This window comes from Ascaphus truei, chromosome 10, assembly GCF_040206685.1.
Source record: "Ascaphus truei isolate aAscTru1 chromosome 10, aAscTru1.hap1, whole genome shotgun sequence".
NCBI classification, from domain to species: domain Eukaryota; kingdom Metazoa; phylum Chordata; class Amphibia; order Anura; family Ascaphidae; genus Ascaphus; species Ascaphus truei.
Genome location: NC_134492.1, coordinates 5217023 through 5289111, shown reverse-complemented (window position 1 = coordinate 5289111; position 72089 = coordinate 5217023). Strand labels below are relative to the sequence as shown.

The 72089-nt window shown below is 49.5% G+C and overlaps 2 protein-coding genes across 2 annotated transcripts; both read right to left on the bottom strand.

Annotated features, from left to right (window-relative positions):
• Positions 1-37910: 37910 nt before the first annotated feature.
• C10H1orf52 (chromosome 10 C1orf52 homolog) lies at positions 37911-49562 on the bottom strand. Its single transcript, XM_075615641.1, has 3 exons — positions 49069-49562; positions 40245-40455; positions 37911-39426 (listed from the first exon to the last, which is right to left on the bottom strand). Exons 1-3 carry the CDS (start codon positions 49336-49338, stop codon positions 39380-39382), a joined length of 528 nt encoding a protein of 175 aa, XP_075471756.1. The 5' UTR covers positions 49339-49562; the 3' UTR covers positions 37911-39379.
• A 4995-nt stretch (positions 49563-54557) lies between these two features.
• Positions 54558-61991, bottom strand: BCL10 (BCL10 immune signaling adaptor). The gene is made up of 3 exons (XM_075615640.1): positions 61694-61991; positions 58922-59210; positions 54558-58193 (listed from the first exon to the last, which is right to left on the bottom strand). The coding sequence occupies exons 1-3, from the start codon at positions 61742-61744 to the stop codon at positions 57817-57819; spliced, it is 717 nt and encodes a 238-aa protein (XP_075471755.1). The 5' UTR covers positions 61745-61991; the 3' UTR covers positions 54558-57816.
• Positions 61992-72089: the final 10098 nt, after the last annotated feature.

Sequence of the window (72089 nt, the reverse complement as noted above, 5' to 3'; positions counted from 1 at the left end):
AACTGGATTTGTACTATGTCCATTTTTCTTCTTCCTTTATTATCCATTGGGAGGTTCAGGATCCATTCACCACATCAGCTCCTGATAAACGCCTGATTTATTCACTATCGCGCGAGTGGGCATTTGCACACATTCATCCCCTTTCAATACTTGCTATTAGCACGTCTGCACTATTACCTTGTTTTGTTTTTCATATACCTGGAGAGTCCCCCGCGCTGTGAGCGTCATGTTCTATTTCTCCAGGAACGCCTGGATTCAAGCATATCCGCTTCTTATGTTTCTATGCGTAGGCTATACAAGTCGCGTGCGCCTGCCGCAGAGGCGATTTGTGGCCTATGGAGAGACGCGGCGGGGAGGCGTGGCCGTGACATCACGGAGCTGGTTCGCCCTCATTGGCGGAACTGCTCACGTGACATGGCCGTTGCGCAACAAAATCAGCCCGGACGCGCCTATGTTTGACTAATGATGGCTTCATAATCCCTTTGCAAACAGAGCAGAGCTTGGAAGACGGACAGTCTTATCACCCCAATATAATACGCCAGGAAAGCAACCTGGGGCGTATAATAGCTCAGAAAGCGGAGGGTACGGGGGAAGCTGTTACTGGAAACAAAATGATGTACAAATGATGCTATTGTAGCGCAGTTTCCCCCACCCCCTGGGAGATATGGCAGCTACGGTGTGTGTGTGGTGCGTTACCTGCGGCTCACAGGAGGCCTGAACCTCCGCTGCCGGGAGCCTGGGGTGTACCTGATCCACCTATGAGGGATCCTGGCTATTCTGGATAACCCCGTCACAGGATAATATACCCAGTAACACACCCCAGAGTATTACAAAAAATATATCAATGGCGCTCTACACTAATAAAATATAAACATATAATATATAGTAATGAAAATATACAACCAGTGGCGTGGATGTTTCTCCTGGGAATGGATGTTCCACATGTGATGGGAAAACATGTAAGGGAAAAAATCACAACATAGTGTAATACTGTTAGGCATACATACAAACATATAACATAAGACGGACGCTGAGAACAACAGGTGACCAATTACAAACACATTTAATAAAGCATATCATTAAAAATACATAAAATACATAAAATAGAAACTGTTAGGACACTCTAACTCAGGTGGGGGTACCTGCTTACCGAAAGTAAGAAGGTATCAGGCAGTGGGTAAACGTAGTATAAAAAAGTAGTCCCTGTGTGTTTTTTATACTACGTTTACCCCTGAGGAAGAAAGCAAGACTTTCGAAACGCGTAGGGTGTCTCTGAGAGGTCCTCCAGACTCGATGGTGAATCCTGTCCCCCTTGGAACTTGCTAGCAGATGCCCGTTGGCTGCCGAATCCGGGCGGATATCCATCCGCGTTTACAACAGCTCCGTTTGGCGCGCTTCCAACAGCTGAGCAGGAAGGAACTACTATTCCCCGGCAGACACGAGAATCTTCCGTGTCCACAGCACACAGAAGCGGATGCCACAAACAGAGGGAGCAAGCACCATCCACGGAGGAGGACACACGTGTGAGCCCAGCAGTTCGGTGCAGCAGCAGCCATCCATAGAGGGGATACTCTTATATATCCACTGCCTAATACCTTCTTACATTCGGTAAGCAGGTACCCCCACCTGAGTTAGAGTGTCCTAACAGTTTCTATTTTATGTATTTTATGTATTTTTAATGATATGCTTTATTAAATGTGTTTGTAATTGGTCACCTGTTGTTCTCAGCGTCCGTCTTATGTTATATGTTTGTATGTATGCCTAACAGTATTACACTATGTTGTGATTTTTTCCCTTACATGTTCACCCATCACATGTGGAACATCCATTCCCAGGAGAAACATCCACGCCACTGGTTGTATATTTTCATTACTATATATTATATGTTTATATTTTATTAGTGCAGAGCGCCATTGATATATTTTTTGCACTGTTCAATACCTGACTGGGGTTCAGGGATATATCACAGGCTGCCTGCACATTAGGATATAGCGCTACCTATCTGTTTTTTATCTTGTATCTACACCCCAGAGTGTGGTATAACGGTATTTACTAGGCACAGACTTAGAACACATAATATGCAACATCATCTTACACTGCGTATATTGATATACCCACGCAGTATTCCCACAGTGCTTGGGTGCGGGGGCACCAGTGTCCAGCCCACGATAAGCACTCCCACCCCGTGTGTGACCGCGCTGCCCACTCCGTGTGTGACCGCGCTGCCCACTCCGTGTGTGTGACCGCGCTGCCCACCCCGTGTGTGTGACCGCGCTGCCCACCCCGTGTGTGTGACCGCGCTGCCCACCCCGTGTGTGTGACCGCGCTGCCCACCCCGTGTGTGTGACCGCGCTGCCCACCCCCTGTGTGTGACCGCGCTGCCCACCCCGTGTGTGTGACCGCGCTGCCCACCCCGTGTGTGTGACCGCGCTGCCCACCCCGTGTGTGTGACCGCGCTGCCCACCCCGTGTGTGTGACCGCGCTGCCCACCCCGTGTGTGTGACCGCGCTTCACACCCCTGTGTGACCGCGCTGCCCACCCCGTGTGTGTGACCGCGCTGCCCACCCCGTGTGTGTGACCGCGCTGCCCACCCCGTGTGTGACCGCGCTGCCCACTCCGTGTGTGTGACCGCGCTGCCCACTCCGTGTGTGTGACCGCGCTGCCCACTCCGTGTGTGTGACCGCGCTGCCCACCCCGTGTGTGTGACCGCGCTGCCCACCCCGTGTGTGTGACCGCGCTGCCCACCCCGTGTGTGACCGCGCTGCCCACTCCGTGTGTGTGACCGCGCTGCCCACTCCGTGTGTGTGACCGCGCTGCCCACCCCGTGTGTGTGACCGCGCTGCCCACCCCGTGTGTGTGACCGCGCTGCCAACCCCGTGTGTGTGACCGTGCTGCCCACCCCGTGTGTGTGACCGCGCTGCCCACTCCGTGTGTGTGACCGCGCTGCCCACTCCGTGTGTGTGACCGCGCTGCCCACCCCGTGTGTGTGACCGCGCTGCCCACCCCGTGTGTGACCGCGCTGCCCACCCCGTGTGTGTGGCCGCGCTGCCCACCCCGTGTGTGTGACCGCGCTGCCCACCCCGTGTGTGTGACCGCGCTGCCCACCCCGTGTGTGTGACCGCGCTGCCCACCCCGTGTGTGTGACCGCGCTGCCCACCCCGTGTGTGTGACCGCGCTGCCCACTCCGTGTGTGTGACCGCGCTGCCAACCCCGTGTGTGTGACCGCGCTGCCCACTCCGTGTGTGTGACCGCACTGCCCACTCCGTGTGTGTGACCGCGCTGCCCACTCCGTGTGTGTGACCGCGCTGCCAACCCCGTGTGTGACTGCGCTGCCCACCCCGTGTGTGACCGCGCTGCCCACCCCGTGTGTGTGACCGCGCTGCCCACCCCGTGTGTGTGACCGCGCTGCCCACCCCGTGTGTGTGACCGCGCTGCCCACCCCGTGTGTGTGACCGCGCTGCCCACCCCGTGTGTGACCGCGCTGCCCACCCCCTGTGTGACCGCGCTGCCCACTCCGTGTGTGTGACCGCGCTGCCCACTCCGTGTGTGTGACCGCGCTGCCAACTCCGTGTGTGTGACCGCGCTGCCAACCCCGTGTGTGTGACCGCGCTGCCCACCCCGTGTGTGTGACCGCGCTGCCCACCCCGTGTGTGTGACCGCGCTGCCCACCCCGTGTGTGTGACCGCGCTGCCCACCCCGTGTGTGTGACCGCGCTGCCCACCCCGTGTGTGTGACCGCGCTGCCCACCCCGTGTGTGTGACCGCGCTGCCCACCCCGTGTGTGTGACCGCGCTGCCCACCCCGTGTGTGTGACCGCGCTGCCCACCCCGTGTGTGTGACCGCGCTGCCCACCCCGTGCGTGTGACCGCGCTGCCCACCCCGTGTGTGTGACCGCGCTGCGCACCCCGTGTGTGTGACCGCGCTGCCCACCCCGTGTGTGTGACCGCGCTGCCCACCTCGTGTGACCGCGCTGCCTACCCCGTGTGTGTGACCGCGCTGCCCACCCCGTGTGACCGCGCTGCCCACCCCGTGTGTGTGACCGCGCTGCCCACTCCGTGTGTGTGACCGCGCTGCCCACCCCGTGTGTGTGACCGCGCTGCCCACTCCGTGTGTGTGACCGCGCTGCCCACCCCGTGTGTGTGACCGCGCTGCCTACCCCGTGTGTGTGACCGCGCTGCCCACCCCGTGTGTGTGTGACCGCGCTGCCCACTCCGTGTGTGTGACCGCGCTGCCCACCCCGTGTGTGTGACCGCGCTGCCCACCCCGTGTGTGTGACCGCGCTGCCCACCCCGTGTGTGTGACCGCGCTGCCCACCCCGTGTGTGTGACCGCGCTGCCCACTCCGCGTGTGTGACAGCGCTGCCCACCCCGTGTGTGTGACCGCGCTGCCCACCCCGTGTGTGTGACCGCGCTGCCCACCCCGTGTGTGTGACCGCGCTGCCCACCCCGTGTGTGTGACCGCGCTGCCCACCCCGTGTGTGTGACCGCGCTGCCCACCCCGTGTGTGTGACCGCGCTGCCCACCCCGTGTGTGACCGCGCTGCCCACCCCGTGTGTGTGACCGCGCTGCCCACCCCGTGTGTGTGACCGCGCTGCCCACCCCCTGTGTGTGACCGCGCTGCCCACCCCGTGTGTGTGACCGCGCTGCCTACCCCGTGTGTGTGACCGCGCTGCCCACCCCGTGTGTGTGTGACCGCGCTGCCCACCCCGTGTGTGTGACCGCGCTGCCCACCCCGTGTGTGTGACTGCGCTGCCCACCCCGTGTGTGTGACCGCGCTGCCCACCCCGTGTGTGTGGCCGCGCTGCCCACCCCGTGTGTGTGGCCGCGCTGCCCACCCCGTGTGTGTGACCGCGCTGCCCACCCCGTGTGTGTGACCGCGGCTGCCCACCCCGTGTGTGTGACCGCGCTGCCAACCCCGTGTGTGTGACCGCGCTGCCCACCCCGTGTGTGTGACCGCGCTGCCCACCCCGTGTGTGTGACCGCGCTGCCCACCCCCTGTGTGTGACCGCGCTGCCCACCCCGTGTGTGTGACCGCGCTGCCCACCCCCTGTGTGTGACCACGCTGCCTACCCCGTGTGTGTGACCGCGCTGCCCACCCCGTGTGTGTGTGACCGCGCTGCCCACCCCGTGTGTGTGACCGCGCTGCCCACCCCGTGTGTGTGACCGCGCTGCCCACCCCGTGTGTGTGACCGCGCTGCCCACCCCGTGTGTGTGACCGCGCTGCCCACCCCGTGTGTGTGACCGCGCTGCCCACTCCGTGTGTGTGACCGCGCTGCCCACCCCGTGTGTGTGACCGCGCTGCCCACCCCGTGTGTGTGACCGCGCTGCCCACCCCGTGTGTGTGACCGCGCTGCCCACCCCGTGTGTGTGACCGCGCTGCCCACCCCGTGTGTGTGACCGCGCTGCCCACCCCGTGTGTGTGACCGCGCTGCCCACCCCGTGTGTGTGACCGCGCTGCCCACCCCGTGTGTGTGACCGCGCTGCCCACCCCGTGTGTGTGACCGCGCTGCCCACCCCGTGTGTGTGACAGCGCTGCCCACCCCGTGTGTGTGACCGCGCTGCCCACCCCGTGTGTGTGACCGCGCTGCCCACCCCGTGTGTGTGACCGCGCTGCCCACTCCGTGTGTGTGACCGCGCTGCCCACTCCGTGTGTGTGACCGCGCTGCCCACCCCGTGTGTGTGACCGCGCTGCTCACCCCGTGTGTGTGACCGCGCTGCCCACCCCGTGTGTGTGACCGCGCTGCCCACTCCGTGTGTGTGACCGCGCTGCCCACCCCGTGTGTGTGACCGCGCTGCCCACTCCGTGTGTGTGACCGCGCTGCCAACCCCGTGTGTGTGACCGCGCTGCCCACCCCGTGTGTGTGACCGCGCTGCCCACTCCATGTGTGTGACCGCGCTGCCCACTCCGTGTGTGTGACCGCGCTGCCCACCCCGTGTGTGTGACCGCGCTGCCCACCCCGTGTGTGTGACCGCGCTGCCCACCCCGTGTGTGTGACCGCGCTGCCCACCCCGTGTGTGTGACCGCGCTGCCCACCCCGTGTGTGTGACCGCGCTGCCCACCCCGTGTGTGTGACCGCGCTGCCCACCCCGTGTGTGTGACCGCGCTGCCCACCCCGTGTGTGTGACCGCGCTGCCCACCCCGTGTGTGTGACCGCGCTGCCCACCCCGTGTGTGTGACCGCGCTGCCCACCCCGTGTGTGTGACCGCGCTGCCCACCCCGTGTGTGTGACCGCGCTGCCCACTCCGTGTGTGTGACCGCGCTGCCCACCCCGTGTGTGTGTGACCGCGCTGCCCACCCCGTGTGTGTGTGACCGCGCTGCCCACCCCGTGTGTGTGTGACCGCGCTGCCCACCCCGTGTGTGTGTGACCGCGCTGCCCACCCCGTGTGTGTGACCGCGCTGCCCACCCCGTGTGTGTGACCGCGCTGCCCACCCCGTGTGTGTGACCGCGCTGCCCACCCCGTGTGTGTGACCGCGCTGCCCACCCCGTGTGTGTGACCGCGCTGCCCACCCCGTGTGTGTGACCGCGCTGCCCACCCCGTGTGTGTGACCGCGCTGCCCACCCCGTGTGTGTGACCGCGCTGCCCACCCCGTGTGTGTGTGACCGCGCTGCCCACCCCGTGTGTGTGACCGCGCTGCCCACCCCGTGTGTGTGGCGCTGCCCACCCGTGTGTGTGACCGCGCTGCCCACCCCGTGTGTGTGACCGCGCTGCCCACCCCGTGTGTGTGACCGCGCTGCCCACCCCGTGTGTGTGACCGCGCTGCCCACCCCCGTGTGTGTGACCGCGCTGCCCACCCCGTGTGTGTGACCGCGCTGCCCACCCCGTGTGTGTGACCGCGCTGCCCACACCCGTGTGTGTGTGACCGCGCTGCCCACCCCGTGTGTGTGACCGCGCTGCCCACCCCGTGTGTGTGACCGCGCTGCCCACCCCGTGTGTGTGACCGCGCTGCCCACCCCGTGTGTGTGACCGCGCTGCCCACCCCGTGTGTGTGACCGCGCTGCCACCCCGTGTGTGTGACCGCGCTGCCCACCCCGTGTGTGTGACCGCGCTGCCCACCCCGTGTGTGTGACCGCGCTGCCCACCCCGTGTGTGTGACCGCGCTGCCCACCCCGTGTGTGTGACCGCGCTGCCCACCCCGTGTGTGTGACCGCGCTGCCCACCCCGTGTGTGTGACCGCGCTGCCCACCCGTGTGTGTGACCGCGCTGCCCACCCGTGTGTGTGACCGCGCTGCCACCTCCGTGTGTGTGACCGCGCTGCCCACCCCGTGTGTGTGACCGCGCTGCCCACCCCGTGTGTGTGACCGCGCTGCCCACCCCGTGTGTGTGACCGCGCTGCCCACTCCCGTGTGTGTGACCGCGCTGCCCACCCCGTGTGTGTGACCGCGCTGCCCACCCCGTGTGTGTGACCGCGCTGCCCACCCGTGTGTGTGACCGCGCTGCCCACCCCGTGTGTGTGACCGCTGCCACTCGTGTGTGACCGCGCTGCCCACCCCGTGTGTGTGACCGCGCTGCCCACCCCGTGTGTGTGACCGCGCTGCCCACCCGTGTGTGTGACCGCGCTGCCCACCCGTGTGTGTGACCGCGCTGCCCACCCCCGTGTGTGTGACCGCGCTGCCCACCCCGTGTGTGTGACCGCGCTGCCCACCCCGTGTGTGTGACGCGCTGCCCACCCCGTGTGTGTGACCGCGCTGCCCACCCCGTGTGTGTGACCGCGCTGCCCACTCCCGTGTGTGTGACCGCGCTGCCCACCCCGTGTGTGTGACCGCGCTGCCCACCCCGTGTGTGTGACCGCGCTGCCCACCCCGTGTGTGTGACCGCGCTGCCCACCCCGTGTGTGTGACCGCGCTGCCCACCCCGTGTGTGTGACCGCGCTGCCCACCCCGTGTGTGTGACCGCGCTGCCCACACCCGTGTGTGTGACCCGCGCTGCCCACCCCGTGTGTGTGACCGCGCTGCCCACCCCCGTGTGTGTGGACCGCGCTGCCCACCCCGTGTGTGTGACCGCGCTGCCCACCCCGTGTGTGTGACCGCGCTGCCCACTCCCCGTGTGTGTGACCGCGCTGCCCACTCCCGTGTGTGTGACCACGCTGCCTACCCCGTGTGTGTGACCGCGCTGGCCCACCCCGTGTGTGTGTGAGCACGCTGCTCACCCCGTGTGTGTCCGCGCTGCCCACCCCGTGTGTGACCGCGCTGCCCACTCCGTGTGACCGCGCTGCCCACCCCGTGTGTGTGACCGCGCTGCCCACTCCGTGTGTGTGACCGCGCTGCCCACTCCGTGTGTGTGACCGCGCTGCCCACCCCGTGTGTGTGACCGCGCTGCCCACCCCGTGTGTGTGACCGCGCTGCCCACCCCGTGTGTGTGACCGCGCTGCCCACCCCGTGTGTGTGACCGCGCTGCCCACCCCGTGTGTGTGACCGCGCTGCCCACCCCGTGTGTGACCGCGCTGCCCACCCCGTGTGTGTGGCCGCGCTGCCCACCCCGTGTGTGTGACCGCGCTGCCCACCCCGTGTGTGTGACCGCGCTGCCCACCCCGTGTGTGTGACCGCGCTGCCCACCCGTGTGTGTGACCGCGCTGCCCACCCCGTGTGTGTGACCGCGCTGCCCACCCCGTGTGTGTGTGACCCGCGCTGCCCACCCCGTGTGTGTGTGACCGCGCTGCCCACCCCGTGTGTGTGACCGCGCTGCCCACCCCGTGTGTGTGACCGCGCTGCCCACCCCGTGTGTGTGACCGCGCTGCCCACCCCGTGTGTGTGACCGCGCTGCCCACCCCGTGTGTGTGACCGCGCTGCCCACCCCGTGTGTGTGACCGCGCTGCCCACCCCGTGTGTGTGACCGCGCTGCCCACCCCGTGTGTGTGACCGCGCTGCCCACCCCGTGTGTGTGTGACCGCGCTGCCCACCCCGTGTGTGTGACCGCGCTGCCCACCCCGTGTGTGTGACCGCGCTGCCCACCCCGTGTGTGTGACCGCGCTGCCCACCCCGTGTGTGTGACCGCGCTGCCCACCCCGTGTGTGTGACCGCGCTGCCCACCCCGTGTGTGTGACCGCGCTGCCCACCCCGTGTGTGTGACCGCGCTGCCCACCCCCTGTGTGTGACCGCGCTGCCCACCCCGTGTGTGTGACCGCGCTGCCCACCCCGTGTGTGTGACCGCGCTGCCCACCCCGTGTGTGTGACCGCGCTGCCCACCCCGTGTGTGTGACCGCGCTGCCCACCCCGTGTGTGTGTGACCGCGCTGCCCACCCCGTGTGTGTGACCGCGCTGCCCACCCCGTGTGTGTGACCGCGCTGCCCACCCCGTGTGTGTGACCGCGCTGCCCACCCCGTGTGTGTGGCCGCGCTGCCCACCCCGTGTGTGTGGCCGCGCTGCCCACCCCGTGTGTGTGACCGCGCTGCCCACCCCGTGTGTGTGACCGCGCTGCCCACCCCGTGTGTGTGACCGCGCTGCCCACCCCGTGTGTGTGACCGCGCTGCCCACCCCGTGTGTGTGACCGCGCTGCCCACTCCGTGTGTGTGACCGCGCTGCCCACCCCGTGTGTGTGACCGCGCTGCCCACTCCCGTGTGTGTGACCGCGCTGCCCACCCCGTGTGTGTGACCGCGCTGCCCACCCCGTGTGTGTGACCGCGCTGCCCACCCCGTGTGTGTGACCGCGCTGCCCACTCCGTGTGTGTGACCGCGCTGCCCACCCCGTGTGTGTGACCGCGCTGCCCACTCCGTGTGTGTGACCGCGCTGCCCACCCCGTGTGTGTGACCGCGCTGCCCACCCCGTGTGTGTGACCGCGCTGCCCACTCCGTGTGTGTGACCGCGCTGCCCACCCCGTGTGTGTGACCGCGCTGCCCACTCCGTGTGTGTGACCGCGCTGCCCACCCCGTGTGTGTGACCGCGCTGCCCACTCCGTGTGTGTGACCGCGCTGCCCACCCCGTGTGTGTGACCGCGCTGCCCACCCCGTGTGTGTGACCGCGCTGCCCACTCCGCGTGTGTGACAGCGCTGCCCACCCCGTGTGTGTGACCGCGCTGCCCACCCCGTGTGTGTGACCGCGCTGCCCACTCCGTGTTTGTGACCGCGCTGCCCACCCCGTGTGTGTGACCGCGCTGCCCACCCCGTGTGTGTGACCGCGCTGCCCACCCCGTGTGTGACCGCGCTGCCCACCCCGTGTGTGTGACCGCGCTGCCCACCCCGTGTGTGTGACCGCGCTGCCCACCCCGTGTGTGTGACCGCGCTGCCCACCCCGTGTGTGTGACCGCGCTGCCCACCCCGTGTGTGTGACCGCGCTGCCCACCCCGTGTGTGTGACCGCGCTGCCCACCCCGTGTGTGTGACCGCGCTGCCCACCCCGTGTGTGTGACCGCGCTGCCCACCCCGTGTGTGTGACCGCGCTGCCCACCCCGTGTGTGTGACCGCGCTGCCCACCCCGTGTGTGTGACCACGCTGCCTACCCCGTGTGTGTGACCGCGCTGCCCACCCCGTGTGTGTGTGACCACGCTGCTCACCCCGTGTGTGACCGCGCTGCCCACCCCGTGTGTGACCGCGCTGCCCACTCCGTGTGACCGCGCTGCCCACCCCGTGTGTGTGACCGCGCTGCCCACTCCGTGTGTGTGACCGCGCTGCCCACTCCTTGTGTGTGACCGCGCTGCCCACCCCGTGTGTGTGACCGCGCTGCCCACCCCGTGTGTGTGACCGCGCTGCCCACCCCGTGTGTGTGACCGCGCTGCCCACCCCGTGTGTGTGACCGCGCTGCCCACCCCGTGTGTGTGACCGCGCTGCCCACCCCGTGTGTGTGTGACCGCGCTGCCCACCCCGTGTGTGTGTGACCGCGCTGCCCACCCCGTGTGTGTGACCGCGCTGCCCACCCCGTGTGTGTGACCGCGCTGCCCACCCCGTGTGTGTGACCGCGCTGCCCACCCCGTGTGTGTGACCGCGCTGCCCACCCCGTGTGTGTGACCGCGCTGCCCACCCCGTGTGTGTGACCGCGCTGCCCACCCCGTGTGTGTGACCGCGCTGCCCACCGTGTGTGTGTGACCGCGCTGCCCACCCCGTGTGTGTGACCGCGCTGCCCACCCCGTGTGTGTGACCGCGCTGCCCACCCCGTGTGTGTGACCGCGCTGCCCACCCCGTGTGTGTGACCGCGCTGCCCACCCCGTGTGTGTGACCGCGCTGCCCACCCCGTGTGTGTGACCGCGCTGCCCACCCCGTGTGTGTGACCGCGCTGCCCACCCCGTGTGTGTGACCGCGCTGCCCACCCCGTGTGTGTGACCGCGCTGCCCACCCCGTGTGTGTGACCGCGCTGCCCACCCCGTGTGTGTGACCGCGCTGCCCACCCCGTGTGTGTGTGACCGCGCTGCCCACCCCGTGTGTGTGACCGCGCTGCCCACCCCGTGTGTGTGACCGCGCTGCCCACCCCGTGTGTGTGGCCGCGCTGCCCACCCCGTGTGTGTGGCCGCGCTGCCCACCCCGTGTGTGTGACCGCGCTGCCCACCCCGTGTGTGTGACCGCGCTGCCCACCCCGTGTGTGTGACCGCGCTGCCCACCCCGTGTGTGTGACCGCGCTGCCCACCCCGTGTGTGTGACCGCGCTGCCCACTCCGTGTGTGTGACCGCGCTGCCCACCCCGTGTGTGTGACCGCGCTGCCCACTCCGTGTGTGTGACCGCGCTGCCCACCCCGTGTGTGTGACCGCGCTGCCCACCCCGTGTGTGTGACCGCGCTGCCCACCCCGTGTGTGTGACCGCGCTGCCCACTCCGTGTGTGTGACCGCGCTGCCCACCCCGTGTGTGTGACCGCGCTGCCCACTCCGTGTGTGTGACCGCGCTGCCCACCCCGTGTGTGTGACCGCGCTGCCCACCCCGTGTGTGTGACCGCGCTGCCCACTCCGTGTGTGTGACCGCGCTGCCCACCCCGTGTGTGTGACCGCGCTGCCCACTCCGTGTGTGTGACCGCGCTGCCCACCCCGTGTGTGTGACCGCGCTGCCCACTCCGTGTGTGTGACCGCGCTGCCCACCCTGTGTGTGTGACCGCGCTGCCCACCCCGTGTGTGTGACCGCGCTGCCCACTCCGCGTGTGTGACAGCGCTGCCCACCCCGTGTGTGTGACCGCGCTGCCCACCCCGTGTGTGTGACCGCGCTGCCCACTCCGTGTTTGTGACCGCGCTGCCCACCCCGTGTGTGTGACCGCGCTGCCCACCCCGTGTGTGTGACCGCGCTGCCCACCCCGTGTGTGACCGCGCTGCCCACCCCGTGTGTGTGACCGCGCTGCCCACCCCGTGTGTGTGACCGCGCTGCCCACCCCGTGTGTGTGACCGCGCTGCCCACCCCGTGTGTGTGACCGCGCTGCCCACCCCGTGTGTGTGACCGCGCTGCCCACCCCGTGTGTGTGACCGCGCTGCCCACCCCGTGTGTGTGACCGCGCTGCCCACCCCGTGTGTGTGACCGCGCTGCCCACCCCGTGTGTGTGACCGCGCTGCCCACCCCGTGTGTGTGACCGCGCTGCCCACCCCGTGTGTGTGACCACGCTGCCTACCCCGTGTGTGTGACCGCGCTGCCCACCCCGTGTGTGTGTGACCACGCTGCTCACCCCGTGTGTGACCGCGCTGCCCACCCCGTGTGTGACCGCGCTGCCCACTCCGTGTGACCGCGCTGCCCACCCCGTGTGTGTGACCGCGCTGCCCACTCCGTGTGTGTGACCGCGCTGCCCACTCCGTGTGTGTGACCGCGCTGCCCACCCCGTGTGTGTGACCGCGCTGCCCACCCCGTGTGTGTGACCGCGCTGCCCACCCCGTGTGTGTGACCGCGCTGCCCACCCCGTGTGTGTGACCGCGCTGCCCCACTCCGTGTGTGTGACCGCGCTGCCCACCCCGTGTGTGTGGCCGCGCTGCCCACCCCGTGTGTGACCGCGCTGCCCACCCCGTGTGTGTGACCGCGCTGCCCACCCCGTGTGTGTGACCGCGCTGCCCACTCCGTGTGTGTGACCGCGCTGCCCACTCCGTGTGTGTGACCGCGCTGCCCACCCCGTGTGTGACCGCGCTGCCCACAGTAGAATGCTGGTGCACTTGAAGATAGGGTAATCCTGCCTGGTGCCCCAGCACCTTGTAGCGCAGACTGAAGACAGCGATCCGTCCCACGCGGTCAGCGATGGCGTCTGCCTCCACGTGGGGTGGTATCCAGCTTGAGGATCGCACCATAATAGTCTCTCTCTGCGGGGTGATCTGGTCCCAGACCACCAGATGCCAGGTCGCCACTGTGTCCCTCACGCTTGGTACTACAGGGGCAGTGTCCCTATCTACCGGGCCTGTCTCTGCAGCAGCCACAAGCTCAAAGGGGGAGGCGGGGACTAGGGGGTCTCTGGCCTAGTGCATGGGTCACAGACACCCTGTACACTCACCCTCACGCGTCCCAAGCACGCCAAATGTATCTAATTGCTGAGTAGGGAATCCTGCAGCCCTATTGGCTGCCCTGGGCCATCTGATCTCCAGCCCCTGTGCATGATGGGGCTTGTAGTCTCCGTGGAGCCCTCTGCTGCTGGTTGCACTGCGCATGCGCGATCTCACCCTGCGCATGTGTAGGCATGACAATATGGTGGCGCCCTGCTAAGGGAGCCTCCGGCGACTCGTCGGCTCTCCATAGCGCCCACCTTGCTCCTGCAGCCTCCTGGACGTGCCGCACTCTCCCCGGCCGCAGCGCAGGTAAGCGGATCCCAGGGGGAACCTGGCCACACTATTATACAAAGTATTTTTGTTGTTGTTGCATATTTGTTTATTTAACTGCTTAACATCAATTAAATGTCTGCATTCGTATTTATAATAGCTGCTTCAAGTTGTCTAAATCTGATATACACGTGACGACATGCTACATATACACGTGACGACATGCTACATATACACGTGACGACATGCTACATATACACGTGACGACATGCTACATATACACGTGACGACATGCTACATATGCATGCTATGGGTAAGGCGGCACTTATAGTGCTGGCAACAGCGACGCAACGTCGCGGCAAAACAAATGCATTGCCGCTGTCGTGGGCGCTTATAGTAAGCGCGACGCGACAGAGCGACGGATTGGGCATGATCGCTGGAAGTCTTCTCTATTTGATTTTCCAGGGACCGTTGCCGGCACGATAAGCGCAGCCTTAGAATCCATACTGCAGGAGCTCTGTATTAAGCGTGTATAGCCCATATACTTAATATACAGTTCATATAAAGGCATAAATATAAGGGTATTTTGCAATAAAATTCAGGTGGATTCTTCTCCTTTTGGATTTGTAAGGCCACGATTCCTGCGCATCATCTCATTGGCAATGCTAAATACACACTCTGCGACACTGCGACACTGCGACACTGCGACACTGCGACACTGCGACGCTCCTCTAGCTATGCAGGTATGCTCAGCACTCCTCACATGTATAGATATGCAGGTATGCTCGGTACTCCTCACATGTATAGATATGCAGGTATGCTCGGTACTCCTCACATGTGTAGCTATGCAGGTATGCTCGGTACTCCTCACATGTATAGCTATGCAGGTATGCTCAGTACTCCTCACATGTATAGCTATGCAGGTATGCTCGGTACTCCTCACATGTATAGCTATGCAGGTATGCTCAGTACTCCTCACATGTATAGCTATGCAGGTATGCTCGGTACTCCTCACATGTATAGCTATGCAGGTATGCTCAGTACTCCTCACATGTATAGCTATGCAGGTATGCTCGGTACTCCTCACATGCATAGCTATGCAGGTATGCTCAGTACTCCTCACATGTATAGCTATGCAGGTATGCTCGGTACTCCTCACATGTATAGCTATGCAGGTATGCTCGGTACTCCTCACATGTATAGCTATGCAGGTATGCTCGGTACTCCTCACATGTATAGCTATGCAGGTATGCTCGGTACTCCTCACATGTATAGCTATGCAGGTATGCTCAGTACTCCTCACATGTATAGCTATGCTCAGTACTCCTCACATATATAGCTATGCAGGTATGCTCGGTACTCCTCACATGTATAGCTATGCAGGTATGCTCAGTACTCCTCACATGTATAGCTATGCAGGTATGCTCAGTACTCCTCACATGTATAGCTATGCAGGTATGCTCAGTACTCCTCACATGTATAGCTATGCAGGTATGCTCGGTACTCCTCACATGTATAGCTATGCAGGTATGCTCAGTACTCCTCACATGTATAGCTATGCAGGTATGCTCAGTACTCCTCACATGTATAGCTATGCAGGTATGCTCAGTACTCCTCACATGTATAGCTATGCAGGTATGCTCGGTACTCCTCACATGTATAGCTATGCAGGTATGCTCAGTACTCCTCACATGTATAGCTATGCAGGTATGCTCAGTACTCCTCACATGTATAGCTATGCAGGTATGCTCGGTACTCCTCACATGCATAGCTATGCAGGTATGCTCAGTACTCCTCACATGTATAGCTATGCAGGTATGCTCAGTACTCCTCACATGTATAGCTATGCAGGTATGCTCAGTACTCCTCACATGTATAGCTATGCAGGTATGCTCAGTACTCCTCACATGTATAGCTATGCAGGTATGCTCAGTACTCCTCACATGTATAGCTATGCAGGTATGCTCAGTACTCCTCACATGTATAGCTATGCAGGTATGCTCAGTACTCCTCACATGTATAGCTATGCAGGTATGCTCGGTACTCCTCACATGTATAGCTAAATAAACACTTTGCGACACGCGGTGCCCCTCTAGCTAGGCAGTCTGTACGGGGATTTATGCTGACTAAAAACAATCTTCTGTTGACCTAGTTATGGTTCATACATTTTCCATTTAAACATACTAAAATAGCCCTATATTTTCACTTACTGGCTTCCTGCCTAAAAGACAAGGAGCCATTTATAAATAGCCAAGGAAAGCGCGTGAAACGCAGTGAGGCATGATGGGAGTTTCTCTGGTGGTCAATAGTGTAATTGATTTAAAATATGAGACCTACACATACCATCACTGTACACAGTGAGCACGCAACTTGGTAAATAACTTATTTTACAGAACAGGTGCTGTTAAGAATATGTACTCACGGAATAGCCTTTAATAGATACTTCCATCCATTGTTATTCATGCAACAACTGTGACAATGGGTCATCCTGTTGTGTTTGGTGCTGCATCATGTGACACAAAGTTCACTACCGTAACCAGGACATTTGGTAGAATTACAAATAGTTATCACATCTTAGTTCAACTAATCTATGTTATATACTAATTATTTTACACATTGCAAAATATAGATGGGACTGCGCCTAACACTGCGCCTCACTATACTGATAGGTGAATACAAAACAAGCTGCCGTGTGTCTCAGTTAAAATCAGTTCAACAAAGTGCAGCACATTTGTTCCATCAACTAATAATAAGGGTAGTAGTTTCGTGTGATAATTATATGTATGTTTATTTAATATTTTCTATGCATTAATGCAACCACAGATTCCGAGCTACCTACTTTAAAATATGCATCAAATGTATGAACTGGAAGACGTTTTTTGAAGTGAAACTTCTTTGTGGCGCCTACAGGGTTTTCATGGGAAAAAACTCCTTGCCTTGTAACGAAAAACCGTCACGGTCACGTGATGTCACGGTCGTAATAGGCGTGCGCACAAAAACACTGTCTGGTCTTGGCCTTCTTGCGCGCATGTGCAGAGGCCTCCTGCGCACCACGACACGGACACACGCACACACGAGGGGAATGAAACAGATAACTAACTAAATGGAATAGATGAGGATACAAGGGGTTATATAGGTAGAATGGGGGCAAGTGCGAGTTTGGCAAGCAGCGAGACACCCATAGTACATACAGATAATACTAGAAAACTTCTAAAGACTAAACCAAGTTGGCTCAGAAAGGAAGGAGCAGATAAGATAATAGTACAGACTGAAACAAAACTGAAATGCATGCTTGCTAATGCAAGAAGCCTGACAGATAAAATGGGGGAGCTTGAATTAATAGCTGCAAGGGAGCAGTATGATATCATAGGCATTACTGAGACATGGTGGGATGAAACTCATGACTGGACAGTTAATTTAGAGGGTTGTTCCCTTGTGCGGAAGGATCGAGCAAATAGAAGATGAGGTGGAGTATGTTTATATGTTAAACCGGATCTAAAACCGATGTTTAAGAAGGAAATGATGAAAATGTAGAGACTTTGTGGATAGAAATTAGCAGTGGAGATAAAAGTATAAAGAAAATGTTTGTAGGGATATGCTATAAACCACCAAATATCTGTGAGATTGAGGAAGCTAAAATACTTTTGCAAATGGAGAAGGCATCAAAACTAGGTCATGTTTGCATTATGGGTGATTTTAATTATCCAGACATAGACTGGGGCAATGAGATTAGCGTTACAACAAAATGAAACAGGTTTTGGGGGGTGCTTAAAGACAATTATATGACCCAAATTATTGAGGAACCAACCAGGAAAGGGGCAATACTTGATTTGGTAATATCAAACAATGTAGAAGTAATAGCAAATATTCAAGTCCTGCAATATTTGGGTAACAGTGATCATAACATGGTCTCATTTGAAATAAATGATCAAAAAACAGATTACTTGGGTTCAACAAAGACCTTAAACTTTAGAAAGGCAGATTTTAATAAACTGAGGACTAATCTACAAGTAATACATTGGGATGATGCTTTTGCAGGGAACATGTAGAAGATAAATGGTCAGTCTTTAAAACATTGTTAGAAAAGCACACTTCTCAGTGTATACCCTTGGGTAATAAGTATAAAAGAAATAAGTCAAAACCAATGTGGCTAAATAAACAGGTAGGGGAGGAAATGGAAAAGAAAAGGCAGGCGTTTAGATTCTTTAAGTCAGAAGGGACAGAGTCATCAGATCAACCCTAAAAAGTTCTTTAAGTACCTTAATAACAAAAAAATGAGAAAATAAAATATAGGACCCTTTCAGTGTGAGATGGGCAGGCAGATTATTGGAGATAAGGGAAAAGCAGAGGTATTAAACAAATTCTTTGCCTCTGTGTTTACCAGGGAAGAATCAAGTACAATAGTAGTGCCGCAGGAGGAAGCCACAACCTCCATATTAATGACCAATTGGTTAGCTGAGGAAGAAGTTCATAGGCAGCTTGAAAAAATAAGTAAATAAGGCACCTGGCCCCGATGGCATACATCCAAGAGTTCTCAAGGATTTAAGCTCAGTAATAGCAAAACCATTATATTTAATATTCAAGGACTCCAAGGAATCCATTTCCACAAGCTCAGTTGCACAAGATTGGCGTAAAGCAGATATGGTGCTTATGTTTAAAAAGGGAGCTAGATCACAACCGGGAAATTACAGAGCTGTAAGCCTGACTTCAATAGTAGGGAAACTACTTGAAGGTTTAATACGGGATAATATTCAGGAATGCCTAATGGAAAACAAAATTATTAGTAATAGTCAGCATGGATTTATGAAGGATAGATCTTGCCAAACTAACCTTATTTGTTTCTTTGAGGAGGTAATTAGGAATTTAGACCAGGGTAATGCAGTTGATGTGGTCTACTTAGATTTTGCAAAGGCTTTTGATACGGTTCCACACAAGAGGATGGTGTACAAAATAAAGCAAATTGGACACAGTAAAAATATATGCACCTGGATTGAAAACTGGTTGAAGGATAGACAAGAGGGTTGTCATGAATGGAACTTTTTCAGGTTGGGAATCCTTGATGGAGAAGGATTTAGGAGTGCCCAAAAACATGCAGTAGCTGCAAAGGCAAACAAGATCTTATCTTGCATTAAACGGGCGATGGATGGAAGGGAAGTAAACATAATTATGCCCCTTTACAAAGCATTAGTAAGCCACACCTTGACTATGGAGTACAATTTTGGGCACCACTCCTTAGAAAAGACATTATAGAAATAGAGAGAGTGCAGAGAAGATCCACCAAATTAATAAAGGGGATGGACAATCTAACTTATGAGAAGAGGCTAGCTAAATTAGATTTATTTACATTAGAAGAGGCATCTAAGAGGGGATATGATAACTATATACAAATATATTTGGGGACAGTACAGGGAGCTTTCAAAAGAACTATTCATCCCAAGGGCAGTACAAAGGACTCGGGGGCATCCCTTAAGGTTGGAGGAAAGGAGATTTCACCAGCAACAAAGGAAAGGGTTCATTACAGTAAGGGCAGTTACAATGGGGAATTTATTACCCATGTAGACTGTGATGGCAGATACAATAGATTTGTTAAAAAAAAAGGTTGGACGTCTTTTTAGAAAGGGATATATACAGGGATATACCAAATAAGTAATCTCGGGAAGGATGTTTATCCAGGGAGTTATCTGATTGCCAATTCTTGGAGTCAGGAAGGAATTTATTTTTCCCCTTATTAGATATCATTGGATGATATGTCACTGGGGTTTTTTGTTTGCCTTCCTCTGGATCAATAAGCAAGTATAGATAGAGGATAAAGTATCTGTTGACTAAATTTAGCATAGGTTGAACTTGGAGGTATGTTTTTTTTCAACCTCATCTACTATGTAACTATGTAACACACACACAAACACACACACACACACACACACACACACACACACACACACACACACACACACACACACACACACACACACACACACACACAAGGAATTCAGTTATTATAAATATAGAAGTGCAAATAGCTAAAACACATGTTCTAAGTCACATTTCTTTGCGTTTTGGCACTGAATTTGTGTTTGGATTTTTAATTAAAAACATCACCATCACAAATACAATTTCTGTGACTAAAAAGTGACAAAAAACTAAAGTTTCACTTAAAATGCGCGTGCTCAGCGCACACACCTGATTTTTTACATTTGACTGAAATTCTAAAGAATAGCATATTATTTTAATAGAGGATACAGAGTCATTTTTCTTTGGAATTACCCTGATTTTCTTCTGTGGGAAAAAAAGGTTTCTTATGCCTCTTCTGTTTCTTCATGGAAAATGTTTTGTTTATTTAAATCAGCCGTTTGGTACCATACTGTACCATATGCTTCTATACGAAGAAAGTCACATTTCTTGGTAATTAACCACAGATGTCAGACAAATGCTCAAAACGAACTATCTTGGATTCATTTCATTTGATTTCCTCATAGCCACGTAGCTATATATATTTAATATGAAAAGCATTATAAATTTAAAGCAGTGGTCCGCACTGATCACAATTTTTTGGCATTTTTTTTTTAACTTGTTTTAAGAGATCTCTTTTTGGCCATAACACATTTTTTCTTTTCTTTTTAATTAATGCTCCATTCAGGAAATATAAGTGATTGAAATATTACATTTTCTGGAGATTAATATGGAAGCCCAGTGCAGTATAAAGGTTGCCATAGTAACCGTAGAAGCTGGAGATGAAGAAAATCATGGTTTGTAACACACACATAAAAGAAAAACCAGCGGGATATTGTCATGGAGCAAGGTGCTAACATGAAGCTTGCGTGTACTGACCTGTGTGACTGGCTGATTTCAAGTGCTGGTTGTATTAAGTGTGCAGTTAGAACCAGAAGGAAAGTGCTGTATATACTGGTGTATACTAGCAGGGGTGGCTGAATTTGGGGAGTGTGCAGTGGGTTAATTTATTTTCTAAGTGTGTGGTAATTGAAGCCTGTAACTTTTTTCTCTCTCCTGCCTGAGCCAGCAGTGGGTGTGGTTAGTTGATTGCAAACCTAACACACCTGGTGGGTGTCCCTATTTAAACCAAGGTTTCTAACTAATTCTGAGCTTGCATGTCCTGATCTGTGTGACTGGTTGATTTCAAGTGATGGTTGTATTAAGTGTGCAGTTAGAACCAGAAAGAGTTTGAACAAGGAAGCGGTTAAACAAGGTATAGTATATTGAAGTACAGTATATTGTTAGTACTTATAAACTTCATAGTTGTTATAATGAACAGGATTGAAAATGCCACTCAATGCACATCTTGCCACATGTATGTGCACTTGGAGCAGCTGTTCCAAGGAGCATGCCGCTGTGAGAAGTGCTGATCTGAAGAGGAAACTTGCAATATTGAGGGACATTGACAATCTTGAAAGGAGTTTAGTGCTCACTGAGCAGGCCCTTGCTTCGACTAGTGGTGCAGATGGTGGCGCAGTTAGTGAGGAGCAGGTAGGTAGCTGGATAACAGAAGGGGAAGCAGGGGCAATAGGAAGAGGCAGGCCAGTTCGGAGCTGACCCATACCAATAGATTTGCCACATTGAGTGAAGATATTGGGAGTGACATGGCAGAAATGGCAAGGCTGGGGGAGAGTGATTCCTCTAGCAGCCAGGGGAATAGTTCCACCAGCACAGAGGGGACTCTGGATGCTCAGCTACCAAGAAAGATTGTGGTGGTAGGGAACTCCATTATTAGGAAGGTAGGACGAGGCCAGGAGGCGAGGTCTCAAAGCAGGGCGAGGCCAGGAGGTGTGGTCAGGAGGTAAGATCAGGTGACGAGGTCTCAAAGCAGGGTGAGGTCAGGAGGTGAGGTCTCAAAGCAGGGCGAGGCAAGGCCAAGAGGCATGCTCAAGAGGCGAGGCCTCAAAGCAGGGCGAGGTCAGGAGGCGAGGTCAGGAGGCAAGGTCAGATCTCAAAGCAGGGTGAGGTCAGGAGGCAAGGTCTCAAAGCAGGGCGAGGTCAGGAGGCAAGGTCAGGAGGCAAGGTCAGGAGGCATGGTCTCAAAGCAGGGCGAGGTCAGGAGGCAAGGTCAGGAGGCAGGGTCAGGAGGCATGGTTTCAACGCAGTGCGAGGGCAGGAGGAAAAGTCTCAAAAGGTCAGGGAGCGAGGATAAACAAAGAAAGCAACGGAACTTGTACATGCAAGGACACATGGCAGGCTGTTTATGTAGGGAATCAGGAAGTCATGCCAGGTATTGGACCAATCGTTGTAGTTTGTTAATTGTCCAATGGAGGTGCCCAGTAGAATATAAGTGAGAAGACAGGGGCAAAGGAAATAGCCAACTGCTATGTAGCGTATTGCTGCTGGGGTCCTGGGTTCTAGTCCCTGAGAACCTATTAGTTAAAGGAGCAAAACATGAAAAATCCTATGTTTAAAAAAAAAAAAATCAGTTCTGTAGTATTAGATAATAATGTCTGCATTTTTTTTACCTCCTTATGCCATTTTTAATGATTTATAAAAAATATACTGATCATCCTTTGGTTGCTACAGCAACTATTTCGAAAGTCATATCCATTTCCTCTTTTGAAACAGGGCCTGAGACACAGCTTTTTCAGCTCTGCCCTTTGGCAACAAAGTATCACAAACAGATCTGTTGCTGTTTTCCAAACAGCAGACTGCCTATAACTCTGGAAGCTGTAACAATAATGTGCTTCACATATTAATACAATGTTACAGATCAGCTGCAGCATTTCACAGACTGCAGCACAAAATTAGATGGCAGCCATTTCGCTAGGCCAACAATCAGGATTTTGACATATTTATAACAGGAGCACCAAACGATTGCCAGCTGAGGTAAGAATGTATAATTCTACATTGTCACATGCTTTACATATAAAAATAAGGGGGAAAGGGGGAGTATTGCTGCTTTTAGGACAAAGCAATGTAATGTGGTCAGCATGAGACTACGTTACATACTGGATGCAGTATCCAGTCATTAACAAAAATTACTTATGTACTTGATAGCCTAAATTGCTTATACAATACACACAAATACATTCATCTGTTGGAAAAAATATGGCTTAACAGAGTTAAATATGTTATTTTATACTTTTCCCCATATAGGGAGACATTTGAATGTCCTAGTCCTTGTGTTAAGTGCATATTAAAACCCTTTACGGTTCAAACAAGGGGAAAAAAATATTCAGAAAGATATAACGATTCTTGAGCAGCATCTTTCCTAAGACACTTTGATCTGCAGACTGTGAAGTAACAGAATAATTGTAAGTAAATGGTTTGACTCAGAGCCAGGAGAACAGCGTTTGCATACGTAGCCATGGCTGGCCCTCGCTATCTTTGAAATAACACTACATTTAAAAGTAAAAACGAATTCTTGAATTACCTCCAAATAATAAGAGACAAAAAGCAATCACAGCGTAAAACACATACAGTGTGTGAACATTCAGCAGCAGAAATGTCCCCTCTTCTGCTCACGCCCACAGTGGGGTTCTGTCTGGGCCCTGTGCTCCTATTTGCAGCTACACAAACATTGAACACGGTCAGAGCATGTAGGGATAGGTTTAATGATTGTGATTGATGCCTTTTAAAGAACAAGATAGGCATTTGAAAACTATTTTGAAAATGTATCCTGGACAGATTTATAAGTAACCTGATGTTTAGGGTGAGTTTTATTCTTCCCATCACTGCATATCTATCTCTTACTCTGTATCCGACATGATGTTTGCTCAGGCGAAGCTGATTACCTGGACAATCACCACCCAGTCCAGTTTACGTCAAAACAGAGAAAGTTAAGAAAATAATTTAATTTATCTGATAACAGCAGGCTTGAATATGGTTATGTGTGTGACCCCCCTTTGGGATTACAGTGGCCTTAAAGGGGTTAACTGTGTGGGCCCATACGGAGTAATGCCCCTTCCCCCATCACATGGTGCAGAATGATCGCCCCGCCCTCTTCTGCCCAGTGATAGTGATTTCATGGCAGGAGATATGTATATGTTCTTGGTCAGGTCCCTGGAGAAGACACAGCAGTGGGACCTCGCTGTGTATATAAGTTCAGTGTATAGATGGGAGTAGGAGAGGGATCCCCTTTATTGTTTGATAGTTAGGGACAGGCCCTATATCTGATAGCATCCCTAGCGATGGCCCACACAACTCATGTAGAGGAGGCCTATGCCTAGGTGGGCTTTCCCAAGCTCCAACCCCGGGGCATAGTTGGACGAGCCCAAACCGGAGGGCCCATAGCCGAGTCACCCACAAGGCCAAGAGGTGGCATTCAGTACCCAAGATGGGGATACAGTATGGAGACAGAGCTTGTTACAAGGCCCGACAAAGGCCCACAGTAGATGGAGCGATATCTATACTATACCGGAGAGGGATCAGTTAGGTAACATGAGAAGTACACATCCTCACCACCTCCCAAGCGGCCCGTGATAGGGGCAGCCATGGAAACCGCACACAAAATGTATAGCCAAAGGACACTCAAGTGGATATACACAATGCACTGTATATAATATGTATGAGACTGTCTAAAGGATAATAAAGCTGCTGTTTGTATGAATAAAGTTCCTGCCGCCAATCACTGCATTACCACCCCCCAGATATAGATATAAAAGAGCCAGGCAAGGAGGGTTACATTTCTGACACCTTCAACATATTTAGTCTTGCAGATAACAAAAAGAAAGTGCATTATATTAAAAAAAAAACTATAACATTCAAAGAAGAAGCCTAGGGACACAACACTTCCTAAGCATAAAGTGCATCAAAAATGGGAAAGGGGGAGGTACGGGAGACAACAGTCAGAAGAAAGGGTACAGACAAAAGAGGAAGAATCAGAGGGGCTGATGAAAGGATCGAGGGTGCAGGGGGGCAGAAAATGAGGGCACAGGGGGTATAAGAAAAGATGGCTGAAAGCCACAATATCACAATTTTTCCAGCCTGCCTAGCAACCTCTGCCCCACCTCCCCCCCTCCCCCCCCCCCCCAGCCCCTCTAGAAAACAAATGTTGGTAGGTGAACAGCTAGACAATGACCTCCTAGGAATTGTAGGCTTATATACAGGGCTGAACTATCATGGACCTCACACTGCGGTCATCTATTTCAATATTTGTGCACTTAACCAATTTATTCTCACGGATATAAGCAATACTCTGTGTCGAACTACACCCCCAGGTTAATTATTGTACTGAACTTTACTCATTCCTTAAAACTCTTCTTCATTAGACAGCACATTCCTTAGGATTTATAAGCCCCATGTACCCTCAGCCTCTTCAGTTTTCAGAGTAATGTCACAAATGCATTGACTGCATAACACACCCATTAAATTAATAACTATTAAAAGGTTAAAATGACCAAAGAACATGTAGCGCTAGCGTACAAGTGTTCTCCATACACGTGTTCCTCATACAAGTGTTCCCCATTCAATCATACAAGTGTTCCCCATACAATCATACAAGTGTTCCCCATACACGTGTTCCTCATACAATCATACAAGGGTTCCCCATACAATCATACAAGGGTTCCCCATACACGTGTTCCTCATACAATCATACAAGTGTTCCCCATACAATCATACAAGTGTTCTCTATACACGTGTTCCTCATACAAGTGTTCCCCATACAATCATACAAGTGTTCCTCATACACGTGTTCCCCATACAATCATACAAGTGTTCCCCATACAATCATACAAGTGTTCTCTATACACGTGTTCCTCATACAAGTGTTCTCTATACACGTGTTCCTCATACAAGTGTTCCCCATACAATCATACAAGTGTTCCTCATACACGTGTTCCCCATACAATCATACAAGGGTTCCCCATACAATCATACAAGTGTTCCCCATACAATCATACAAGTGTTCTCTATACACGTGTTCCTCATACAAGTGTTCCCCATACAATCATACAAGTGTTCCTCATACACGTGTTCCCCATACAATCATACAAGTGTTCCCCATACAATCATACAAGTGTTCTCTATACACGTGTTCCTCATACAAGTGTTCTCTATACACGTGTTCCTCATACAAGTGTTCCCCATACAATCATACAAGTGTTCCTCATACACGTGTTCCCCATACAATCATACAAGGGTTCCCCATACAATCATACAAGTGTTCCCATAAAATATCATACAAGTGTTCCCCATACAATCATCCAAGTGTTCCCCATACAAATCATACAAGTGTTCCAAATACAAGTAGTGTTCCCCATACAAATCATACAAGTGTTCCAAATACAAGTAGTGTTCCCCATACAAATCATACAAGTGTTCCAAATACAAGTAGTGTTCCCCATACAATCATACAAGTGTTCCAAATACAAGTAGTGTTCCGAATACAAGTAGTGTTCCCCATACTGTTCCTCTTTCTTGAGAATCTGTGACTTGGATCATGAGGATTGTCTGTCCTAATTTCTTGAAAAATCCGGACTGAAAAATGAGCTGCCGCAGTTTTGAACACAGTTGGATGAAAAAATATCAACCCTGGCTATCATATTTCCAGTCTAGAAGCAGCACTTTTGGACTAGCATTCTTCCCACCGATTTACATGCTGCTGCCCGAGGGTATTGCAGCATTAGCTCTGCAGTACACCGCGGTCCAGTCAGGCAGGGATGGGTTAACCAAAGATAATATGAGAATGTGAGAAATGTGAAGGTGAGCGGCCAGCTCTGTGGCTGCCACAAGTCGTAAACCATCTGCACCTTTTTTTCAGCAACATTCTCAAATGCTGAATAAGACAACACATTCTTTACACCTGTGTTTGACCAAGGAGGAATGCAGTCACGTTGCGAACTCTCAGAAGTAGGGCGGGGGGCTCACAATATACACCATCAAGTTACTGCTTTTCATGCTTTTAGGGTAGTGCTACCTACTTACATACAACAAAAAACGGGCGCTTAAAACAACATGGTCTAAAACATTGTGCAAAAGAATGTAACCTATGCAAGTACCTATAGCAGGGGTTCTCAACTCCAGTCCTCAAGATCCCCCGCCAGGTCAGATTTTAAGGATATCCCTGCTTCAGCACAGGTGACTCAATCAGTGGCTCAGACTTTGCACCACCTGTGTTGAAGCTCAGATATCCTTAAAACCAGACCTGTCGGGGGTCTTGAGAGAACCCCTGTACTATGGTATACACCCCCCAAATTTCCCCAATATAAATATGGTTGGTGGGACTTTCATGCTGCTGGCCCTTTATTTGGACTTTATACCTGTTGTGCATACCCCTGGATGCAACCCTTTCATCGTGGCTTTGCTTACCTGAGACTTTCGTGTCACCACAATCTCACAGGAGCTGAGTATCTTTATATATCAATACCTATTTGCAGTTTTTATACTGCTCTTAATTCTAAGGGTCTCTCTCCTTTATATGTTCTTTTGACATCTGTGTTTGGATCCCTGAAGTACCTTCCAAATAATGTTTTTGTTGTCATGCACTATATGTATAGTTTCATGCCTATAGGTCTTCTTTATATAGTGCCCCGTAGACTGGTATAGCATGCCTGTTATTTTCTACCATATTTTGTTTGTTTATTTTCTTTAAAGGTTCAATATTTATTTTCCTTTATTGTTTTTTTGCTCAGTATCTCTTTAATACGAGCGGCCGGTTGAAGATCACTATGGCTCTCCATAGTTGGTCACATTACGTGAGGTATTGATCATATTATGGTTTGTTTTTTTATGGTAGTTTAGTTTTCCTTGGGGGTTGTCCTATTTAAATGTATTTTGCTTAGTCAGGCAGGGTTTCAGTCAGCTGTTTTTTGTTTTTCATCATATTTTGATTTAATAAATTACTATTATTATTTTGCATAATTTGTCAGTGCTTTTTAGAGGTTTCTTTTTCTGTGTTTCTATATCTATCTATCTATCTATCTATCTATCTATCTATCTAGTTCTTTACCCATCCCTTTGCTATGGCACTTAAAAAAAAAAAAAATTATACTGTTTAAGTGTTTTTGAAACAGTATTGCAGGGAATGCCAATAAAACATTTGTTTCAAATGAGAAGCTATATAATATTTTAGAATATCTGGAACTGCTAGACCCCCTCCCTCTTTAGACTCCAGCATAATTGGCCTAGCTATTCAAGGTTATTTATGTTTCCAAATAAATGGCATAATACGGTTTGGGATTTCTTTTATATTTGTACGTGGGGTAGATGTTGGTAATGTTTGGAAATAATATAGAAGTCTGGGGAGAATATTCATCTTATCCACGGTTATTCGCCCTATCCAGGAAACATGGGTCATCCGTGGGACAGATAAACATATAGAACGTTTTCATGTTAACGTACACGTATAGGGGTAGTTAACGTACACGTATAGGGGTAGTTAACGTACACGTATAGGGGTAGGCTTCCCAGCCAGGAATACAAATATAAAAACCTGGTTTCCTGTTTTATATCTAAGTGTTCAATGTCTATTAACCTTACATTTTTGGATTGCTCTTGGCTTCTCCATGAGGTTTGGTATCCCAAGTCTAAAAACAAAAGCCCCCAGTTTTTCCAAGTCTTTGGGCCAAAGCCCCCTCACCCATCGCCGGGGTGTTCGATCCGTGTATTCACCGGCTTCATCCACCGGACATTTGAAGTAGACCGGCACCCGGGGGGCTGGCAGCAGACTCCAAACCATACAGTGGTGTGAAAAAGAAAGTGCACCCTCTCTGAATTCCATGGTTTCACATATCGGGCATAATAACAATCACCTGCTCCTTAGCAGGTCTTAAAATTAGGTAAATACAGCCTCAGATGAACAACAGTACATGACATATTACACTGTGTCATGATTTAACAAAAATAAAGCCAAAATGTGTGAAAAACTAAGTATACCTTATGATTCAATAGCTTGAAGAACCACCTTTAGCAGCAATAACTTGAAGTTATCGTTTTCTGTATGACTTTATCAGTCTCTCAACATTGTGGAAGAATTTTGGCCCACTCTTCTTTACAACGTTGCTTCAGTTCATTGAGGTTTGTGGGCATTTGTTTGTGCACAGCTCTCTTATGGTTCAGCCACAGCATTTCAATCGGGTTGAGGTCTGGACTTTGACTGGGCCATTGCAACACCTTGATTCCTTTCTTTTTCAGCCATTCTGTTGGAGCCTCTGTTTCTGCAGCCTTTTATAATCCTTTCCTTGTTTGCATATGGGTGGAATCTCTGAACTACATATCTGCTTCTTTTAGGGTCATCAAATCTCAGACCTAAGGCTCTATCCATCAAAATATTACCATCTTGTAGCTGGGGGTCAATTGACGTAAACAGTCTCTTAAAATATGACTGGAGGGCTTCTGCAGACACTGACTCCGGAACATGATGTATTCGTAGATTCTGCCTCTGCTCCGTTCTCCAGGTTGTCTTGCTGTCCCTCATAGCTCTTATCTTGTCATTGAGACGCAGGACCTCATCGTCAGTATTTACCCGTTTTTGTAGGGAAATGTCCATCTTATTTTCAAGTTCTGTAGTTTTTAGCCAGTAACGAAACGTCTGTTTTAAATTCCCTTACAGCTCTATCCAGAGCTGACTGAAAGCCTGCTTGCATTTCTCTGAGCATGTTCTGGAGGTCCTGCCTTGTGATTACTGTGTCACCCGTAGCCATATCCAGCTCACAGTTGGAAGCAGATCTCCCCCTGCCCCCTTCTCTGCTGTGGCCCTCTGCAGAGTTTCTATGGGTTGCTTTTCTATCAGGGATTGCCCCCTCAGGTCCCACAGCTTGCCTCTCTCCTTTATTTACTTTGATGAGCGAGCGCTCAGCGGCGCCATCTTTGTTTTTTTCCCTTTCAGCCACCACTGGCTGCCCGCGGGTGAGATCGGGGGTCCTCGGCTTCGAGGTTCTCATTAGCCATCCCCGCTGGTTCCCCCGGGCCTCTCGGGTGTCCCTCAGGACCGATCAGTGCGGCGATCGGGGGTTATAATTGAATAGGCTGGCGGAGTGCACAGAGTTTATTTGGCTTGCGTGGATCGCGTGACGTCATGCGCCCCATAATTTTTCTTTTTAACACAAAGAAGCTGCTTTTACTTTATTTCTAATATTTTGTGCTAAATGGGGCTGCATTATTTTTTTTTAAGTTATTTTTTATTTAGGTTGTAGTTTTTGGGGTACAGAAATAGAGGAGGGGTGCCAAATCAATACGGCATAAACAAAGGAATATTCACAAAATAATTTGTGGGATTTAATCTCTGTTCAATTCAAGCTTTTCCCAAGTATCCTGAAAACCATCTGAGAGAGCCATGCCCAGCCGCCAGAAACACCTGCTGAATTGAGGTAATAACCCTGAGAGACTGACATCTAACATACAGCTGTACACTCCTCCTTTGGAGCCGGGCAGGGAGGGGATACACGTTATATAATTTATCGGTGTTGCCGAGTCACACGTAGGCCCCAGGACAATCCGCCCTTCCCTGCAGATATGTCAATCAGGAGTTTAACCAATTACAATGTCAACAACACTCTTGGGCCCTGTATCTCCTTATTTTCTTAATCAGGGTCCCAACAGGTAGTGAACCGACCCACCGAACTATTGTTTGGATGACATTAACAAGATTTGTATACAGTCTACATTCATTGTTAACCTTTTTGTGCTTTGGTACGGACCCTTTGCTAACCAGGACATTCTGTAAATGAATGATGTAGCCAGGGATCCATCTTAGGACTTTCAACAGAATCAATCTTAAAATTCTCTAATCACACGGGTCCTTATTGAATATGCTGTGAAAGGAATGGAGCTTAAATCTTTTCAAGCAAGGTGGCTTCCCAGCGTAAGGCCTTGACCCCGCTGCCTACTACAGCGTCCGGCACGGACGAGAGCCCTCCCCTCAATGGCGCCGGGTCCGCTGCGAGGGGGGGGCCGCAGCGCTGGGGCGAGAGCTGCTCCTGCTCTCAATAGAATTGAGCAGGACTCGCGTCGAGCGATACGGCACGCCCCCGGCGGTTCAGCCAATGAGGGCAAATCTGCCGGGTGACGTCATGGCCGCGCCCCCATCACGCCCCCCCCGGTCTCTCTTCCTGCAGTGCGCTGCAGACCAGGTAATCGGCTGCACGCGCCGCCAATCTCACGGGCGCGCGTTGCAGCGGAGATACCGGGGCCTTAGCCTAAGGCTGCATTTATAGTAACCGCAACATTGTGAGTCGTAAGAACAAATCTGTGGAAGTCGAGGGCGGCCATAGTGCGCACGCGCGCGATGCAGAGCGACCACGCGGCAGAATTTTCAAGCTACAAATGAACATGGAGGGAGGGAACCAGCCTTGTGACGCGTCCGCCACGCCTCCCCATCACCTAAGTGCAGGGATCGCTCAAGCGATAGGCGCTCGCAACTCTGCAAACAGAAGGCTGTACCTCAAGGAGGACAGCCATAGAGCGACAGCGCGGGCGAATTTTTGCGAGACAAAATAATTTGATTTTGTCACGCGATGGCTAGGTCACGTGAGCCGTTCAGCCAATGAGGGCGAACCAGCGCCGTGACATCATAACCACGCCTCCCCGTCACGTCTCTCCCTAGGCCAGAAATCGCCTCTGCGGCAGGCGCGCGTAGTATAGTCTCGGTCTAAGGAATAGGAGCAATAGCATCTATAACCCTTCTTATCCCCTTGCCAGAGAGGCTCAGAATGAACGTGGAGACTCTTTTTAAAGGAGGTGATGAAGTTGAAAAGAGAGATTCCCCACACAAGCCTCCGGCGCCCCCACTGCACTGACACCCACCACTACAAGCCGTGAAGTGACAGCCGTTCCTACGGACGGGAGATTGGCACGTATGAAAAGGTTTCTTCACAAATGGCATTGTTGGCAAAGAACTAAATTCCACCAACTCAAATAAATCTGACCTCCCCTAATCAAATGCCTTGGATGACAGCTGGCAGTATAAACAGGAGATTTGGTAACATTTCTAAACACACATCAGCTTCAAACTGCATACATTTGACAATCACTCCATGACCAGAGCACACAGCAGCTCTGTGAAATGGAGTCAAACGTGCAGCCAAGAGTTAATTTAGCGGCAAGCAATCAACAATATCCAAGATTGTTCCAAAGTTTTCAATGTTATTTGACTTGGCAACTGTCAATTTTCCACCATGTTTCAGATTGAATATTCGGAGCAGTTATTTATGCAACAGAAACCGTAGAACTGCCCAGAACGAGCCAATTCTTTCCTGTGTCTCACCAGGTGTATAACAGCTTAACACAAGCAAGTACACATATTCCCTGCAATTGTAACAGACAGGAAAAGGGAAGTTCCTGTATCTGCAGCACAGGACGAGAAACCCCCCCCCCCCCCCCCCCCCCCCGGAATTAGTGCAAAATAGTACAGGTGGTATTTTTGATCTTAACAGTTTGAATGGCTGCTTTAAGACAATTTGGTATTTTACACGGACATTTCTCAGAGATTAGGGATGTGTGTGGCAAAGAGTCCAGGGGAAATGAGAGGACTTCCCATTGATCAGTTTGTACAGCTGAACTAGTGAAACCCCAAGTTATTGGGTGCCTGCTTAGCCCATAATGAAAGTGAACAATTTACTCTGTGCAGTGCCAACACTACCTCCGCATACTCCCAAATCAACTGCCTGACATATGTTTATCTCCAAGCAAAGAAAATAGGGTGCTCAATCTTTAAAATAGAATTGCTTTTGTATTGTACATTTTTAACCTATTTTGCGAGGAGCGTAGCTCTGCAATCTTCATTACAAAAGAAAGCCAGAAGTATATTTTCTTAACTTTCCCGCAGAAAAACATTTCCAAACATGTTGCAGCTGTTTGAGAAAACTTGCCAACGAAACTCACATTCCATAACTCCTGTGAGATTTCTGAGAAATACACTTTTCTGCTTGACTGCAAAAATAGCTGAATGGAATGATGTTTTCTCAATGGAAGGCTGTGGGAAAAGTTCCCTATGTATTTACAGAACAAATAATATAAGCAGTGGTAGCTTACTCAACAATAACACCAATGTACAGTAGTTTAGATGTGTCCTATATAAGAGGTTACCAACGCAAAAAAGACAAGTAAAAAAAAAAGAGCAATCATTTAAAACAATATATTTTCAATGATGCTAATGAGAAACAACCATTGCTGAACCTCTTAACAGGTATAATTGGTGTGGGACATCAAATGCATCAAACATACTAGCACACAATTGAAAAGGGGAACCCGGTCACGGAGAGCTTACATTAGTGGAAAAGGGGTTCAGCGACTGAGTGCTAGAATGAGATAGAGGAGACATAGGGAGAAATACCAAGTGACTCACGGTCAATACCTTCCCAATATATCTACACCTCCTACTGCTCTCAAAGTCCAACTAACCATTCAAGTTCTTACAAGACTGGATACCGATCTATTATGCAGCAGTCCAAGTGTGTGTGTGATTACCACAACAGAAATAATAAATATATTATGTTGGAATAAAAACAACTGCTCTCTTTCCACAACTCGGCAAATTGTAATAATGTGAAATTGTCCTAAAGCAGAATACAAATTTGACGCAATAAAAATAGGACATCAGATTGGCATTTACTTTTTGCTTTATTTGTCGCAATAATGGGATGAAACGTCACTTCCCCTCAGGAGGGAGAGGGAAGACGCGTCGCGTTATCTACACTGCCGTTGGCGAGACAAATGATGGCGTTTCTCCCTTTCGCTCATGGGAGGTTTCAGCTAATAGAATCGGGCTCATATTTACCAAGTGTTCGCCTGCCATAAAACGTCTTCCAAGCATGGACACCTTAAAGCCCACCGACTGCTTAATAAATATGTCCTTAAATGTATTCAGCACATCCTGCTAAATAACTCCTGGTGGAAAATTCTTGACTTGCAGGACAGGGATTGGCATTGTATTTACTTGGTTTTTTAAAGAGCTCTTCAGATAAGGGCCGAGCTATCAATGCCCCTTCAGTCAGCAGACATGTGCCGTATAGTCATCAGATAAAGGTTATACGTGTGACATTTGTTTCGCAGACTGTCGGTCATCTACGTGATGCGAGGCTCTATCGTTACATTTTACCTCAAGAAAATTGGATGTTGATGGAATTTTTAGATTTGTTTTTGTCCAAAACTGAAGACTTCTCCATATGGTCGTTGTCATGAATTAATCAGCTTAACCACTGAGATCACAAGTAGTTTAGTTATAGCTGAACAATATTAATAATAATATTGGGCGCCACAAAGATCACATTCACATAAATGGAGACCAAATAATAGTACATTGAAATATGAACTCCTTTTGTCCCAGAGGAGCCTTCTCTATAATAAATTGCTGGCTGCACCAGTATGGTAGAGTTTAAAGATGAATTTCCCTTTTGGACAATCTCCCGCAGACAATGAAAAATAATGATAATGTAACTTCTCTAAATATTGTATATCACCAACACCATGGTTTCTGAGAGGGCCACAGAATATAGGACCTGTGCTGGGCGGACAATGCAGACTGCGAGGTACATGCTAGTACAGGGATGGCCAACTGCGGCCCTCAAGGGCTACACACAGGCCAGATATTAAGGCTATCCCTGCTTCAGCACATGCAGTGCAGTCAGAATGATTGAATCACCTGTGCTGAAGCAGGGTTATCCCCAATACCTGGCATGTTGGTAGTCCTTGAGGACTGGGGTTGCCGCCCTCTCCCCCCCCCCCCGTGTTAATGCCAATCACTGAGTTTATGTTGGACTGTAGAGGATAAGTGGCATAGTTATGTAGTCATTATTGATGTTCTGTGTCTTTGAATGTCTCTCTCCAAAATGAAGGCAAATAAACTTGTGATGATTAGAAGTGTCTGCAAGCTCAGTATTGCTAAATATGCTTCTTTGATAGTAACCCAGCGCAGAGCTTTGCTACGAGCACAATCATCACAAATCTGATTGATAGGCGGCTAAAAATTAAATGTAACATCAGGAAAGAGGATACGTCTAAGGATCTGATTAATCCTTGGATCCGATGTTGACAAAACAGGAGCATTACAGCATTTCAACGAAATCCAGTAATGTAATAGGTTTTATGCACCAGACCCCATTAATTTACTTGTTCACGTAATCCAACGATTAGGCAAATATTATAAAAAGAGAACACGAAGGGCAATTTTAAAGTTCAGAGCTGTGAAGTTATGTATAGCCTGCCACCAAATTCTCTTCCAACGGCTTTCTTATCCACGGATTTAGCTTCTTATCTTAACCTGTCAACATAAAGCACTCATCACTGTCAGGGGCACAAGCTAGACACAAAACCGAAGCTGCTGCTCTCAGATCACTTCGTGTTTATATTCAGGAATGTTAATCGCTCAAAATTCTCAACAGAACCGTCTTCCCTCAAAATTGGTTAAAAACAGCCCGACAATCCCTTCCACACGCGAGCCGGACTGAAACATCGTTTTAATTCTCCCATAAACATGTTGCTAAGCAAATGCCTCATGAGCCTTGTATTTGTACCGACAGATTTGAAATACCCTTAGTACAAATGAAAAAGCCTTTGACATGTCGGCCGCTGTGAAGCAGCTTTCTCGCCCATCACAGCACCAGCAGGTCTTCTTGTATTACTGTATTCTACATTCAAATCAATGAACCTTCCAGGCCAATAAACAGGACAGGCCCAGGCAAAATAAATAGGTTTTGCTCAACTTAGTGTAACTGGCTTGCTGAAAAAGATTAAATGCCCCTGAACACTAATCTTTTACTTATTTGCTACGTGTAAATATGAATATGTTCTCGCAGGAGATGCAAGAAACACTGGAAGTATGTAAATGTTTTTAGACAAATACCTTTAATTTGCTTGTAGTCACTGTTATTAATTATTTTTCTCCACCAAGGATGTAAACTTTATGTATTACTCTAAAATGGCAATACCTTATACCAGGACGAATGCCAAGAATATGCAGTGCCCTTTCCAACAAAGCGATCCAATCTTATACGGCTACCTCCGGAGGAAATTATACGCTAAGAAATATAAAGCTATGAAGTTACTTCTGCTACGCACCACTGACCAGAGACTAATCACTATTTCATTCAGAGCAGCGGGGGCTGTTTTTAACTCTGCTGCTCCCTCACCTGGATTTCTTGCTGCTGGCACACATCACAAAGACGCATGCGGCCCAGGTTTACTAAGCAGTATTAAATCAGCGAAAAGTACCCCACGCTCACAAAAACACAGACTCACCAAGTTAATTGCAAGCAGAAATGAGTCCTGTAAATCAGTTCATTAGGATACAGCTGACAGGAGGCGTTTCTTTACAGTGACAGTAGTTGGCATGTGTATGAGAATAACATTGAGAATCATTGTATAAAGCCCGGGATTCATTAAGCTTTGTCTAGCTACAGTTCTATTTAAACTTATTACACTCCTTTGTAACTTATTATACAATAATGGAGCAGTGTTTGTTTTGATCAGATATATGTGTTGCCTGGGAATGCATACAATGATTTTAAGTGATAACACTGAAGATTCAGAAATACAGGATTTTTCCGACTAATTATCCCAGAAAGCTCCAAAAAACAAAATCCGCAATACCAGCTTTTTTTTTTTTTTTTAAACATTTTTTATTTTATTTTAACATGATTCAACCCAGGATCTAAAGCTCGTTATATTTAGAGACTCGCCAGTGACATTACCGGTATTCCTTCCCCTCCAGAGGAAACAAATCTCAGGGCAACACGAGGACGTTGGACGGCCCTTTAACTGGCGGACAAAAACAAGTAACCTGGAACCACAAATAGTGCATTGTAGCTCCAGGGGAACACCCGGTATATAGATATTAAACCCTTCTCAAGGAACAGCGCAAACCGGCCAGTAAAGCCAAAAGGAAGAATCTGTGGCTAATAGGATTTAGGCCCCAAATAGCTCATATGAAACCAACTGTACACATTGGGATAAAAATAAACAAAAAAACACAACCTTTTAATGGGGGGTAAAAGCTAATTACCACCACGTTATTTTCGTCAATGAATACCACGTTATCTTCCGCTAACACCACATTAATATTCCAACGCACCTTGGTGAATTTGGCCCTGAACTTACAAAGTTCAAACCCATGCCCCATTGGGGCCGGCGCTTACAAGTTGCAACTGTTTAAAAGAAGAAAGAAAAAAAAAATGTCCCGTAGCATTTCCATTCCAGCCCTGATAACACTTGGGCGGCTGGGTACCTTTGAGTTTAAGGTCACACTATCTGTTCTCAAATGGGAAACGAGCAAAGAAAACCGATTGCAATACCCAGGTATTATTAAACGTGCTCCGATATTCCACGCTGCTATGTATAAGAGAATTATTTCAGATGAAACCTTTGGCAATTTATATGCCAAAAGGCCATCTGGTCACATTGCCACGAGAGCTGAAAAGAAAGCTTGTCGTTTGCATGAACACAATTGGGATTTATCGGCAGACTGCTCTACACGATTGATTTTAAAAGCCATTCGACTAAACGACAAAGCAACATTTTTTTTTTTTTTGTATTTTTAAAACTCACCTTTTATACAGGGGTCTTTCCTGTGTTTCACAACTGAATAAAACCTGGCAACTTTAACATGATACTTCATGCTCTGTGAGCAAATCCATGATTCATTCATTGGAACCTTAGGAACTAATGGCATTTACAATGCAGACATGGGATCTTCGCTGCTTGTTATGTCAGATATAAGTGCATGTCACATTTATATTTGTTAGCAGTACATCAAGGTCAGGAGCCGCTGATCTTCCTCCCACTTTCTCCATTTCCAATCACAACATGACAGAGGTAGCCCTACTCCCCTTCCACCGAGTGCCAGGTGACGACGGCTAGTGTTTAAAAATATGGACCACAAATTGATTGACAAGGTGTTTCTCTCGCCCGATATCTATACATCTGCTGGGCTAATGTGATTGTCCCAAATGTTTGCAAACTAATCTGTTTTGAGAGATTATTTAAGAGTTTTAACAGCCAAATCTAAATGATTGATGTAAAATGAACAGGTTGGAAAAACCAATGGCTTATAAAAACTAGAAGTCAGATAACCCGCTGAATGAAGTGAGTCTGGAAAACACAATGTTCAATTGTGGTTGTTGGTCACTCATACCCTTTATATACCTACCTTCAATATTCACAAGATAGCAGCCAGCAGTTATTTAGATGCCAGCTTCATTATCAATCGCTGTATATATTATCGTGCTATTCTTTTTGGCAGACCGACTTAAGGGTAGGGGTGAAAGTTTGGTCCTGGGAGAGCTTTACACCGGTGATGTTTCCAGTCTGCACAGCCAGATCTCACCCTTACTTAGCAGCCACAAAGCGATCATGATGCCACACAGGGATTTACCCAGGTTGTCCAAGCAATAACATACACCATCATTTACAGGAATAAGGGCAGATCTGTACTTTTATTTACATAGGGGTTAAAATGTTTATATAGGAGCCGTGATTCCACGGTCCTCCACATAATTAACAATGACGAAAGAGGGTTGGGTTACATTGTGCAGCTTGTAAAGAAGAGAACACAGCTTTCTAGTATTGTAATAAATGTAATTAAGCCTGATCCATCACTAAGGACATCTAAATAATTTCTCCTTTGATATAATAAGAACCACATGTATGTCATATGCTACTTAAGGTTTTGAGCCATCACCCTAGGTTACATAACATGAAATATTCTGACCGTCAGAGCTGGAAGGGCACCCAACATTAGCCAATCATTCCCGTAGCAAAGGGACGCCCTTAAAATAAAATCTCAACTGAAAATTACTGTGTTACTAAAGACTTCACAGAATTATTCCTTTAATGCACTTCCAACACAGCTCCTAAACAAGTCTTCAGTTTCAGAGGCTTGCAGACCCTGCTAGACATCAGCAAGTTGCATAAACCGGGAACGACTAATTCAGTTGTTTGTTTATGGCAAACGTTGTGCTGACAGATGAGAAAATAATGACTTTCTATCTATGGTGATTTCCTGAACGTCAGAGCTACTGTAGTTGGTAAAGATTTCCAACTGCTGTTAAGAAGTGCTTATATCTCAAAGTATTGTTCTATTTGCCTTTGCTTCCCCTTTATTGCACAGATGGAGAAGTTAACGTTCCACAGTGGTAACCATAGGAAGGAATCTGCTGCACCCCAACGCTGGGGGGTGGGGGATATGAAACAAGAAAACAGGACAATAAAAACAAGAGAAAGTATACAGAAACCTTACCAACGCAATCTTTAGTTCCAGTGATCTACTTACAAAGCACATACACTTCTAAAACAGCAACGTAGCAGCATTATAACAATAACTTAGTTTAAATCAGGATTTCAAATACATTCCTTTATAAAAGGTTTCTAGGACAATGCTGAAAAGCAAGCAGTACCACAACTGCAGTGATGGCTTCATAGAACAACATATTGCAGGGGGGCATACCAGACAATACATTGTATTCACCACAAACATTAAAAATGGTGGAGTTCTATATTAAAAAGTTGTACAAAACGGCTGCTTTACGGGCACAGATTCTATCACGGTACTCTCCCAAAAATTTGTGCTTAAATACCTGAACATATATTAGAACAGAAAGGGCTCTACAAACTCCGATACAATACGTATTCTTGGTGGACCGTGGCCAGGTGCTCTTCTGACATTTATGCTTTTCCTTTGGCTAGTACAGGGGCGGCCACTAACAGGTCAGGTTTTCATGATATCCCTGCTTCATCACAGATGGCTCCGTTATTAACAGCCACTTGTGCTGAAGCAGGGATATCCTGAAAACACCACCTGTTGGTGGCCATTGAGGACTGGAGATGGCCACTCCTGGTCTAGTGGCTTCAAATAGATTTCTTCAGGAATTCAATGCTTAGGTTTTACGCTTTTTGGCTGAAGATGGCTCATCTTGGTCATCATCTGAAATAAAGGAGAGATATGATCATGTAAAACAAGGCTTCTTTGCTGGAAGACAACCCAAGCCCTACATACAGATGCGCTACTTGGGTTAAAAAAAAAACCTTTTTAAATAAAATTGTGCTGCTCGAGATTTGAATACTAATCAAATGAAAGTTTTGAGAATGGTAAATAATTGGTAGGCTTGTCATTCGTTTAAGTGGCTAAAGATCAGCTGGGGGAATGGACTTGGACAGAACTGAAGTAGATGAATGTGACCATCTCAATAGCAGTCTGCAGGCAAAGATTTTATATTAATTTTTTTGGACCTGCACATTATTTTGCTAGCCACAAGTGGACAATGTGAAATGTGCTATAACAGAACATATGAAAACCATGCAAAGATACTTAATGCATTAACCAGTATTCAGAAATAGTAAGTCAGGTCCCCAATAGGATCTTGAAAAAGGTTTAAACAGTGGTGGACCTATGATAATACTAGGGGTATTGAGTGTGTGAACACAACGAGTCTCATGATATTTACATTAAGTGTGGTGAGTAGGATGCCATTAGATGCCAGCAACACAACTTAACGCTTCGAGTTGTGCATCGAGAAAACGGCTTCTCGTGCATGCACTGCAATTCTTATCTACAAACTTACAATTCCACATTTTTTTTAATAAATGAAAAAAGGAAAGGATTATAGAAAAATGTTAACCCTTTCCTATTTACATTATAAATATTGTTTAATTATTATTAGCGCTGTCACCAATTTAGCACGTTGTAGCGGATGGCGCTATAACAGGGTTGAGCTGTACTTGGTATTAACACAGTGTGCGTACCGGAAGCTGCGGGATCCTCCTCAGCTTCTTCCTCTGGTAAAAACTTTGCTTTGTTTGCATGCGGAGGAGCGTCGTCCCCATTGTCCTGGTACATACTAGACCACTTGATTGCCATGTCCAGCTCAGGGGGGGGTGCCTTCTTCTCTTCTGCCTGGTAGGACTCCGGCGGCGGCACCGCGTTCGTCTGCCATACCTTAAACTCTTTGGGAGGCTAGAATAAAAACCAAGATGCACGCATGCATAAGCAAAGAGACATTAAGGAGACCGCAGAGTTCTGCGTTCATGTACACCGAGTGCATGCTCTGTATAGTCTACACAGGATAGAATTCATTTTTGAGAAGGTTACAAAAAAGGAAAGAAAACCCTCAGCATTTTTATATACCGCTTCCAAAAAACAGGTCACCGAAAGAGCAAAGAGCTGTGTGCAGCGCCACCTAGTGTATGTTAGCGCTAATCTCAGCCCAATTTTGGAAGTTGCCTCATATGAGAGCAGCTGCTGGGCAAGCGTCTCAGATTTTACAAGCGACCTGTTACAGTTATCACATTTTGAAAACTACAACTATTAAAGAAAGGAGAAATGTTACTGTAATTTTCTTTTCCTGGAACCATGGCAGTGGGCACCGTAGGGACATACCCCAGCAGTATTATTTATTTAGGGAGGGAAAGCAAAAAAAACAAATGCCAATATCAGTTTCAACCACTTTAATTTTTACAGTCTTCCACTTTATTATATTACAAACTGTAGTACTTTTCGACCAGTGCTTGCATCATCAAGCCCCCGCCTGGAGCAGCCCCAACACTCTTCCCCTCTTTCCCCCACCCCCCCCTGGGAGGTACAAAGACACGGCAGGAGCACCCCCCCTGCCTGGAGCAGCCCCCACTCTCCCCCCGGCAGAACTGCGGATACGGCTGTGAGTGTCCTGCCGCTGGTGCAGCCAGCATCCCGGCGGAGGTACAGAGACATGGGGGGAGAGGGGAGGTTCTCAGCGGCTCACTAGGGGGAGTGCTTGGCGTCAATCGGGGGAGGGGGGGGAAGAGGAGGAGCCAGTATCCACCAGATCCAGCTACGGGGACACGGCGGTGCGTGGGTCTTCTCTCCTCCCCATGGATACAGCGCTGGCGGACGGATTTTCAGTTTGCTTTTCCCCCATGATGGATCCAGCGCTGCCGTCATCCTCAATGTGGTGTGTGTGTCCGCTCTGGTGACTGTCGGCGGTGTGCGCATATATACACACACACACACACCTCCAGCGCTGCCTTCCTCCTCCGGTGATGACTCATGGTGGAAGCTGGCAACACGGACGGCCTCTTCTGCCAGCAGTGACGTCACTTTCGTCACCAGTGACTTGCATCTGCATCAACTCCATTTACTGCCAGGCAATTTTGCTCATGTGGTAGGTGCCGCTAAAGAAGTTTCACTTCAAAAACCTTCTGTTTTTGCTTAATACTCCAGTCTCTGAAGCATAACCAAATTCGGTAGTATATTGTTGAGGTAGATTTCTCTTTTTTTCCCCTTTCTCGCTTCCAACGGGTTTTTATTGTTCCATCTGAACATCGCTTTTCTCTGAAGACCTTCCATGCAATCTCCAAGCCGCCACGGTCCATTGTTTGGGCTCTGGGTGATAAACTGGTCCTTGTTGCATCAGTCCCTGGATATTTGGTAGGTGCCACGGTGTGTCTATTGCCATGTTTATGGGATGGGCAAACCATGGTCTCCTTAGCCAATATGGTACCACCAGTACCACCTCCGCTTGATCGCTCCTGATCTTCCTCAATATCTTTGAAATGGGAGGAATTTGAGGAAAGAAATATGCCAGTTTGAACTGCCACTTTAAACTGAGGGCATCTGTGTGCTTCACACTGGGATTAAAGTGTCTTGCCCAATTCTTTTCCACCTTTCTGTTTTGATGAGTAACCATCAGATCTATTTTGGGTTGCCCCCAACGGTTAACCAATTTGCGAAATACTTGGTTGTCTCATGACCATTCTCCTAGGTGAATTAGGTTGCGACAGAGAAAATCAGCTGTTATATTTTCTGGCCCTGGTATATGTATGGCCGTTATATCTGTAACATAGCCTTCCGTCCATGATAGAATTTCTGATGTTAGTTTCATCAGTCTTTGGCTCCTCGTTTGGCTATATATTTTACCACAGCCCTGTTGTCGGATATTATTTGTATATTTTCCATCCTTTACCTGGCTTCCAATGCTTTCTGCACTGCCTTGAGTTCCAGCAGGTTTGAGGGTAACTGCTGCTCTTGTTGTCCAAGCACTCTGTACTAAAAGGTCTTCTATTTAGGCTCCCCAACCTGCGATGCTTGCGTCAGTGGTGATCGTTACCCATTTTACCTGATGTAACGTATGTCCTTTTAATAGGTTTTGGGCATTTCCCCACCACCTTAGTGCTTTGTGTGTGGGTATATGTATATTTCTTGTTTTACATCCTTGGGATCTCCGTTCCACTGCTGTAAGAAATGTTGTTGTAATGGTCCCACGTGCAGACCTGCCCATTTTAATACATTTAGCGTTGATGTAACTTTTCCCAGGAGTCTCATACAGTCTGCTGCTGAAGAGATGTTCGCTGTTCTCAGCGTTCTTGTCTGGAGTCCGAGGTCTTGGACCCTTTAGTATGGTAATCGCACCACACGGCAGACCGTGTGAAATTCTACTGCCAAGAATTTTAAAGACTGTGTTTTGTACTAGTTGGCTTTTGTCGACGTTTATGATCCAGCCATGATGTTCTAGAAAAAACACCACCATGTTTCTGTTTTGAAGCAGTTTTTCTTGTTTTTGTGAATTTATCAGAATATCGTTTAGATATGGATACATTTCTACGCCCCATTTTCTTAATTATGCTATCAATGAAGCCGATACCTTTGTAAATGTTCTGGGTGATGTTACTAGTCCAAACAGCAGCGCTGTATATTGGTAGTGTTCCTGATTTATTGCAAATCTGAGGAATTTTTGATGTCTCTTTGCTATAGGGATGGGTAAATAGGCATCTTTTAGATCTATTGATATCATCTAATCGTTTGGTTTTACTTCTTGGATGTTTAGTGAAATAATTTGAATTTTCTTACCTGCAAGTAGATATTTACGGTTCTTACATCCAATACTGCTCTGAAACCTCCTGATGATTTTTCCACCAAAAATATTTTGTAATAGATCCCTGTTCTCCTCTGTTTTTGAGGAACCTGTTATGTTGTCATGTAATAACTCTTCCAGTATAAAACTAATTTGTTTTATTTTCTGGTTTTGTCTGTGTATATTTTGTCTTTAAGAATATATCCCTTCTTGGAATGTTCTTGAACTCCAGGTGGTACCCGAAAGAAAGGGTCTGCAGTACCCACCTGTCTTATTGACAGTCCATGCTGCTTCGAATTGGCTCAGTCTTCCCCCAACTGGAAGCCGCTGAACCCCTTGACCTTCATAAGTATTTCCCTCTAGGGAATGATGCTCTCCCTCTGGAGCCACAAAAAAAAAAAGTTTATTCTGTCCGCCTCTCCATGACGTTTCTCTTGAGAACAGTCTTCCAGGATTATATGTTCTTGCTTCCCTATACTGTAATGTGTTCTTTCAGTCTGATGGAATGTAGGGACATATTTTCTATTTCTACTTTCTTGTGATAAAAATGTGCTTTTACCTCCTGACGCTTTGGTTATAATTGCATCTAAATTTATTCCCAAACCGAAATTCTCCTTCAAAGGGCAATTTACACAAACTGGTTTTTGGATGCTGCGTCTGCATCCAGTGTCTGAGTCACAGCGCTCTGTTTGCTGTTACTGCATAGGCCATTGATCTGGCTGCCAGTCTTATCGCACCAAGCGACACTTCAGCTACGTAGTCAGCTGCCCATTTGATTTCTGACAATGGTTTTAGAATAGAAGTTCTCTTGACTCCTTTTTCCAATGCTTATTCTATATTATCAATCCATATCCGCATTGCTCTTGATACCGATGACGACGATATCGCCGGTTTGCATGATGTACCTGCTGTCACATATGCTTTCTTCAAAACACTATCCATTTTCCTATACATCACGTCTTTGAGTGATGCCGCATCTTCGACTGGTATGGTTGTTTTTCTTGGAACTCTGGAAATTGCTGCATCAATCTTAGTTCTGACTTCCCAGTATTTTACCTCTTGAATAAAAGGATACATCCTGTTAAATTTTCTGGGAATATTTCGTTTTCTATCCGGCTGTGACAATTCCACTTGTATCATATCTTTGATTACTTGATGAATTGGAAAATATCTGGTTTTCTTCTGCCTTGTTCCAAATAATTTATCTGATTTGAGTAACTTCTTCTGTATCCTCTAATTCTAATGTCTCTCCCATTGCCTTTATAAAAGAGGATCCACCATTTCTAAATTACATTCTGATTCTTCAGCTTGCATTTCTTGCTCTGACGAATCATACTCCCCTTCTGACGCTTGGTGATATAACATCTCTGATTTGTCCGATGAGGAGTCTCACTATATCCAGGCTGGTCTGAGACCTTGCTCTCTTTAGTGCTGGCTTCACTGCTTGCTGCACCACACACTTTACACACGGCTTTACTGAATCTCTCAGTCATGACAGGAAAGTATCCATGTGTTCATTTGACTCCGCTGCTGCAAGGCAGTCTGCACAAAGCGTTGTGGTTTCTAACGCTGGCTTTTCCCATGCTGCACACCATTTAGTTCCTTTTAGCAGCTGTCTTCTTTTGATGCAGGGACTCTACCGCCCCCTTAGAAGTTCTTTCTTCCGGTTGTATAACCATAGCACTACGGTGAAGAAATATTTCTTTCAGTTCCATGATATCAACTCTTATTTTTCTCCTTTTCTAGTAAACTAAGGACTCCCGTCGTTTTTGTACGCGACCCTTTACTTCCCCTGCTTCCATGCTTCCCTTTATATTTCTTCTGTCTGCCGAGCGTTCCATGCTGCGGCTGCTTGTCCAAGACACTTTCACACAGCTCTGTCTGTCTCCCCCACGGTTTAAGACGCCTCTGCGGTAAATTACACGAGCCTCCCATGTGTTCTACAATCCTGCTGTCTGCCCGCTACGTTCAATGACGCATCCACAGTTCTGCCCGGTCGCATGGGCCTCCGTCTTGCCACCACCAACGGGGCATTGACGAAGCATCAGGAGGAGAGGCCGAGAACCCCTTGGCTTGAACTGCAGTAACTACATTCCAGTGAGCCCTTTAAAAAAATAAACTTTACTCCTAAGAAAGGAATAAGACTATCTGCAGGTAGTGGGAGGGCCCTTTTATGGCCTACCTGCAAGAATTCAATTTCCTGTCTTACTCAGCCAGGGATAGACTTAACCCTACGGTGCCCACTGCCATGGTGAACAGGGAAATAGGTGTTCTAATTTCAGTTGGATATAAAAAAAAATTAAAAAAAGGGATGGGGGGGGGGGAGGGGGGGTGAAGGGGGGGAAAGAGTTTTACCGTGAAAGCTCTATCCATTGAAACTGACGTTACCCAAGTGCAAGACCCTTGCCAGAATTCATTTTGTGATTGCAGGAGTGAGTTTTGGGAATGTGACCTAAAATACCCATTTTGGGCATACAACAATTGGTGCATTGAGGGCCACCCCATTCTGTTCCTTCACATTGGGTACTTCAACAACCATACAAAATTGTTACTTTTTTCACCCCGTGTTGGCCCCCTATAGTTAATATGCCTGTGAAAGTGTTATTTATTTTTGACTACGAGTGTGCTTTGAAATCGCACCGTAAACAATATGAAATATTTATTATACTGTTCGAAGAGCTTCTCTATGTGTGCATCAGGGCTTAATCTTATATGTACATTAATCTGTCCCTCAATTATTCTTCATTATGTAAGTTGCATTAATACATGCATTCTAAAAACCAATTACTTTACAGTTATGAATTCAATCATCATATAGAGGGTGAATTCCTGGCATCACAGCGGCAAGACCATTATTGAATTCTAAATTGGTGTGCTTTGACTTGACTGAAGGATATTATTGGAATGGTTTCGTTAAATATTTCACATGTTGGCTGTTGGAAAAAAGCTACTGCTGAACGAGTTAAAAGTCCATCATATAAGCACACTCATATAGCTCATTTGACCTTTAAGAAAAAGGATTATCGGATTAAGCAAACGCCTGCAGTTCTATAAGCCTGCAAGAGACCAAGATTTAAAGCATCTTTTATTCTGAGCCATTAGTCACTGCACTCATCCAAACACAGAAACCAATTGGTGTCGATGGTTGAACACTTGGCATTCAGAATATGAACTTTATACAGCCCAAGAATGAGTTAAGAGACTAAAGGAAAACCAATTCATCTCAGAATGCAACAGCTTCACAACATTTAATCCATACTATTAAACATAACGCTTAAGCTTTTGTGATGATTTGTGCCTAGTTAAATATTACTGTACTATACAGATGTACAACCGGCAGGCGGTACACACTGAGGGCCTCCGTTTGGCCCTTACACCCCACTCCTACTAATTCCATGCTAGCTGCTTAGGCAGCCAAGTGCTATCCCACTAACACTCACTTGTAAGTTAAGGTAAAATAGAGATATAAAGAGCTGTAAGAAGTGCTTGCAAGATATTGAAATACATTAATTTTAAAAGTATTTAAATGGATCTAAAATTGCAGTGCGAGCAGCTCGTGGCTCTTCTGAAAATATTTGAGTAGATCTGGCCCCCTTGGAGAACTGTAAGCAGGGGGGAGAGAGAGAGAAACCCCCAGAGGGTTGCACACTATAAAGTAATAGACAATTAGTCTAGTGATAAATTATCCTTAAAAATTCTTAAGATATTGGCTAAAATAGAAGTAAAAAAAAAAATAGAATTAACTAGCACTCGCCCTGTTTAACAATTCAGCTAGAGGTGCAACGATCCTGCAGCAACTGGATCAGCAATCAAAAATAATAATAATGAAGGACTTACATTTGGGTTTGGTCTCGCCAAGTTTCTGCTTTAATGTATCAAAAGCAGAAATACAGGGAAAGGAAATGTCAGCACACACTTCTCTTTGCACAATACAACATGTGAGGGCCCGCTGGCCCCTTCGTCAGGCTAACATTAAAGAGGAAACTTGGTGAGACCAAAACGGAAGTCCATTATTATTATTTTTGGTTTTGTAAACAGGCGTACTCTACACACACAACGAACAGACAGTGCAGTTACCATCTCAAATCTCCTTGAAATGAAGATTCACACTAGTATGAGCCTTAGGTAGGCACGATTAGTCTATCCCCCCATTGTTAATGGGAGGAGTAAAAGAATGTAATTTGTAGGAATGGGAGCGTAAACATACATAAACACAAACGCAAATAACTAAAGTTAAGAGGCCAACCACTGGAGCAAAAATAAATATATAATTTCATTTATCATGACACTGTCTATTACTTTATAGTGTGCAACACTCTGGGGCTCTCTCCCCCCTGCTTACAACTAGCATATTACCCCTGTTAGCGCCTAGACTGCCTACTTTGACTAGTTAAAGAGTACCTCTGTATAGGGCGAGTTTACTAAACATTGATATTGCAAAGCACTCCCTCACCACTTCACAACCTAACATCTTGTCTGCCCAGAGATGACACTACAGGATATTCATTTGGGTCAAGAGGGAAATGTACATAGTGCTGCTTCTCTGTCTGTTGATAGGTACAATCATTCAAATTTCCCACAAAGATTGATTGTATGCCTCAGTTTCTCAACTTTAAAGGCAAATACACCCAAGAGTCAGGTTTGTATGTTCCTGAACCAAAACGCTGAGGAGTCAAAGAGACAGTTCACAGAAGCCTGCAGACACACAAATTAATATTTCAACCAATTAAAGTGATAGGATGCAAAATAAATCCTATCCTAAATCCTATAAATCCTAAAATTTATATTTTAAACACAATACTGGCAGAACTTATTGGGACACACGTCCATGCATTACCCACTTCATTGCAAGATGTTACCGTTAACAAAATGTGTGTGTTTTTTTTTTTATTTCTTCATAAAAAAAATAAGAACATAACTACAACCAAGATTGTGGGGTTACCAATAGTACCTTTCTATTGGCTGCTGGAAATAACCTGATACTGTGGTCATTCCGTCCCCTGGGACAGATACTTGAATTTGATATAAATGGGTGACAGGTGTACAAGCTACAGGGAACACGGGCGAGGTTTATTCTGCACAGGGGGCCACTGATGACTTTACAGAGCAATAAAGTAATTTTAGTGGAATGATTATGAAACAGTAACATTAAATAATGATTATGAAACAGTAACATTAAATAACGATTACCGTCCTACGAGAAAGATGTCTCATCGTAACGTTAAGTTTTAGGGTGAGCTTTTATCCTCATACCTGACAAGAATCAGGGAACACATGCATGTAGCAATACCTTATCGGGGGGGGGGGGGGGGGGGGGCGGGGGGTGCACACATGCATGTAGCAATACCTTATCAAAGGGGGGGTGCACACATGCATGTAGCAATACCTTATCAAAGGGGGGGTGCACACATGCATGTAGCAATACCTTATCACAGGGGGGTGCACACATGCATGTAGCAATACCTTAAAGGGGGGCGCACACATGCATGTAGCAATACCTTATAACGGGGGGGGGCGCACACATGCATGTAGCAATACCTTATGAAAGGGGGGGGGGGCGCACGTGCATGTAGCAATACCTTATCGGGGGGGGGGGGGCAGTTCTATAAGCCTGCCAGACAGGCCTGCAACACACTGCAGCGCAAGGCGTCAACTACCGGAGGGGATACAGTGATTACAAAGTGATTAGATTACAAAGTGATTAGATTACGACGTCCCCCCCCCCCCCCAGGTTCCCTCACCTCCTGCGGGGCGCGCAGCACCCTCCGGTCCCAGTCGATGTGCTTGTGCAGCGGGTTGTACAGGAACGCAGGGCGGGAGACGCTCTGGAAAAGCTCGTCCGGCCGCGGCAGCTTCCTGTCCCCGGAGAGCAGCGGCCTCTTCCCCGCCTTCCCCGGCGCCCGCTCCTCCCTCTCCTCGCCGCCGCTGCTGTCCGAGCTGCAGGAGGACGAGGAGCTGCTGCTCCCGTAGGCGGCAAAGTAACTGAGCGGGTCCTTCTCCTCCGCGGCCATGGCGGGACTACGCACAGGCACGCGGTGCAACCAGCTAAACAGTCCCCCGGCACCAACCCGCCTAGCCCGTCCCGCGGTGCAACCAGCTAAACAGTCCCGCAGTGCAACCAGCTAACCAGCCCCCGACACCAACCCGCCTAACCAGTCCCGCGGTGCAACCAGCTAACCAGTCCCCCGGCACCAACCCGCCTAACCAGTCCCGCGGTGCAACCAGCTAACCAGTCCCCCGGCACCAACCCACCTAACCCGTCCCGCGGTGCAACCAGCTATCCAGTCCCCCGGCACCAAACCGGGAACAAGGTTCCGGGAAGCCAGTGTGTGAGGGGAGTGGGGCGGCCTTAATAACAGCAACCCTCCCACATACCAACATGTCATGTGCATGGTAACGTGTGTCTTCTATGTGTATACTATGTGCATATATACTGTGTGCATACTGTGTTTGTGTACAGTTTGCTGACAGTTTTCCTGGGGCCCAATGCATAGTAAAAAATACACTCACCCCCACTACATATTAAAAAGATCCCCACGGGGCTTCCGGTGACATCACCAAGTATGGACGGGTAAGCGTGGAGCTCCGTGGACCCGCTTACACATAATCAACAGAAATCACCCTTTCCACTCGAATATACTAAATCTTTTTGGCTCTCTGAAAGGTCCAGGGAATAAAGAATGTCCAACAAGGGGAAAAAACCCACAAGTCAAGGGGTCTCTAGATACTTTTCGCCGCCCCAGAAAATAACTGAGGAGCCGGGCGAAAAGCAAGATGGCGGCGGAGCACGAGGCCCGGCAGTAACCACGAGTGACCGGGTGCAACAGAGGGAGAGCCCAGAGGCAGACGAACCAGTGACCCGACTATACCTGGAAGGACTATTTACTGCCATGCACGCAAAGCTCCACATGTCCTACAAGCAGACATAAAGGAGGCAGTAAAAGACATAAGGCAGGAGATTGCTAACTTGTCGGAACGGACGGAAATTGAAACCAAAGCGGAGGGAACTCTGAAAAAGCTGACCGCGGCGGAGACAGAGATAATCAGACTAGGGGAGGAAATAATAGCTCTCAAAGAAGGACAAGAAGAGCAAGAAAACCGGGACAGACGGCAAAACTTGCGCGTGCGCAACGTCCCTGAGTCGATTTCACCCGCTCAAATCAAACCCTACCTGCTGGAATTATTCTCCATGGTCTGCGGAGACATGGAGGAGAAGGACCTGGAAATCGACAGGGTGCACCGTGCCCTAGGCCCTAAGTCGGACGACCCGAAGAGAAGGCGGGATATAATTGTGCGGATGCGTAGCTACTCCTCTAAGGAGAGGATCGTAGCGGCCTGCCGGGAAAGGGAACCCCTAATCTTCCAAGAGGAAACCCTCCTCATGTTCAATGACCTCTCGAGGCTCACGATCAATCGCCGCAAAGAGATGAAACCCCTCACCACCCTTTTGCGGGAAAAAGGAATAAAATATCGGTGGGGGTTTCCCTTCAAATTAATCGCAAATAAAGGAGGAAGGTTCCTAACTCTTCGGCACCTGGAGGATATGCTGCCGTTTGCGCAGGCACTTGGACTGTCCCCCCCTCCGAGGTGGTTTGAGGCTCCAACCGATCGGGAGCAAGAAGAGAATGGGGGGCGGCCCTGCACGAGCCTCCGAGAGAATTGCCGCTCTCCACCATAGTCCCATGTGGAGTATGGGGTAGATAATCCCACTCCCCTGAGGGAGGGGAAGGAAGGTGAACCAGAGCCCTGGCTCCACACTTCCACAACTCTGATTAATTTGGTTGCAGCCCCTTTTTGTGCCCATAGGAGGGTCCCAGGTCTCTGCCCCTATTATGGACAGTATCTCGGCCTTGGACTACCCCTCCCCCCCGTCACTTCTAGGGAGTTGTTTTCTGCAGATGGCCGAGATTAACCCTAACACTGCCTGCGCTGGTATCAGGGCTTATGTGTTCGGCAGGGCAGATTAGTAGCCCAGGGTGTATATGGCTACATGCTCCCCCTGGTGGACTCTCACGCTCCCGCTGAGACATCCAATTCTTACCATCCTTAAATTGGAGAACAGGGAAAAATAGCTTGGAACATGGTATAACATTAGAACACGGTACAGTAGAGCCTCCCTACGCTGAAGAATCTATACTTCTCAGTAATAGTGCTTGGGATCAGGCTTGCGAACCTTCCTGCCCTTCTCCGATATGTACACGACCCGGTTCATATAAATGTTCCTGATTACCTTCCAGACACTCATTAGATAGGACCTTTTTTTGTCGTTGTAATAATATGCCACTACACAGCGGGCAGCTAGGTAGTCTAGCAGTTTCTCTGAGCCATTCCTCATCATTGGCCTCCGCCTCTCTCATAAGGGGTTCAGGAACATAAGGGTAATCGTAGCCGTGTAACTTCCTATAATGTTAGAACACGATACGATCCGCCTGGCTATTTCTGATTGAGTTCTGCTCACCAGCTTGCCCTGATACTTTTACTCCCTTAGGTTTCCAGGATCAATGCCACCAGCAAGACCTGACAGATCTCTTTAATGAAAACAATACAGTTGATGACCCTATACATTTTCTGGGTAGCGTTTACTCAGGTTTCAAGAGGAAATCTCTGTTTTACCCCTCATATATGAAGGGGCAATACATTGATACTTTTCAAAGAGGGATAGAAAGAGATCTTTCACTTCTTGCCAAGGGAGTAGGGGACAAAAGTTCACATCGAGATAATCTTACAGTAGATCAAAGAGCAGCTATTAGAACTCTAGCTGATAATGATCTTATTCTCATTAGGAAAGCCGACAAAGGGGGCGCAGTCGTTGTCCTCGATAGAGATTACTATGTTCTGGAGGCCCAGCGGCAACTTGGGGATCATGAGGCGTATGAGGCCCTTGGCAGTGATCCTACCCCTCAGTATCGCAGAGAGTTTGCAGATCTAATGGACGAAGGTGAGATTTTACATATCCTCACACCATCTGAACGAGACTTCCTCACCACTCCAGATCCCATCACACATATTTTTCATCACCTCCCTAAAATTCACAAAACACTCACAGCACCCCCAGGTAGACCCATTATTTCCAGCATTGGTTCCCTGGGTGAGCACCTTTCTCAATATATAGATCACTTTTTACAACCACTAGTACACTCCTTACCTTCACATTTGATTGACACCAAGCACCTTTTAGCACTTTTAGCACCCTTCACATAGCATCCCAACTACATCTGGGTTACACTGGATGTAGCTTCTTTATATAACATCATTCATCACGAACATGGGCTCACAGCAGTGGAATTCTTTCTTCGCAGTTCTTCTTGTCTTTCTCCTGAACATATTGCTTTTTTATTGGATAGCATCAGATTTTCACTAACGCACAACTATTTTCTCTTTGACAAGCAGTTTTATCTCCAAACACGTGGGACTGCTATGGGGACTTCGTTTGCCCCTCCTACGCCAACCTATTCATGGGTTGGTGGGAGATGTCCCACGTGTTTGGCGATTCCAACCCCTTTAGGCATCATATAGCGTTTTACAAGCGCTATATAGATGACCTACTTTTGATCTGGAGTGGTGGAGAGGAGGATTTAATGAGGTTTCTTGAATATCTGGCAGACAACACACTAAATATCAGATTTACACATTCATTTGATATGTATCAAATACAATTTCTAGACCTCAATTTATATATTGATATTGAAAATAAAATCCAATCTGATATTTTCAGAAAACAAAATGCCAGAAATTCATTACTTCATGCCAAAAGCTGCCTTCCCGCCCTCTGGTCAGAGGTATCCCAAGAGGACAGTTCCTTCGTTTACGTCGGAATTGTTCTTCTTCGGAGGCCTTTGTACACAGGGCGGGTGAGATGAGGGACAGATTCCTGTCAAGGGGGTATGCCAAGAAGGACCTCGATCTAGCCTACGAGATGGCTAGTGGTACTGATAGAGATGCGCTTATCAATATGGATAAAGGTCAATCCAGTGATGGTACACAATTCGAGAGCACGGATGCGCCTTTCTTTATAACTAACTATAGCGAACAAGCCAATGCTATTAAATCGATTATTTGGAAGCACTGGTCCACTCTGTCTTTGGACCCACTGTTGCAAAAAATGATCTGCACTGGCCCGCGTGTAGTTTTTCGCAAAGCGGCTACATTAGGGAACTTCTTGTCACCCAGTATGTTACGGCCTAATATCCAAAAGAAAAATAGGCTGACTTTATTTCCCAAATTAATGGGTTCATTCAAATGCGGTCGCTGCAAAATATGTCCCCACATGAAAAAAGTAACACACTTCACCAATCGTGATGAAACCCGTAGATTCAAAATAAAATCGTATATGTCGTGTCAGACAAGCTTTGTGGTGTATCTGCTTAAATGTGGATGTAACAAACAGTACGTGGGCTTAACTAGTAGAGTCCTGAAGATTCGTATTTTAGAGCATCTTAGACTAATATGCAACCACGACGTGCTGCATCCAGTATCTGTACAGTTTAATACCTGTCCATTGGGTTCATTGGGTGCTTTGCAATGTTTAGCCATTGAGCATATCCCTTTACCTCCGCGTGGAGGAGATCGGGTTAAAATCTTGCATCAGCGAGAAGCTCATTGGATTTTTGCTCTTAACACTCTGCAACCCAATGGACTCAATGTGGACTGGGATCTACGGTGTTTCTTATGATATTGTTGATTTCTTTTTGTGCAGAGGTTCTTTGACATCCGTTCTGTCCTTGCATTTTTAATTTTTAAATGATTAGCATCCAGTTCATTTCCATAAATTTGTTTTGCCAGTTATCCTCCACTTTTGTTTTTTCCTTCCTTGATATCCCCCCCTTCCCCTTCCTTTTTCCACCCTCCCCTCTCTCCCCTCTGCTTTTTCTCCCTTGTTGCATCCCTGATGTATGTCGCAATCTAATCACTAGCCTCATTTTAGCCCTAATGCACTATTAACGTTGTGAATGGGGCTTAATAATACCTTCACTTATGGCTATTGGGTTGAAGCTGTGTTATGTTTAAAGATATGTGACAATCATGGGTACAATTCATCTGGAAATGTTGCTTACAGATTTTATTATATCCCTGTTGCATTGCTCTATGACAAGATATGCCCACTATAATAATAAGTATGACAATATCATGTGGGTTCCTTCAATGAATTTATTTCATGTGTTACCATATATTACAATGTATGGGCAATAAGGCAATGAAGGGGTTAACATTTTTACCCGTTTTCGCGGGCTTTTAAGTATAAATTATCAGGCTCACTCCACTTCTCCCCACTCCGAGACGAAGCCCTATTCTAGAGGGTGAAACGCGTAGAGGGGGAGACAGTGGTGTAGCCCTAGTGTGTTCGGTGCAATAAAGTTTTGTTGAAGTCATCCGGGAGTTGCTTGGAGTTTGTCATGCGCAGTTGCGCCGGAGCCCTTCCATTTCCTATCCACATACAGAAGGCTGCACGCGGAAGCTGTGGAGCAGAGGAGAGCAGGACCCAGACTGAAGCCGCGATATAGGTAAGGGTGTTTCCATTTCCTACCTACTCCAGTCACTATAGTGGTCATACTCAAGCTCACTCTCTCCCAGCACAACATGACCATTTGACACCATAGGTGCCATTGATGCACAACGAAGCGCAGGACAGTTGTTTTTGTTGGATCAAATCAAACCCTACCTGCTGGAATTATTCTCCATGGTCTGCGGAGACATGGAGAAGGACCTGGAAATCGACAGGGCGCACCGTGCCCTAGGCCCTAAGTCGGACGACCCGAAGAGAAGGCGGGATATAATTGTGCGGATGCGTAGCTACTCCTCTAAGGAGAGGATCGTAGCGGCCTGCCGGGAAAGGGAACCCCTAATCTTCCAAGAGGAAACCCTCCTCATGTTCAATGACCTCTCGATGCTCACGATCAATCGCCGCAAAGAGATGAAACCCCTCACCACCCTTTTGCGGGAAAAAGGAATAAAATATCGGTGGGGGTTTCCCTTCAAATTAATCGCAAATAAAGGAGGAAGGTTCCTAATTCTTCGGCACCCGGAGGATATGCTGCCGTTTGCGCAGGCACTTGGACTGTCCCCCCCTCCGAGGTGGTTTGAGGCTCCAACCGATCGGGAGCAAGAAGAGAATGTTGGCGGCCCTGCACGAGCCTCCGAGAGAATTGCCGCTCTCCACCATAGTCCCATGTGGAGTATGGGGTAGATAATCCCACTCCCCTGAGGGAGGGGAAGGAAGGTGAACCAGAGCCCTGGCTCCACACTTCCACAACTCTGACTAATTTGGTTGCAGCCCCTTTTTGTGCCCATAGGAGGGTCCCAGGTCTCTGCCCCTATTATGGACAGTATCTCGGCCTTGGACTACCCCTCCCCCCCGTCACTTCTAGGGAGTTGTTTTCTGCAGATGGCCGAGATTAACCCTAACACTGCGCTGGTACCAGGGCTTATGTGTTCGGCAGGGCAGATTAGTAGCCCAGGGTGTATATGGCTACATGCTCCCTCTGGCGGACTCTCACGCTCCCGCTGAGACATCCAATTCTTACCATCCTTAAATTGGAGAACAGGGAAAAATAGCTTGGAACATGGTATAACATTAGAACACGGTACAGTAGAGCCTCCCTACGCTGAAGAATCTATACTTCTCAGTAATAGTGCTTGGGATCAGGCTTGCGAACCTTCCTGCCCTTCTCCGATATGTACATGACCCGGTCCATATAAATGTTCCTGACTACCTTCCAGACACTCATTAAATAGGACCTTTTTTTGTCGTTGTAATAATATGCCACTACACAGCAGGCAGCTAGGTAGTCTAGCAGTTTCTCTGAGCCATTCCTCATTATTGGCCTCCGCCTCTCTCATAAGGGTAATCGTAGCCGTGTGACTTCCTATAATGTTGGAACACGATACCATCCGCCTGGCTATTTCTGATTGAGTTCTGCTCACCAGCTTGCCCTGGCAGTGCCCAAAATAGTGTCTCTGACACTGGGATCTCTTTCTGAACCACCTCCAGGCCAGAAAGAGTTACCATCCCTTGTCTTATATCCTTACTACGATTCCTAAGGATCTCTGCTGTTTCTTCTGGGGTAAATTCTCCCTCGTCCCACCAGTGATCCACTGTGTTACCTTTAATTAATAGGAACCTAGTCCTATTCATGTGCGGCACATTTCCCTGAAACAAGGGGTCCCACCATGGTAATACTTTCTTGATACTAGCGTTAGCCCTCGCACTATGTTCTTCCCGCATTGAACCCGCAATAGATGGTGGTCCAGAACTACTAGAGTTACAGGAACCTTCCCGTGAAGAGAAATAATAGTCAGACAACCCACCCTTAGGTACATCATCATCAAAGACATCCCATATAATATTGTCCTGGGTAGCGCTTGGTAAAATGTCTGTGTCATGAGTAGCACTTGATAAGGCCTTAACCTCAGAATTTTGTCCCAACGCCTTAGAGGCCATGCACCTACCTTCTTGTTAGGGACAGTGTCCTTGGCAGTGTGTCTGTCCATGGCTTTGCCTCGGGCACGGCTGTTTAAGAAATTTTATGGTAAAAATTGTCAAGAATAAACACACCAGCAGATGTTGTCAGCTGATATTTTTAGTACTGACTCCCCTACAGAAAGGGATATTTTATGAAATTCATCAACATTTTGACTTAAATTGATACTAATGGCCCAATACCTATTTTTCCTCTATAGATGGAATATTCCCTGAATTTAAGTTGCTAAATAAATGGTGAAACTAGTCAATAAATAATTTTCAATAAAAGTTGTATAAATGTTAATATTGGCAACACATTATTGCCTGTTTTTTTAATCTAAGATATCCAACCTTCACTGTACCCTTACAGGTCATAGAGCGATATTTACAAAATGGAGTCTCTGTCAGTGATCTCCATTAAGGGTTGTCAATTGCCTTAGTGATGTGAATACCAAGGACATGGACTTCGTGTTTAGATTTTGCTTTAACAGCAAAACAATACATTTTAGGCCTCGTTCAGGGTGCTGGCTTCGGAGGGAGGGCGTGCTGCCGTGCGAGCTGCCGTGGGACACAATGTATTCAAATTGAATATTGGTTGTCAGGGTAACAGCTGCACTGTCTCCGAAGCCCGGAGTTGACGCTGGCTACAGTTTCAATAAACAAAAAATTAGTTTTTTGAAGCTGCAGCAGCGGCACTGGGACCTCGGCAGCCAATGAAATCATTCTTGAGAATGATTTCATGACTGCAACTTGGATCCCTAACCTGCCGTCTGTAGCCCCGCCCCCTCCCCTCCTGAAAAAGTCTGCTGGGAGGATGAACACACATCGCCAGCAGACTGACGCCCTCCCTCCCGAACGCCCTCCCTCCAACTCCTGCCTCTGGCACCCTGAACGAGGCCTTACTGCGCTGTGAAAACATGTTTTTGTAAAGGTAGGGTGCTCTGATACTGTAAAACAGACGTCCTACGCCAATGTCAATTACGTTTGGCCACTGTGAGGAGAGTTTTGTTGTAAACAAGCATGGCCGCTGTTACAGGGTGCAGAGAGAACTGGACCTCAGAGGCAGAAACTGGCTGTCAACTGGCGAGGTTGCACTGACTTCCTCGGGCTCACATGGTAGATTAGAAGGAAGAGAAGGAGCTCCAGGCTCGCCCGGCCTTGGAAGCATACTTGAGAAGGGAACACTTTGTCGGCTGTTCTTTGTATATCCCGTTTCCGAAACAGGCAGATTCATTAAAGTCAAGGAAGTAATGCAACGGTCGTAAGGAGGTAGGCTGGGCTCCCCTTCGGGGTGATAGAGAACGGTAGATTCCACTTCAGCAGCAAAGAACTTGTCTTCCGTTGAGTTCCGGTTAAAGAGGTCCATTGATCCATTTGGTGTCGGCAAATAAGTGCTTAAACTGCAACCTATGATAGAAGTTATACAGACGTTATACTTAATCAGTATGAATTTAAAGTCGAGGCTGAATAAGACAATAAAGGGTTGAAATATATGCATGAGTGGTAGTGACATTGTGTTTGGGTTTGGCAGGCACACCCCAATGCCGTCGACAGAGTTGGAAACATGCAAATGGCTTGAACTGGCTGAATATGCAGCTTTTTCATTGGACATTCACATTTAAAGCTCTGTCTTTACTCAAATTCACTACTAACATGATGAATTGAAAATGCTTGTTTGTGTCTGGACTGAGAAGCAGTAGAATATTGGGGTTATAGTAGCGGTTCCTAAACTTTTTACACGGCTCCCCTCAAAAGTATTTGTTTCGCCTTTGGGACATACATTCTTCCAAGGCTACTAGGGGGAAACCCTCCCCTTCCACCAGACACACGAAAATCCAATTGTGAAAAATAAATACTTTTTTACTGAGTGGAAGATATTATTTGCATTGTTGTCCCTGTACCTTTGTCACTATATCACTTTCTGTGACTCGCGCTCGCTGACATTTAGTGAATTGTGAGTGTCCCACCATTATAAACAGTATGTAATATGTAATATAATGTTGCTTGCAGAGCAGCCTGTATATAGTGCTGTGCATGTCCAGGCGCTGCCATCAGTGGCACATATACAAATTATTTAAGATTACAACAGGCGTTACACATCAACACGGATACAAAAACAACAATGAAAACGTTACCTTTGTATGAGTCCAGCTTACGGTTTTTGGCCCTGAGCACTTCATCAGTTATTTTTTCTATTAAGAAATGCTGTGTTTTTTCAAGTCTAATTGATTCAATCAATGCATCTAACCCTTTGGGATTTTTTGCTAAACGATCCAGCATTTCTCCAGTTTTCTTGCGACTAGTTGTTTGGCATGAAATCTCCTCTGCGTCATCTTTGTTAATGATCTTTTTGGAACGCAGGTAATCAAAATGTCTTTCTGCTATGATTTTGTCGCACAAGTAATGCCTTAAGGATTCAATAGCCTAAAACAGAAACAAAGAAAGCGCATGTGTTACATGTAGTGTCATCTCCTTCCACAAAGAAAGAACATGTATGTTACATGTTGTGCCGTCTCCTTCCACAAAGAAAGTGCATGCATGTTACATGTAGTGCCGTCTCCTTCCACAAAGAAAGCGCATGCATGTTACATGTTGTGCCGTCTCCTTTCACAAAGAAAGCGCATGTATGTTGCATGTAGTGCCGTCTCCTTCCACAAAGAAAGCGCATGTATGTTACATGTTGTGCTGTCTCCTTCCACAAAGAAAGAACACGTTTACTCTGCCTGTGAGCATTACATAGTATTTATCAGCGTGTTCAAAGAATCTAATTCCAAATACGCCATGTTTGGTAAGCAGGATTTCTGTGTTTCTAACTAACCTCAGAACAGGACTGTAGTAGTTTAACCTAAATGAGTACTGTACCTTTGTCCTGCTAGTATGGGCCCAAAAATACCAGGGAACTTTGTTAAATAAAAATCAGAATCTCAGAGCTGTGCAAACTTTGGTTGTGTTTCACTATTATAAATCATTGAGTGTTGTTGGATGACAATATGTGAAAGAAGAATAATTGCATGAGCAGAAAAACAAAGAGGAACTGGAACCATTTCCCAAATAAGCGACAATGTTGTAGTATCAGGATTCCTTGTGGCAGTAAAATTACTCTACTGTTGTTCATGGGATTTGGATGTCACATGTGGTAAACAAAGAATAAAATAAAGAATAAATATGACCGACCTACAGACCTGTAACAACGCTGTGCGTTCGGGGCGCTGTGCGTTCGGGACTTTCCTAAAGTTCTATTTTGTATAAGGAGAACTTTCTTTTTTTTCCAAGCACGGAAACATGCAGCTTGAATTTGATACCCTTTAATGAACCAATAAGAGAGCTCCTTATAAAGGCAATAGTGTATGCAGAACTATAAAATGCTCGTAGGCGTCTTCTTCATGTGACATTGAGGAGGCCTGTGAGGGTTTCATTGTACACTTTGACTTCATCACCAACTATCATGTTGGTGCATCAGTCTATGGGGTTTATTCTAGTAGCTTCGAAATGTGACTTAGCGCATCTAAAGTGCACTTTACAAACGATTTTACATGTTTTGCTATTCTGTAAGCCGCTATCGCATATCCACATGTCCCGTAAGCCGCTATCGCATGTCCACATGTCCCGTAAGCCGCTATCGCATGTCCACATGTCCCGTAAGCCGCTATCGCATGTCCACATGTCCCGTAAGCCGCTATCGCATGTCCACATGTCCCGTAAGCCGCTATCGCATGCCCACATCCCCGTAAGCCGCTATCGCATGTCCACATGTCCCGTAAGCCGCTATCGCATGCCCACATGTCCCGTAAGCCGCTATCGCATGCCCACATGTCCCGTAAGCCGCTATCGCATGCCCACATCCCCCGTAAGCCGCTATCGCATGCCCACATCCCCCGTAAGCCGCTATCGCATGCCCACATCCCCCGTAAGCCGCTATCGCATGCCCACATCCCCCGTAAGCCGCTATCGCATGCCCACATCCCCCGTAAGCCGCTATCGCATGCCCACATCCCCCGTAAGCCGCTATCGCATGCCCACATCCCCCGTAAGCCGCTATCGCATGCCCACATCCCCCGTAAGCCGCTATCGCATGCCCACATGTCCCGTAAGCCGCTATCGCATGCCCACATGTCCCGTAAGCCGCTATCGCATGCCCACATGTCCCGTAAGCCGCTATCGCATGCCCACATCTCCCGTAAGCCGCTATCGCATGCCCACATCTCCCGTAAGCCGCTATCGCATGCCCACATGTCCCGTAAGCCGCTATCGCATGTGGGAAGCAGATCAGAGGTAGGTATCTCGGGGAGCAGGAAAAGGAAGCTCGCAGAGAGCGGTTACATTTTTAGTCCTTTAATATATCAGATGTAATTTTGTTTTTATTGCTTTTGCTCCAGTTTTGCTGCCAACTCTAATTATTGCCCCGCCGGAGTCACCAGGACAAAAAAATATATCCAAAAAATAAAAACAAGGGGCACTGCGGATAGATAAGGATTTACAAAGATAAAACTTTATATAGAAATAGAATTCTTTATTTATTAAAAGTAACTGCACCTACAAGAATTACTAGCGCAAACATAGAAACTGTCATACGATCTTGATTTGGTACTACCCTCCCCAAAGAGTTTCCCTTTGTCCATACCAAGAACATTTTCATTCTTTAACTTTTGACCATAGCACCTTTTACTGGAAGGTTGTTCCATGTATCCACCACTCTTTCAATAAAAGCAAAAACAGAGACGTGAAAATAGAAGCATATATAGCTCACAAACATGTTGGTGAATTTAGCGTCTGTTAAGTGAGTTGCGAAGGGTGAAAATGTGCCTGTGGATCCTGTTTAGCTGCATACTCAGCGAGTACCTGTGTCATTCTGGCAGCAAACTTCCCAGTTATCAGTACGTCTCAACCCCCCAAACTATTCTACTTACATCTCTTTTAACTTCAGCCATTTCATCTTCGCTCAGTTTGAGGGCGTTCATCACTGCCAAATCTGTGGGTTCCCCCAGTTATTTAGCACCCAGTCGCAGCGGGGCAGAATACAGAGAGTTTAGTGTTTCAGAGACGAGTGTTGACGCTGATGCAGGAAGCACACAGGAGAGAGAGCTGAGGCTGCAGGGTGAGGCGTGTTACATGGTGCGCCCGCTCTGTGCTTCCTGCCAGGAAGGTACGGCTGGCCCATAGCACTGCACTCCGCTTCCGCATGGCTTGTGACATGTTCTCTCGCTTCCTGGTCTCTGTGTAAGACGCGCTCTGACTGGTGCTTGGGGAACAGTAACACTGTAACACGCGTTCCGATTGGCTGGTGTGAATGTCAGGGCATGTTACAGTCACGTGTCACTTTAAGGTATTATGACGCTGATCCACCGGAAGCGACATTTAATACAGAGATACTTTGTTTCTGATGTGGTTGGGAGATAAAAAAAAAACAAAACTATCCAGGGTTTATTTACCAGGCTGCAAAACGGGAGCAAAAGCAACAAAAACACAATTACATCTGATATATTAAGGGACTAAAAATGTAACCGCTCTCTGCGAGCTTCCTTTAACTGCTCCCCGAGACACCTACCTCTGACCTGCTCCCCGAGACACCTACCTCTGACCTGCTCCCCGAGACACCTACCTCTGACCTGCTCCCCGAGACACCTACCTCTGACCTGCTCCCCGAGACACCTACCTCTGACCTGCTCCCCGAGACACCTACCTCTGACCTGCTCCCGAGACACCTACCTCTGACCTGCTCCCCGAGACACCTACCTCTGACCTGCTCCCCGAGACACCTACCTCTGACCTGCTCCCCGAGATACAGACCTCTGACCTGCTCCCCGAGACACCTACCTCTGACCTGCTCCCCGAGACACCTACCTCTGACCTGCTCCCCGAGACACCTACCTCTGACCTGCTCCCTGAGACATCTACCTCTGACCTGCTCCCCGAGACACCTACCTCTGACCTGCTCCCTGAGACACCTACCTCTGACCTTCTCCCTGAGACACCTACCTCTGACCTGCTCCCCGAGACACCTACCTCTGACCTGCTCCCCGAGACACCTACCTCTGACCTTCTCCCCGAGACACCTACCTCTGACCTGCTCCCTGAAACATCTACCTCTGACCTGCTCCCTGAGACATCTACCTCTGACCTGCTCCCCAAAATACATGGGGGACGCTGGGGAAAATGGGGAACGATGGGAAGATCATGGGGGACGCTGGGGAAAATGGGGAACGATGGAAAGATCATGGGGGAGGCTGGGGAAAATGGGGAATGATGGGAAGATCATGGGGGACGCTGGGGGAAATGGGGAACGATGGGAAGATCATGGGGGACGCTGGGGAAAATGGGAAACGATGGGAAGATCATGGGGGACGCTGGGGAAAATGGGGAATGATGGGAAGATCATGGGGGACGTTGGGGAAAATGGGGAACGATGGAAAGATCATGGGGGACACTGGGGAAAATGGGGAACGATGGGAAGATCATGGGGGACGCTGGGGAAAATGGAGAACGATGGGAAGATCATGGGGGATGCTGGGGAAAATGGGGAACGATGGGAAGATCATGGGGGACGCTGGGGAAAATGGGGAACGATGGGAAGGTCATGGGGGACGTTGGGGAAAATGGGGAACGATGGGAAGGTCATGCGGAACGCTAGGGAACATGGGGAATGATGGGAAGATAATGGGGGACGCTGGGGAAAATGGGGAATGATGGGAAGATCATGGGGGAAAATGGGGAACGATGGGAAGATCATGGGGGACGCTGGGGAAAATGGGCAACGATGGGAAGATCATGGGGGACGCTGGGGAAAATGGGGAACGATGGGAAGATAATGGGGCACACCGGTGAAAATGGGGAACGATGGGAAGATCATGGGGGGTGCTGGGGGAAATGGGGAACGATGGGAAGATCATGGTTGGTGCTGGGGAAAATGGGGAACGATGGGAAATCATGGGGGACACTGGGGAAAATGGGGAACGATGGGAAGATCATGGGGGGCGCTGGGGAACGATGGAAAGATAATGGGGGACACTGGGGAAAATGGGGAACGATGTGAAGATCATGGGGGATGCTGGGGAAAATGGGGAACGATGGGAAGATCATGGGGGACGCTGGGAAGATCATGGGGGACACTGGGGAAAATAGGGAACGATGGGAAGATCATGGGGGACCCTTGGGGAAAATGGGGAACGATGGGAAGATCATGGGGATGCTGGGGAAAATGAGGAATGATGGGAAGATCATGGGGGACGCTGGGGAAAAGATGGGAAGATCATGGTTGGCGCTGGGGAAAATGGGGAACGATGGGAAGATCATGGGGGGGCACTGGGGAAAATGGGGAACGATGGGAAGATAATGGGGACGCTGGGGAAAATGGGGAATGATGGGAAGATCATGGGGGGCGCTGGGGGAAATGGGGAACGATGGGAAGATCATGGTTGGCGCTGGGGAAAATGGGGAACGATGGGAAATCATGGGGGATGCTGGGGAAAATAGGGAATGATGGGAAGATCATGGGGGGCGCTGGGGGAAATGGGGAACGATGGGAAGATCATGGTTGGCGCTGGGGAAAATGGAGAACGATGGGAAATCATGGGGGACGCTGGGGAAATCGGGGAACGATGGGAAGATCATGGGGGGCGCTGGGGAAAATGGGGAACGATGGGAAGATAATGGGGGTTGCTGGGGAAAATGGGGAACGATGGGAAGATCATGTGGGACGCTGGGGAAAATGGGGAACGATGAGAAGATCATGGGGACGCTGGGGAAAATGGGGAACGATGGGAAGATCATGGGGGTTGCTGGGGAAAATGGGGAACGATGGGAAGATCATGTGGGACGCTGGGGAAAATGGGGAACGATGGGAAGATCATGCGGAATGCTGGGGAAAATGGGGAATGATGGGAAGATCATGGGGGACGCTGGGGAAAATGAGGAATGATGGGAAGATCATGGGGGACGCTGGGGAAAATGGGGAACGATGGAAAGATCATGGGGACGCTGGGGAAAATGGGGAACGATGGAAAGATCATGGAAACGCTGGGGAAAATGGGGAACGATGGGAAGATCATGGGGGATGCTGGGGAATTGGGGAACGATGGAAAGATTATGGGGGACGCTGGGGAAAATGGGGAACGATGGGAAGATCATGGTTGGCGCTGGGGAAAATGGGTAACGATGGTAAATCATGGGGGATGCTTGCGAAAATGGGGAAGATTGGAAGATCATGGGGGGCGTTGGGGAAAATGAGGAACGATGGGAAGATCATGGGGGATGCTGGGGAAAATGGGGAACGATGAGAAGATCATGGGGACGCTGGGGAAAATGGGGAACGATGGGAAGATCATGGGGGGCGCTGGGAAAAATGGGGAACGATGGGAAGATCATGGGGGGCGCTGGGAAAAATGGGGAACGATGGAAAGATAATGGGGGACGCTGGGGAAAATGGGGAACGATGGGAAGATCATGGGGGGCGCTGGGGGAAATTGGGAACAATGGGAAGATCATGGTTGGCGCTGGGGAAAATGGGGAACGATGGGAAGATCATGGGGGACGCTGGGGAAAATGGGGAACGATGGGAAGATCATGGGGGATGCTGGGGAATGATGGGAAGATCATGGGGGATGCTATGGAAAATGGGGAACGATGGGAAGATCATGGGGGACGCTGGGGAACATGGGGAACACTGGGGAAAATGGGGAAAAGATGGGAAGATCATGGGGGAAGTTGGGGAATATGGGGAATGATGGGAAGATCATGGGAGGCGCTGGGGAAAATGGGGAATGATGGGAAGATAATGGGGGATGCTGGGGAAAATGGGGAACGATGGGAAGATCATGGGGGGTGCTGGGGGAAATGGGGAACGATGGGAAGATCATGCTTGGCGCTGAGGAAAATGGGGAACGATGGGAAATCATGGGGGACGCTGGGGAAAATGGGGAACGATGGGAAGATAATTGGGGTGCGCTGGGGGAAATGGGGAACGATGGGAAGATCATGGGGGATGCTGGGAAAAGTGGGGAACGATGGGAAGATCATGGGGGGCGCTGGGGAAAATGGGGAACAATGTGAAGATCATGGGGGACGCTGGGGAAAATGGGGAACGATGGGAAGATCATTGGGGACGCCGGGGAAAATGGGGAACGATGGGAAGATTATGGGGGACGCCGGGGAAAATGGGGAACGATGGGAAGATCATGGGGGACGCTGGGGAAAATGGGGAACAATGTGAAGATCATGGGGGACGCTGGGGAAAATGGGGAACGATGGGAAGATCATGGGGGATGCTGGGAAGATCATGGGGGACGCTGGGGAAAATGGGGAACGATGGGAAGATCATGGGGGACGCTGGGGAAAATGGGAAAAAGATGGGAAGATCATGGGGGGCGCTGGGGAAAATGGGGAACGATGGGAAGATCATGGGGGGCGCTAGGAAAAATGGGGAACGATGGGAAGATAATGGGGGACGCTGGGGAAAATGGGGAACGATGGGAAGATCATGGGGGGCGCTGAGGGAAATTGGGAACGATGGGAAGATCATGGTTGGCGCTGGGGAAAATGGGGAATGATGGGAAATCATGGGGGACGCTGGGGAAAATTGGGAACGATGGGAAGATCATGGGGGGCGCTGGGGAAAATGGGGAACGATGGGAAGATAATGGGGGACGCTGGGGAAAATGGGGAACGATGGGAAGATCATGGGGGACGCTGGGGAAAATGGGGAACGATGAGAAGATCATGGGGGACGCTGGGGAAAATGGGGAACGATGAGAAGATCATGGGGGACGCTGGGGAACGATGGGAAGATCATGGGGGACGCTGGGGAAAATGGGGAATGATGGGAAGATCATGGGGGACACTGGGGAAAATGGGGAACAATGTGAAGATAATGGGGGACGCTGGGGAAAATGGGGAACGATGGGAAGATCATGGGGGGCGCTGGGGGAAATGGGAAATGATGGGAAGATCATGGTTGGCGCTGGTGAAAATGGGGAACGATGGGAAATCATGGGGGACGCTGGGGAAAATGGGGAACGATGGAAAGATCATGGGGAAGCTGGGGAAAATAGGGAACGATGGGAAGATCATGGGGGACGCTAGGGAAAATGAGGAACGATGGGAAGATCATGGGGGACGCTGGGGAAAATGTTGAACAATGGGAAGATCATGGGGATGCGTGGGAAAATGGGGAATGATGGGAAGATCATGGGGGTTGCTGGGGAAAATGGGGAACGATGGGAAGATTATGGGGGACGCTGGGGAATTGGGGAACGATGGGAAGGTCATGATTGGCGCTGGGTAAAATGGGGAACGATGGGAAATCATGGGGGACGCTGGGGAAAATGGGGAACGATGGGAAGATCATGGGGGCGCTGGGGAAAATGGGGAACGATTGGAAGATAATGGGGGACGCTGGGGAAAATGGGGAACGATGGGAAGATCATGGGGGGCGCTGGGGAAAATGGGCAACGATGGGAAGATCATGGGGCGCGCTGGGGAAAATGGGGAATGATGGGAAGATCATGGGGGGCGCTGGGGAAAATGGGGAACGATGGGAAGATAATGGGGGACGCTGGGGAAAATGGGGAACGATGGGAAGATCATGGGGGATGCTGGGGAAAATGGGGAACGATGGGAAGATCATGGGAGACGCTGGGGAAAATGGGGAACGATTGGAAGATCATGGGGGATGCTGGGGAAAATGGGGAATGATGGGAAAATCATGGGGGGCGCTGGGGGAAATGGGGAACGATGGGAAGATTATGGTTGGCCCTGGGGAAAATGGGGAACGATGGGAAATCATGGGGGATGCTGGGGAAAATGGGGAACGATGGGAAGATCATGGGGGGCGCTGGGGAAAATGGGGAAGGATGGGAAGATAATGGGGGACGCTGGGGAAAATGGGGAACGATGGGAAGATCATGGGGGATGCTGGGGAAAATGGGGAACGATGAAAAGATCATGGGGGACGCTGGGGAAATGGGGAATGATGGGAAGATTATGGGGGTTGCTGGGGAAAATGGGGAACGATGGGAAGATCATGGGGGTTGCTGGGGAAAATGGGGAACGATGGGAAGATCATGGGGGACGATGGGGAAAATGGGAAACGATGGAAAGATCATGGGGGAAGCTGGGGGAAATAGGGAACGATGGGAAGATCATGGGGGATGCTGGGGAAAATGGGGAATGATGGGAAGATCATGGGGGACGCAGGGGAAAATGGGGAATGAAGGGAAGATCATGGGGGATGCTGGGGAAAATGGGGAACGATGGGAAGATCATGGGGGGCGCTGGGGAAAATGGGGAATGATGGGAAGATAATTGGGGTGCGCTGGGGGAAATGGGGAACGATGGGAAGATCATGGTTGGTGCTGGGGAAAATGGGGAACGATGGGAAATCATGGGGGACACTGGGGAAAATGGGGAACGATGGGAATATCATGGGGGGCGCTGGGGAATGATGGGAAGGTAATGAGCGATGCTGGGGAAAATAGGGAACGATGGGAAGATCATGGGGGATGCTGGGGAAAATGGGGAATGATGGGAAGATCATGGGGGACGCTGGGGAAAATGGGGAACGAAGGGAAGATCATGGGGGATGCTGGGGAAAATGGGGAACAATGGGAAGATCATGGGGGGCGCTGGGGAAAATGGGGAATGACGGGAAGATAATTGGTGTGTGCTGGGGGAAATGGGGAACGATGGGAAGATCATGGTTGGTGCTGGGGAAAATGGGGAACGATGGGAAATCATGGGGGACGCTGGGGAAAATGGGGAACGATGGGAAGATCATGGGGGGCGCTGGGGAAAATGGGGAATGATGGGAAGATCATGGTTGGCCCTGGGGAAAATGGGGAACGATGGGAAATCATGGGGGATGCTGGGAAAAATGGGGAATGATGGGAAGATCGTGGGGGGCGCTGGGGAAAATGGGGAAGGATGGGAAGATAATGGGGGATGCTGGGGAAAATGGGGAACGATGGGAAGATCATGGGGGATGCTGGGGAAAATGGGGAATGATGAGAAGATCATGGGGGACGCTGGGGAAAATGGGGAACGATGGGAAGATCATGGGGGTTGCTGGGGAAAATGGGGAACGATGGGAAGATCATGGGGGACGCTGGGGAAAATGAGGAACGAAGGGAAGATCATGGGGGATGCTGGGGAAAATGGGGAACGATGGGAAGATCATGGGGAAGCTGGGGAAAATAGGGAACGATGGGAAATCATGGGGGACGCTGGGGAAAATGGGGAACGATGGAAAGATCATGGGGGCGCTGGGGAAAATGGGGAATGATGGGAAATCATGGGGGACGCTGGGGAAAATGGGGAACGATGGAAAGATCATGGGGGCGCTGGGGAAAATGGGGAATGATGGGAAGAAATTGGGGTGCGCTGGGGGAAATGGGGAACGATGGGAAGATCATGGTTGGTGCTGGGGAAAATGGGGAACGATGGGAAATCATGGGGGATGCTGGGGAAAATGGGGAACGATGGGAAGATCATGGGGGGCGCTGGGGGAAATGTGGAACGATGGGAAGATCATGGTTGGTGCTGGGGAAAATGGGGAACGATGGGAAATCATGGGGGACGCTGGGGAAAATGGGGAAGGATGGGAAGATCATGGGGGGCGCTGGGGAAAATGGGGAACGATGGGAAGATGATGGGGGCGCTTGGGAAATGGGGAACGATGGGAAGATCATGGTTGGCGCTGGGGAAAATGGGGAACAATGGGAAATCATGGTGTATGCTGTGGAAAATGGGGAACGATGGGAAGATCATGGGGGACGCTGGGGAAAATGGGAAAAAGATGGGAAGATCATGGGGGGCGCTGGGGAAAATGGGGAACGATGGGAAGATCATGGGGGGCGCTAGGAAAAATGGGGAACGATGGGAAGATAATGGGGGACGCTGGGGAAAATGGGGAACGATGGGAAGATCATGGGGGGCGCTGAGGGAAATTGGGAACGATGGGAAGATCATGGTTGGCGCTGGGGAAAATGGGGAATGATGGGAAATCATGGGGGACGCTGGGGAAAATTGGGAACGATGGGAAGATCATGGGGGGCGCTGGGGAAAATGGGGAACGATGGGAAGATAATGGGGGACGCTGGGGAAAATGGGGAACGATGGGAAGATCATGGGGGACGCTGGGGACAATGGGGAACGATGAGAAGATCATGGGGACGCTGGGGAAAATGGGGAACGATGAGAAGATCATGGGGGACGCTGGGGAACGATGGGAAGATCATGGGGGACGCTGGGGAAAATGGGGAAAAGATGGAAAGATCATGGGGGATGCTGGGGAAAATGGGGAATGATGGGAAGATCATGGGGGACACTGGGGAAAATGGGGAACAATGTGAAGATAATGGGGGACGCTGGGGAAAATGGGGAACGATGGGAAGATCATGGGGGGCGCTGGGGGAAATGGGAAATGATGGGAAGATCATGGTTGGCGCTGGTGAAAATGGGGAACGATGGGAAATCATGGGGGACGCTGGGGAAAATGGGGAACGATGGAAAGATCATGGGGAAGCTGGGGAAAATAGGGAACGATGGGAAGATCATGGGGGACGCTGGGGAAAATGAGGAACGATGGGAAGATCATGGGGGACGCTGGGGAAAATGTTGAACAATGGGAAGATCATGGGGATGCGTGGGAAAATGGGGAATGATGGGAAGATCATGGGGGTTGCTGGGGAAAATGGGGAACGATGGGAAGATTATGGGGGACGCTGGGGAATTGGGGAACGATGGGAAGGTCATGATTGGCGCTGGGTAAAATGGGGAATGATGGGAAATCATGGGGGACGCTGGGGAAAATGGGGAACGATGGGAAGATCATGGGGGCGCTGGGGAAAATGGGGAACGATTGGAAGATAATGGGGGACGCTGGGGAAAATGGGGAACGATGGGAATATCATGGGGGACGCTGGGGAAAATGGGCAACGATGGGAAGATCATGGGGCGCGCTGGGGAAAATGGGGAATGATGGGAAGATCATGGGGGGCGCTGGGGAAAATGGGGAACGATGGGAAGATAATGGGGGACGCTGGGGAAAATGGGGAACGATGGGAAGATCATGGGGGATGCTGGGGAAAATGGGGAACGATGGGAAGATCATGGGGACGCTGGGGAAAATGGGGAACGATTGGAAGATCATGGGGGATGCTGGGGAAAATGGGGAATGATGGGAAAATCATGGGGGGCGCTGGGGGAAATTGGGAACGATGGGAAGATTATGGTTGGCCCTGGGGAAAATGGGGAACGATGGGAAATCATGGGGGATGCTGGGGAAAATGGGGAACGATGGGAAGATCATGGGGGGCGCTGGGGAAAATGGGGAAGGATTGGAAGATAATGGGGGACGCTGGGGAAAATGGGGAACGATGGGAAGATCATGGGGGATGCTGGGGAAAATGGGGAACGATGAAAAGATCATGGGGGACGCTGGGGAAATGGGGAATGATGGGAAGATCATGGGGGTTGCTGGGGAAAATGGGGAACGATGGGAAGATCATGGGGGTTGCTGGGGAAAATGGGGAACGATGGGAAGATCATGGGGGACGCTGGGGAAAATGGGAAACGATGGAAAGATCATGGGGGAAGCTGGGGGAAATAGAGAACGATGGGAAGATCATGGGGGATGCTGGGGAAAATGGGGAATGATGGGAAGATCATGGGGGACGCAGGGGAAAATGGGGAATGAAGGGAAGATCATGGGGGATGCTGGGGAAAATGGGGAACGATGGGAAGATCATGGGGGGCGCTGGGGAAAATGGGGAAAATGGGGAATGATGGGAAGATAATTGGGGTGCGCTGGGGGAAATGGGGAACGATGGGAAGATCATGGTTGGTGCTGGGGAAAATGGGGAACGATGGGAAATCATGGGGGACACTGGGGAAAATGGGGAACGATGGGAATATCATGGGGGGCGCTGGGGAAAATGGGGAATGATGGGAAGGTAATGAGGGATGCTGGGGAAAATAGGGAACGATGGGAAGATCATGGGGGATGCTGGGGAAAATGGGGAATGATGGGAAGATCATGGGGGACGCTGGGGAAAATGGGGAACGAAGGGAAGATCATGGGGGATGCTGGGGAAAATGGGGAACAATGGGAAGATCATGGGGGGCGCTGGGGAAAATGGGGAATGACGGGAAGATAATTGGTGTGTGCTGGGGGAAATGGGGAACGATGGGAAGATCATGGTTGGTGCTGGGGAAAATGGGGAACGATGGGAAGATCATGGTTGGTGCTGGGGAAAATGGGGAACGATGGGAAATCATGGGGGACGCTGGGGAAAATGGGGAACGATGGGAAGA

Coding starts and splice junctions, on each gene's coding strand:
- C10H1orf52 (XM_075615641.1), bottom strand. CDS start 49,338: ATGGCCGCGGAGGAGAAGGACCCGCTCAGTTACTTTGCCGCCTACGGG. Junction 40,456..49,068: donor TGCTGCGCGCCCCGCAGGAG/GTGAGGGAACCT, acceptor TTTTTATTCTAG/CCTCCCAAAGAGTTTAAGGT. Junction 39,427..40,244: donor GGAGGATCCCGCAGCTTCCG/GTACGCACACTG, acceptor CCTTTATTTCAG/ATGATGACCAAGATGAGCCA.
- BCL10 (XM_075615640.1), bottom strand. CDS start 61,744: ATGAACGCCCTCAAACTGAGCGAAGATGAAATGGCTGAAGTTAAAAGA. Junction 59,211..61,693: donor TGGCTGAAGTTAAAAGAGAT/GTAAGTAGAATA, acceptor TTTCTGTTTTAG/GCTATTGAATCCTTAAGGCA. Junction 58,194..58,921: donor TAAGCTGGACTCATACAAAG/GTAACGTTTTCA, acceptor CTTCTATCATAG/GTTGCAGTTTAAGCACTTAT.